Consider the following 71122-nt stretch of genomic DNA (forward strand, 5'->3'; position numbering starts at 1 on the left):
AACGAGCCGTTTGCTCAATGGTAAGGAACCAAAGATGGGACAAGAAAATGCTTCTGCGTGCTGAAACGGGAGAGAAACCATAGTGCTCACTCAGTTTGAGTCTGGAACTTCTGGCCACAGGGAAGTTTGAAGGGCAGAAAGTGCTCTGGAATTTTGTTTTTCCTTGTTTAAAAGAAAATCTCCAGGATTATTCATCAGTCTATAGTTACAGACCTTCTCTAATTAGAAGATGGTAGGTCAGCTTTTCTTTCCAGATTATTCCAAAAGCAAACAGTAGCAACAGCATTGTTTTAAAATGGCTTTTATTGAGACACTTTCAGGACTTCTCCAATAGTTCTTACTGGGGAATCTTTATTTCAGTTCTTAGGTGGCTCAGCTCTCTTCCCCATGCTGACAAGGCCCACTCACACCACCATAGCAAGGAAGTGTACTCATCTCTCTGCTCAAATGTCCAGCCTGGAGTGCACATCTCCACCCTCACCCCCTATTCTGCACAAGTCTCACTAGTACTTCATGTAGGACTCATAAGACCAGGCTAAATTCTTCCTGTTAGGCAGAGTAATTTCAAAGCAAATGTGAGATGGCTTAAATGCAGCTGGTATGACTATCCTCAGGTAAGCCATGTTCTCAATGCCACCTTTTCTGATTAGGTAATCTGTAGCATCTTGGATGTCTACAGAATTTATAATCTGTGAGACAGATTTAAAATAGATCCAAAAAAAAAAAAAAAAAAAAAAAGCTCCGTGCCAGCCCCAAACACCCTAAAGGTTCTAGTCCATTCTTGTGCTTTCTCCTGTATTGTTCTGAGAGGCATGACGTTACATTCTGGGGGAGGCGGGTCAAACTTCTGCTCTCAGGTAACAAAAGCGTTAAGCTGAACTTTCTGGAGTCTTACAGATCATGGAAACTAGCCACTCTACAGAACTCTTTAGGCAGATGTCCCTGAAAGGTGACTGACCAGCCTCTGCATGGACTGAAAGAGCATCCATCCCCTCACGTTATCACCACCAAACGCACTGGACCACTCCTGCCACCTCCTAACTCCCTGTTCTGTGGTTCGGGGTCGCTCGCACCCTACCAGCTCCTGCATCTTGACAGCCCCCAGAACGCATGCTCTCCAAAGCCTTTCTCTTAATAGCAAGATGGTCCGGAGTTAAAATAAAAGCAGACAGTAGTTCCCTGGTTAGTACAACTGTTCCCATTATAAGGTGAAAACTACTATGGACTTCATTTAGAAGAACGAACACCAGGGTATTAAGATTATGCTTGCAAACCAATGCTTACTTATGTTTACATCCTTTATCACTGAGACATTTACACATCTAAGCAGGTTCTGATCCTTGACAACAGGGGAATTGAAAAAATTCAAGGATATGTTTATTTTAGTGATTAAAAAGGTAAAAGACAAAAGCCAAACTGAACCAAAGAATTTGCAACGGGAGTCTGGAGAGAAAGCGTCTGCTCTGCCATTCTTGGTCTTCCACAAGTTCCTCAGTGGCTGTGCCTCCATCTCTGATGAGGAAGCCACGGCATCACCTGGTACGAGACCTATCTGACACACAGGACTGGAAGGTGTAAGAAAGCAAGTATTTACATTAAGCACAATACAGCAATTTATTTAGATGCTTAAAATGAATACAAAGGGAAATAAAGATCACAAAATTATACATACTACAACAGTGTGCCATATATTAGATGGTATAAATGAATACACCAGGGTGGTGTTTAACTAAAGATAAAACTAAATATCCAAAAAGCAGCACTCATTGGTCTGCTGCTTCAACACAACACACTTCCATACAGATCTAAAAGGTGTCAAAATTAGTAGCTGCAAAGTCAATTCTTGCATGTGATTTTTAGCTTAAAAGATTTCAGAAAACATCTGAAATGCCAGTTTTTGTTGTTGTCAGCTGTCATGTCAAGGATATTCAGAACAAGAAAAACTCTATAATACAGGAGAGTCCAGAAATATATCTTATGTGGCTGGCCCGTCGCGAGATTGTACAAGGTTATGTGCAAAAACTAAGTCTGTCCCAAAGTCCACACTAGCGTAGTTCCAGGCTTTTGCTAGGTCAACTAGATACAGCGCTTATTACACAGCAAGGGCAACACTAAAAAAAGAAACAAACCTATGGTGGGTACACAATAACAATATCATAAGCATCACTTGAATAGGTCTAAAAGACTGTACAAATATACATTTCAACTATTCAGAATGAATACATGAAAAAAAATTGATTTCCCCAAAGTCTACTGTACACATTGGACTGGTAGCTTGTGTGTTGGCCCTACACTACCATTTTAATCAGGAGAACGCTTCTCAAGGACGTCCAACCAGACACTGTTTTACAGAGGGAAAGAAATGTTGAGAAGGCAGATAAAACCAACCTCTGCTTTTTCTTGTGTGCGTTCATGAGCCACCAGCGTATTGGTTTTTCACATTTAGTTACTGTGTCTGTCACAGAGTGTTCTAAAGCAAGATCAGCCAATCATGTGTCACAGACTTAGAAATAACCACTGGGACTGGAGTGGCCACATGTCCCCACCGCCTGATGACCCGACACTCAAAACACAGCTTTGCAGTCATAACTGAAAGGAGAACAGAGTTCCAGGCTGCAGCACCTGTCACCAAAGCCAGAGGGGTCAGCCCTCAAGCCTGCTGGCTGCTCAGTTTAACCCCCGTCAAGCTGCCGTGCATCGGCTCAGCCACCCCATCAGTCATGTTGTCAAACTGCTCCCCATCCTCACTGTCAATTGTGCTGTTCTGCCACTCAATCTGTGGGTTGGATAAGCGCTCATCATTTTCAGTTGCATTCTTCCACTGTGACTGGTCCTTAGACCAAAACCCTTCAACTTTTCCATAGGAACTATTCTTCCACTTCAACTGCTCTCTGTCACCTTGCACAGTAGCCTTTTTTTTGGCAGCTGGCTCACTGCTCCTTGCGTCTTCACTCTGGGAAGACTCATCGGACCAGGTTCCTGTTTTCATCTCGCACGTGTTGTCCTCAAAGTCTGACACTTGCTGGGAACCAGGGCCGCTCTCAGATGGAGAAGCACCATCTTTCCACTCGACAACATCATCTTGGTCAGCCTCACTATCAGAGGCATCATGCGTTAGTTTGGTTGGCTCCTCAGTCAAATGAATAGTTTCATATTTTGAACCATCCTCCTCTTTTTGGTCTAGCTTCTCAGATTCTAAAGCATCTTCAGAAATTACCTTCGGTATGTGTTCCTCTGGGTTATCATTAGGGACTTTAGGCTCAACTTCAAAAACAGGGTCAAAAGGGCTATCACTTCCATTGGATTCTTCCTCCAAATTTTCAAAACTGTCTGATGAACTGTCATCTTCCTTCCCGAGACTGAGCTTTTTGTCCGCTGTTTTACTAGCATGGACTCTGGAATCCTTCTCATCATGGTTTTCAAATAGCCACTCAGCATCAAAATCCATCTCGTGCTTAACCTTGTTTAGCTCTTTCATGTTGAAGCCCAGTAACACACCAGGCTTGTACTTTTCACAGTCTCTGACACACTTCTTCCTCTTGTTACTAAAATGGGAAGCAATGTCACTCTTCCACAACCATAAGCTTGCCGCCAGCTTCTCAATTTCTCTCCTGGTGGGATAGGGTTGTTTGTTGAAATATTTTGTTAGGAAGCTTTTCCTGGCTTCATAGGAATCATCTTCATGACCCTTAGGGTCTAAAGCTAAAACAACAGGCTCTTCAGGCTTCTCTTCAAAGAAGCCTGGCGAGTCGCTATCTTCATCCAGCTTTCGCTTCTTCAGCAAGGGAAACTCCATCTGCTCGTAAGTGCGCTTCACAGGTGCCAGGCCTGGAGACTGGTTGAGCCGCGAGGGTGCGTTTGTCTTGTCTTGGCCGTTCTGGGTCTTCCCCACGCCCCTGCAGTGAACCAGATGCAGGGTGATGGTCGAGGCGGTCATGTTGCTGGTGTACACGCCGAGGCAGTGGATGCACTTGTAGGTCAACTTCTTCTCCACCGGATGAACCGTCTGAATCACCTGGTGCCTCTCTCGTAAGTGATGTGCAAGTGCATCGGATATGGGTCCTTTCAGGATTGAAAAGCAAAGAGGGCAAAGGGTTTTCCCGACATCCTTTTTATAGGGCACTGCAGCTTGAGGTGAGCTTTTAACAGGGATATCTGCCTTTTCCTGCACTTTTGGCTGTGGCTTTGGAGGGATGGGTGGGTTGTTTTGGGCATGGTAAGCAACAGACTCAGCAGGAGCATCCCGCAGGTTATACGTGGTGACAAGGAGGTGGATGTTAGTGTGACTACCCTGCTGCAATGTCAAATCAAAACTCAGCGTAGAATCTGTTTTAGGTCCCATCTCTTCGTCCACGTGAACCATCCGCATATGAGCCGCCATCTTTTCCACATCATTGAAGGTTGACCGGCAATACGGACAGGACAGACCATGAATCAGCATATGGTTGAGCAGAGTGTCTGTGGGCAAATAGCGATTACAGTAGAGGCATTTGCTAGTGAAATTGTGTATTTTCATAATGTAGTTGGCTACTGCTGGGACTTTCTCAGCTTTATGTTCTTTTTCGAAGTGCACACTATATACATTTTCAGGAAAAAGCTCATTACAGATTGTACATATTTTCCACTTCTGAGTTGAGGAAGTATTGGGTGGTGGAGGGCCAGTGGCAGCTGCAGTTGGCTTGGAGCTGGACTGACCTAATACTCTGGATGCCTGTGACTGGGAGAGGGAAGGAGACTTTAACTGGCCTGAAGAGAGAGACGGGGCATTTGGAGACTGCAGTGAGTATCTTGCTGGCGCCTGGGTCCTCTGCTCTGACCCAAGACCGTAAGATCTTCCATTGCCACTTGGAAGCAACTGCTTCACAGACTGAGACTGTTGAGGGATGGAAACCGGTGCGTTGCCACCTAGCCCCAGTCTCATTGACTGACCAACGCCATAGCCCTGGCTTACAGATTTGACTCCGTAGTTGTTCTGCTGCAGGTGAACATTGGACATCATGTTGACACCTGTGGAATTTAAGTTAGGCTTTGGTATTGAGAGTCGATTCACCATCTGCTGTGATGGCAAGGACCGTACGTTTCCAGAAGCGAGGGAACCAATTCTTGATTGGAGTCCCATGCCCTTCTTCTCTTGAGGTTTGGGAGCAATTAGCATCAAGGGTTTGGATCGGGGAACCACCACATTTGTGTGACCAATCATGGCAGTGACCTGATAGCCTATGCGTTCGTGGTCTTCAATGACATGTTGTACCAAAGCTTCATAAGACTTTGGCATAAAAAGGCATCGCTTGCAGTGAATACTACTTTCCTCCCGGGCATTTGCGCCTAAGGGGACTGCACCATTGAGTGATTTTTCTCCTGCCTTTGCTATGTAAGGTGCTGCCACATGCTGAAAATGTTCCCTGTAAATGTGCTTCCTAACTATTTCATAAAGAGGATCGCGGTAAGTGCACTTCTTACAGTAATAAACAGCTTGCTCTACACTGTCAGCCTGCTTAGGTTTAAGGCCATCACTTTTGCTTTTATCTTTGAAAGTGCTGAGGCTGCTACTTGGTGCGCTGGCGTTTGGAGCATGAAATATTTTAATGTGTGTTTCCAAAGTCTTTTTGTCTGCATTGAACGTACAATAGGGGCAATTAAGGAGAATCCTATTTTCAAAGTCTTCACTATGGACATTCCGGAAATGACTTTTGTAGGCAGAGAAAAATTTTGAAGAAAATGGGCAAGCGCTGCAGCAAAAAGGTTTTGTCCGATAGTCCTAAAGAAAAGACAAAAACTGGAATCAGAATGCCACTTCAGATAAGCATTAACAGGTTCTAGATTTTTTTCCCCAAGATAAGTCTTGAAGAGACAATGCTATTTTTAGAACTGAAACTGTAATGCATTGATCTGAGTAAAACTTCCTTTTGCAAAATGCATAATTTATAAAACATTAGGTTGGTGCAAAGGTAATTGCGGTTTTGGACTGAATTTTAAATAATTATAACGAGGCTCAAACACATTTTTATAAATAAAAATAGGAACCATGAAAATCAACACATTTTTGCCAATGAGAAATAAGTTTGTTTATTCCTGTAGCATGGTAAAAATCTGTGCTTCAGGATTCAACAAACTCTTGGAAAGCATTTTCTGCCTCCCGTTGGTTGTGAAAGCCCTTTCCCTGCAAAAAGCTGTCAAGATGCTTAAAGAGGTGGTAGTTGGCTGTCAAGAGTTCAGGTGAACATGGCGGGTGAGGCGAAACTTCCGACGTGTGCAGCCTTCGAAGCGCTGGCTGTGCCACACGCGGCCGGCTGGTGTTGGCACAGAAATGGGGCCCTGCTGCTGACCAGGGCCGGCTGCAGGTGGGCGGGTTTCCTGGGCGTCTCATCGATTTGCTGAGCATGCTTCTCCGCTGTAATGGTTCCGTCGGGATTCAGAGAGCTACACTGGCTCAGACAGGCGGCGACCACCGAACTGTGATTATGCTCTTTCTTCAGTGCCAGCATGGCTTTGGGAAGCACTCTGGGGCTTCCTCTCGGTCACGACCGAGCCGGCTTTCGCCGTCTGTCTCATAAAATCCACTTCCTGCTGCACGTCATGACCCGATAAGAGAAATGGCTCGTCGTCATTGTGTGGAACAAGAGAAGATACTTCAAAAGGCCTTTTTTTTTTTTGATTTTTGGTTAGCTTATCATGAGACACCCACTTATCTAGTTTTTTCACTTTTCCAATTTGCTGCAAATGCCGAACAACTGTAGAATGGGCAATGTTGTTCTTTGGCAACTTCTCCTGTAGTAAGAAGATCCGCTTCGATGATGGCTCTAACCTGGTCATTGTCAACTTCCGATGAGTGACCGCTACGTTCCTCATCAAGGCTCTCGTCTCCTTCACGAAGCCTCTTGAACCGCCAGCGTGCTGTAAGCTTGTGAGCAGCTCCTGGGCCAAACGCACTGTGCTGCTAGTTGATTCCGCTGCTTTACAACCCATTTTGAACACGAATAAGAAAATCACTTGAATTTGCTTTTTGTCTAACATCCTTTCCATAGTCTAAAATAAATATAAACAGCAAGTAATAAGTCATTCACAAAAAGACATAAAGTGAGACACGTGCATTAAAATGTATAACATAACTACATTTATTTAAGTGTATTCCAATAACAAAGGTAAATTTCAACAATGCAAAAACCGCAATTACTTTTGTACCAACCTAATATAAACTCAAATGAAAATGCTGTTGTAAACTGGTAGACACTTATTTTGGTGTTACAAATAAAAACTCCATTTAGAATTCTTCCTCAGTGTTTTTAGAAAAGAACAGTCACATTTGCTCACTGGTTTAGAGAAACCCAAAGATAAATGGCTTCAAGATAAACATTTTATAGTTAGAAAGGACAAAGAATAAGCTAGGTGAATTCACTACAATTACTCTGTAAGTAAAGCTGTTAAGTTGCCAAAGGTTTCAGATTCACTATATACTAAAACTCAGGGCCCAGAGTGTTCTAGTGCAATTAGGCAATACGATACAAAGACACACCTTTGATCATTTCCATCATGGAAAATTTTTCATGGAAAAAAAGGGCACATTTTCAAAAATCTCAAACATTTCCCCCCCTCTGATCTAAGTAGAGTGTAGTATTCGGATTTCACTGAGATCAAAAAACCCACTGATCTGAAAAGGCAGGTTTCTTCTGTAAGCCATGCTGTTCCTTCTTCTCAAGCAACAGCAGCTTCAAAAGAAGTAATGAAGTGACAGCTGCTCTGATTCAAATTAACAAATTAAGTAAAAATTCCTACAGAATGTGGGGAATGCAGGATGTTAAAAAGCCAATAAAATAAGCACTGCAGAATTTACTAGTATCAAAGAGCAACTTACAGAAACAAGTTCATTAACATCTGTGCAGTTGGTCCTTTGATGACAGGGGAAACACAGATTTGGTGAGAGGCGATCTTTTTTCCTTATAAAAACTTCCCTTGTTTCAGACACTGGTTACAACCAAAATGAAATACTGCATTTCCTTCTTTAGTATCAGTAAAACTGAATTAACCAAGTGATGTGTCCTACTGGAAGGCTTTCCTATTTTAAGGCTGCTGGTTAATACCCTTCCCTGGGTTATTAATAAGAAAAGAACCAGATGACATCACATTTCTGAGGTGGAGTTTAAAAGTACTGACTCCCTGCCAAGTATGTTCCAACGGATGAACAGATAAATAATCCAGAACTACAATCACCACTGAAATAAATAATGGTACAGTTTGAATTGATAATCACGTCTCCCTGTGGGAAAAGACACATCACCCATAGCCCTCTATTTTTTGTTATAACATCACCTACTGTTATTTGTTGGCACTGCTGGTGCCTTTGATTTCATGATACTGTTTTTAATTCCAATCAGTAACAATTAAGCTACCCACCTCTACCATCCTCCAGAGCCACCTATCCCACACCCCAAGTGCTGGCTCAGATTATCCCAGAGAGGCTGGGTGACGATACAGACGAGTAAGAAAACCTAAATGGAAGAAACAGTCCCTACTTCCCCTTTATAAAAAAAAAAAACAAGGACTGCAACACAGAAAAATGATGGATACCCTAGATAAACTGAACACTGGAAGGAACATTTTAGAATCAGAAGAACCAGAATACTTTTGGCACGGTTAGGGGAGGAGAGGGGAATTCTGATATACACTGGGCATCACAACTTTTAAGTAACAAACTTTCCTATTCCTCTTACATATAGTTTCAGGACAATGAAAAAAAATAGACCAAAGTACTTCCTATTTTTCTCTCTCTCAGGAAAATATGAAATAATAAAATGTTAACACTTTCCACATTAGGTTGACTACCAATAATGCAGCACTATGAAAGGTCTAGAACTGAAAAGGGAAGATGCTGCTTTTTGGGCAAGTCTCCTGTGCCACTTACCTGGTTTTTTGTAAGCGAAGGGTCCCATAGTCCTACATCCTCCCATGTAGTGTTTTTCAAATAAAAGTCATTAGGTTCAAACTGTTTAAAGTCCTAGAAAACAGTGAAAGAAGTTTCAAAAACATGGTATTAATTGTAGCCCAACTTGACATATAAATCCTATCTCTAACTAGGGTTGGGGAGATGCACAGGAAAGTCAACCCCACCCAGAACTAGACTAGGAGTAGTAAGGTTCTTAGGGTATACAAAAGGGCACATGGATGTTACAGTGAACACTGTATCAACTCAACATTCCCCTCATGGTCACCAGGCTTCGTAAAAAACCACTGGAAGTTCTACTTCAGTAAAAAATTAAGCCATGTATTGATACCAAAGCACCCTTCTTAAGAGTTGTAACTCATCAGCTGTAATGTCAGAACAGAGTGTAGATGTGGTATCCTGGTTCTGTGCAAGAAAAATGTTCTGTGGAGATGGGGGTGGGATTGGACTAGAAGGAAAACTCAGGATTTCTGAACCCCAAAAGGAGGACAGCTGCTCAAAGAAAGCATGTGGTATTATGTTAAATTACTCTTGTGTAAAAATTTGTTACCCACCCCCCCACAACCTTGAGATAGGTATATAAGTTTTATGGTAAAATTCCTCTTGTTCCCAAAAGGTTCACAGTTCAGTGTGGAATATCAAGTATACATAAATATATTCCAGAGTACATAGTGGGTGTAATAGGGATGAAAAAATCAACTGTAGGATAGGAAAAGTACCTTTAATATTTGCACTATTTATTCTTGTGAAGATTACTCCACTGCATGGGAAGTAAATGGACTATTTCATCAGGTAGATCTACCTGCACTTGAAGTATTGGAGAGAGTGTGGAGTGAACTTCCACACTGGGGATGACATAGCTAGAGAAATCCAATTCTGAGAAGCTTTAGTCTTCATGATATGCCCCTAGAGTAGGTAAGGGAACCAGGAAAAGAAAACCTGTTGCATGAAGGAAATTGCTTATTTACTTTCAATTTCTTCCGAACATTTACCAAGTGCCTGTTACGTGCCCAGCACTGTGCTGGGTGCTGAGGAGATACAGACGGACAAGGTGGTTACAGTCCCTGACCAGCTGGACTTAAAAGGCTAGTGGGAAAAACAGCTTTAAACGTTTCGTTCCAATCAGAGGTTTCTGATCCACTAACCACAAGATCAGAGTAATGAGATCTAGAAGAGGAGACCACTGCACTGGTTTTCCCACAGGGCTGGTAGAAAGCTCACAGAATAAAAGGCGAGAAAAACAGTTTGTAAAGTCTAAACTGTTACCAAGGGAAAGACAATAGTCTATGATGGGTCAAAAGGGCCAACAAATGCTCAAATCCCAAGGAAAGAGACAACAAGCACCCCAACTACTACGCCTCAACAATCAGAAGGTCAACCAAAACATTCAGGCACACCAGAATGAGAACAGGCTCTGGAGTCCCACAGACAGACCTGCCACATGTTCAGCTGTGAGGTGGACCTAAGTCTTTACTGGTTCTTCGTCTGTATATTTGAGATAAGAATTCCTATACCCCCCTTGGGGCTATTTTAAAGGATTTGAATTGAAAGACCATTTTAAAGCACCTAGTAGCAAACGTCCGACATGGTACATTCTCAGTGGTAACTGCTTTTGCTTCAGGATGCAAAGATGAAAAAGCCCACTTTAGGGAGAAGGGAACAAGTTAGGCTAATTGAGAAAGTTCTAGCAAAGCTAATGCTGCAGTTAAACTTCAGAATCGCACCTAAAAATTAACGATCCTGGCCACTGACACAAAGTAATGGAGCAGAAGCTGAGTCGTGTGAAAATTAAAAAATGACATGCTACTTACTTCTATGTGTTCTTTACAGTATTCCAACCCAATGTCACTAAGTATTTTTTTCACAGTTTTCCGGGCTTTTCTTAAACTGCCAAGATTGTTGACAGGAAGTTGGAACATAGTTTCTATTGGAAAAAAAAATTTAAGTCAAGTCAAAACACGAACAACTTGCAATATTTACTAATTCCACTGATGGTAGGATCACAAACCCTGGCCCAGTATGACAAAAAAAAAAGGTGAGTAGATATCCTTATCCAGTATGTTCTCAATCCTTAAAGGAAGCACTCCCTGATCTTTTCTCTTTTTTAACAGGACATTTTATGTTGTAGATATCATGAATCCAGTGTGGCACAATTCTGATTAGACCTTTAAAAAACTAGTTTGGGATGAACTTATTTAAAGTTGAGAATTAGGATTATATCCCAACCAATTACTTTAAAATCAAATGTGAATGTTTTTCTCCTTGTGATGTTGAACCTCTGAAAACAGAAACATGTTCACCATTTCAGCATCATTCCCACATAATCTTGAGTGCCAGAGGAAGTCAGTTTGTGTTGCCTGGGAACTATCCTGTAGACTGTGATGGTGCTGGGAGTTTCTGCACACGGCCCAAACTAGACACGGATGGCCGTGTAGCCTGCCCCAGTCAGCATCACTCCTGGACAAGGGCGCTTGCGCGTGGCGTGGAGCGAGTGCTGAGATGGGGAAAGCCTAGCACTAGGCGTCAGAGCAAACGGTAACTGACAGACATCGGGGAGCCTTTAGAGAAAGGAAAAGCTTCTGTGTGTGTGAGGGAACTGAAAAATTATTTAAATGGCCCAATACATTAAAGTAGAAATTTAGATCCACTTTTCCAAGTTCCTTAAAAACAATGGTTAAGAAAATAAAACTTGGGCAACTGATAATTTGTATAGCTTCCAAAGTGACCATGAATGTTTCCTACACAGCAGGGTAAAAATCTATTATCGACTTAATAATCTAAATAAAATTTACAGGCTATAAAGTAGCTCTAAAGAGCAAAACCAGGCAGAAACAAAAGCCGATACAACATCAGGATTTAAAATTCAGTACATGCAAATCTGGCTTTCTAATTAGTAAAGGCTGTCACTCTGTAATACCACTACCATTTGTAAACCACGATCAGAAAGTCAACTAATTCAACTGTAGTAAGGTAAGTTACTGCACTTACTATTCTAAAAATCAATATTAACTATGAAAAATGGGGGAAAAATGAATTTTACCAAACCCCCCAGCAATTTCTAGAAAACGTGTATCTGGATGTATCACCAGAACCCAGTATACTCGAGGCCAAAAGCAGCATGCGGCTCACTGAAACCACCACCCTCAAGACAGAACTCCTGGCTGTAAAGCAAGACCACGGCGTCCTCCGCACACGCGGCAGTGTTTTGCCGACAGACTGAGAAGTCAGTTCTGGTGTAAACTGATGTGCACTGAGGCCAAATTCACTATCCCTTATGGAGATTTCATCGCTAAATTGTTTTGAACCATCTTTTTGATTTAAAAATTCTGTTGCTTAATAAACTGATTAAAAAGAAAACTAGGTTCCCACAAACTTGGTCATTCAGAGAGAACCACCTGACAGAAAAGCGTCTCAGAAATAAAGGAGGTACTCCAGGCTAATTCTGAAGAGACCAAGCATTACAATGAGTTCTGAGAAGAGACAGCTTGTTTCTCCATTCATTTCATAAACTCTCCATGGGCCCAAATCCAGTTCTTTTGGAACTTCCATGTTAATCCCATTTCACTTCAGAGCAGAGATGCGACCCAAAGACAGCACTTTCTGGTTTCCCCTGCCTCCTGGAAAAGCAGCTCAACATCTTCGTAAAACAAACACAGAAAGATCTGGAAATGTCACCACATACAGAAAACATTCTGGGGAGTCAAACTGCAGCTCAGGATAAAAGAAAACCCCATTTCCTACGGAGAATACCGGTGTTCTAAGTGCTGCCCCACAAAGGCTAACAAAGCTGTTCTAAGACTCCCAAGTGAGGTGCACCTCACGGGTTCACGGTACCCAATGTTATCTACCTGCAGCTGTGAGAACGTTAGAACATGCTCATGAGGGAGCTTAGCCACAAAATCCTACATGTAAAAGATGATTATTTCAGCCATAAAGTAAATTTCTTCAGTTTACTTGAGCTGAATTGAACAGTCTTATAAGTAGTGACACTGCTTACTAGAAAATGCTGTACAGAAAATGGTTATTCTACAATTAGCTAGGAGGAATCCAAGTTAAAGTTTACATTGAAAGATGAAGAATATTCTAGGTTAAGATTGTAACTGTCTTCATAAGCAGATTTCTGACATTTCTAATCATCTTGGGAATTCTATCATCTGTCCCTTTCCTTGGATGAAGGTACCCTTCATGGAAACCATCTCCAAAATTTTGTCCATCTGGAGCTAGAATAACACATTCATATGTGTTAGTATCCTCAAAAACAATTAAAACTTCCTCTAGCGTTTCACTTACTGAATAAAACACTTTTCTCACAGATATAAAGCAGGTACACGGTAGAGAAAAACAGTAAGTAAAGAAGGCTCCCTCCTCCATTTCCTGTGTATATTTCTTCAGTTCTTCTATGCCGACAACAAGCCAAAGGTTCCTTGAAAGAAAGTCTCTTAACAACCTCTATCAGCTATGTTAGAATTATTATGCGTGATTAGAAAAAGAACTCAAGGGGCCTATGTTTTTTTAATTTTTGCCCAGCTTACTGCTTGCTGTTAAGAAACAACTTCAAATCAACAGCTTCCTTTGGGGTTCATTGATGTTATCTATTTGATTCATGTTTAAAAACATTTAAAAAGACACTGGCCTTTTCTTCACCCCTTAAAATCCTCTGAATTAGAAACTGAATCAAAGGGCCCACACCTTCCTATTTATTCTGTTCTTAACTGAGGAGGGAGGAGGACAGAGTAAATAGGCAGTTGACTGCCTGAGGTTAAGGGGTATTCTTCACTTCTGAATAGAGCTGAAAATATTTACCATCATGACTCTTAGGGAGGAAGATGTCTTACAATAACATCAAAAACTGTCTAGAGGTGGGCACGGAAAAGAATGCAGAGGGATGGGCTTGCTTTCCAGATCTGTCCCCAAGTGGCTAACCACTCTCATGAGCCTCCTAGGCTATCAGGATGGCCACTTTCATGAGGTCAGCACCACTATCCAAATACCAAGGAAAGCTTCCTTTAGCCAACCATAAACTTCTGGGCTCACAGCATAAAAAAGGGAAAAATATCCAATTTAATAGAATGAAACCACTGTTCATCAATCATTTCTGGAGCACTTTATCCATTTACGTGCTAAACATAGAGAGCTGAACACGATACAGTTCTTCCCCTTCAACAGCCCATCACTTCTTGGGTATACAGCAGGCACTAGGTCACTGGAGGAAAGGAGAGAGTCACTCCCCTCCCTGCCCAGCTTCCTCTAGGAACCATCAGAGCAGAGAGCACATGACTCTGGTTAACCGATTAGTGTTCTCTCTATAGACTCTGGTAAGTACAGACTTGACACGTGCCCCAAACAGGGCTGACAGTGAGCATGAGAAAAGCACAGAACGGAAAGCTCTCCCGCTGCTGCTGGATCCTCAATCCAGCTGTGCCCGAGAGACAGCCCTCCTGATCTCACCATTCCACCCCCAAACTCTTCATAAACAAGAACAAGCACATGATCACTGTTTTGGTTCATGGTGCTTGCAACCAAAAGTTTTGGTAGTGGGAAGTAGAAGAGGAAGTGAGTAAGAGGGAAGATTGAGAATTTTATGCAAAATAATTACATTTGTGAACTGGGAGTAGTAAGAACAGAGATTTGTCAGGAAGATACAATTATTCTGAAATAGCCATTGGCCCCTGGTTTCATTAATTAAAAACAAAAACACCTCATGGGAAGAGCAAAGTACTTTGGAAATTCGAAAAGATTTTGGGAAAAGCTCAAACCCTTTAATAATGGAATTAACATTTCTAAGTGTTTTATTAACTGAAGTTAAGTAAATTTTGGTTAAGCATATGCCATCTGATGAACTACACTTAAATCTTCAATTTTTGAGAATGATTTAAATTCACTATTGAATAATTCAGCCATATTCCTTCTTATCAATCTCTGCAAAATATACCCACACCTACTGATTTGGGCCAAAACACTAAAGTTTTTACTAATAATCCCGGCCAAATTTCCACTCAGAAAGTAATTCCTTCCACAGAAAGGGAAGAGTCAGATGATTGAAGTGAAAATATGAGATCTGCGGCCATAGGGTACCGATGATTTAAAACCATATGAATTAGCTATACATAAGACTGATCAAGTGCATGAACCTCATCTCAAAAGCTAAAATACTCCTTTACACCAACTACAAAGAGGTAAACAAAAGCAGAAAGTCTGTCTCATGAGGAAGTATCTATAGGTCAAATCTTGACAGAAGGATCATGATACATCAATGACTGTGAACTTTATTTAGGCAAAGCGGTCATTAACTGACAAACATAATCATCACCATTTCAGAAACGAGCTCTGCCAAAAGGCTTAAATCTTGTCAGGTGCTGCACTGAGGCTGATCTGGGTCAAGAACGTGGAGAGGAACCCAAAGATGGCAGCGCTGGCTCAGGAGGCTGAAGGTGAGACCTGCAGGGCCTAATGTCCAGTAGCAGGCCTGTCTGTGTACTGTGGTCCCTCAGCAAAGACGCCACACCCAGGACAGCATCAGTTAGGCCCTGTTTTTAGGAGAAAAGCATTTACAATTGCACCATCAAAGTAAAAACAAAACAACAAAAAGAACCCCCAGGAAACCCAATGTTAAACCTCTGACTAGGCATACATAATCAAGTCAGGAAAGGAAAAAAAAGCCTCCAGATCAAACTTCTACAGGTTACATTTTAAGTAACTGCAAGTATGGATCTAGTACAGCATTTTCTTGTATACAAATTCTTCATATTTTTATGTGTATTCTTACATGTTTCAAGTTGCTAATAAAAATATATGGTGCTAATTTAACAGGCCAGAAAATACAGAAGTAAAAACAGCAGTGTGCCCTGGTCTCCAGCACCTGCAGGCGTAACTCTGCTACTTTATAAAACGTGAGAACTGAAATCTGAACATGTACTAGAATGACAACTACTCCATCAGTTATACTGGTGAAAGAAAATCTACAACTTTCATGGAAAAAAACATTTCTAACACTGTATTGAGAGGTAGACCAGACCAGGTTTTTGGTAAAACCTGAACGTAAGCTGCTTAGTCGAAACCAGGGGTTTCCACTGCCCCCGCCTGACCGTAAAGGGGTGAAATCCTTGTTTTTAAAGAAATCTTAAGTTGAAATATGAAAAGGATAAAAAGTGGAGAGAGGGGCTCAGGTTGATGGAAAGAGGAAGAAGGAAAAGTTCTCCATCTCCAAGTCTCTCCTTGAAATAGTCACTTATCTAAACTAAGCTCAAAATGCAAATGTATGCCAAGGTCACCCAAAGCATTAAATCTGATGGCTAGAGCAGAATTCCAATGGTTTACTGAAAATCACCCCTGAATAAAATTACAGTCTTATCAGAATATGGTTATAGGAAGCCCACAGTAAGCCTAAGAATTAGGACACAGTTTATACTCTTCTGTTTTCTAAACATTCCTACATTAAAGCTGTTAAAAAACAAAACAAAACAAAAAAACACCTCTCTGGAAACATCTTTTTGGTAGGGAGTGGGGAAGAATCAAAGGGCAGAAATGATGCCATTACTAGTGAAGAAAAAAAAAAGGCAGTGATATATTCTAATAAAAAAATCAGGAAGACATTCAGATACATACTACAATAAATACTACATTCAAAGACACTACAATATAAACAATTTCAGTTCTGGTACATCATCAACCCAAAATATGTAAGAAATTCACATCCTAAATACTTAAAACAATATTCCACTTAACGTTGGTGCAAGTATTCACATAACCCACACTGGGGTTTTTAAGTCAGTATTTGAAATTTCTTTAAACCACTGATCTAACTAAAAATATTAAGTTATGCTCTTTTCTAAGAGGCGCAGGCATTTGAAGAGTTACAGGAAGAGAATTAAAGCATCAGTTACTCCACCGCTACCCATGATGGCACTTAAAAAAGTGTGTGCTGTGTCTCTGTGGAAACATTTTGGACCCGTTAAGTTAAAAACTACTCAGGCAGAAGGAAAACTTCATTCCCATATTTCTGTCACCCATCAACAACATATTTAATACTGTAAATATCACTCACTGAGTAGAAGTGTGGTCACTATAAAACACTTTCTTTTTATAACCAATTAAGTGTTTATCTTTCCTGACTATTCTGGAATCCAAAGTGCTTAACACAGACACCTTACATGCTTTTCAGGATGTCACTAGCCCTACTTTAAATTAAGCCAGATATAAAATGGTTTATAAATTTGTATTTTAAGAAAATGAACCTTGTAAAAGCCTTTCTACAACAACCCGCTGATGAGTGAACACATCGGGAGCCTAGAGCCTACAGTCAGTCTGGAAGCAATCACCCTACTCAATCTTTTCCCAAAACACAGACCCGAACAGAAGCAGCTTATCTTTCAATTTCCTATAACCGTGGGCAAAAAGACCTTCCAGATGCCACAGGCTCTTCACACAAAAGGCAGCTGGGTCTCCTCCTTTTTCTCTCTTCCTCAATCCCAAACACCACAAAACAAGTAACTGACTATCCAGGAACAGAATGCTACTCTGGATTAGTGGATAAAACTGTGCAGCCCAAAGTAAGTTTAGTCTTCCTTTGCACCAGAAATACTCAGTAGTGTTGAGGAATTTGAAAAGCCCAGAGGGATTAGAAAAAGAAACTACTTTGCCAATGAAGATACACTTGCACCAAAGGTAAATTTAAATACTGAACATCAATTATGTTGCTTAGGATAATCATATTAGGACACTGTTAATAAAGACAAGAAGCAAATAGGAAATGTAACTAATTTTTCTTCTGTTCTTAACTACTAATTGAATTTTTTTCACTATTCTTTCAGTTTGAATAATAAAAGAAACCCAATTAATCAAGTGAAGTGACAAATACGAAACTGCCTCCACTTCAGGAAAAAAAAGATTTTCAAGTTTTTAACCAAATCAGTTATTAAACCCCTTATAATTAAGTTTTTCATAACTATTTCTGTGGTAGGTGGACTGTATTTATGCAAGGCAAAATGACTGTATTCTCTAGTACGGAATCCTGTACAAAACTGTTTTATCACAGGGATACTTTTGTCCCCTTTCTATAAACAGTATGTGCCTCTTCCACAGACAGCTCTGCTCTAAGAGACCGGCTGCCTGACTGCTCAGTGTGAGCGAAGCACAAACCCCGCCAGGCAGTCTGCCCCACTCGGGACAGTTCTGTTCACAAGTTCACTCTACAAGGCTCTGAAATGCCCACAACTCCCAGTTCAGCCACGTGAGTCTAAATACTTAGTTACCTAACAGCCGTTCAAGTTTTTAAGACACTTTCTCCTTCCCTCTCAAGAGGTCCCCTTCTCCAAGTTAATCATGCTCAGTGTTGTCACCATTCCTTCTGTTTTCACCTAGGCCAATCTCCAACAAAGGGGCTCCAGTCGGTCAATCTCTTTGGTGCCCTGTTAAAACATGGTTACTTCAGGTGTGACATGATCAGGCCAAGCGGGACAATGCTTCTCTAGTTCTCAATATGATTTTTAAACTAATGCTCCTAAAAGGTGCATTTGTATTGGCTGGATCCACTTTACACACATGACTACAAACAACCTTTTTTATTTTGGCATTATGTACCACCTTTTTCAGCATTAGCTGATTAGAAAAAGATACTCTATTCTGAATACATGTCTGGTTAGAAAAGAAATAACTATCAATAATCTTTAGGCATCTTCTCACTGAAGGGATATGGACATACAGGTCTTAAGGACAAAAAACTGAGACTCATATTTCAATTATGAAATCAAATTTCAATTATAAAATCAATTATGAAAATGCAGCACTTTGAATCACTGGGAAGAATCTAGGGTTTTACCTAAACTCTTCTTGTTTTACAGAGTAGCAACTGAGAAGCAACTGGCTTAAGGGCAATAAGCGTGTCACTCACAGAGCTGGGTGGGTCTCAAGGTCATCTCAAGATCTAGGATGCAGTGTTCTTCCTATTATCCATGCAGATGAAGCTCTGGTATCACTGACATTAATTAAAAGTAAACAATGCATATGATATACACACGTCTGAAAGTGTCAAGACTTTAATACTCAAGGTTGAAATAACCATAAATAATTCAGTCACACCAGCTCAGAGATATAAGATTAAGAATGCATACATATAGCTCAGGTTAGATGGTCCCATTACCTTCAAAGAAGTGAAACATGAACTCAGCTCTGACTGAGACTACTTGCTCTAAGGCGCTTTAAACATCACTATGGATTCTGAGTTACTAGATGGTCACATCTTAGAGACAGCTTTCTATTCAAGTTGTAATGGCAGTATCTTGCAAAATGAGAACCACAATCTTAGAATCCTTAAATAAAGTAATAGCTTTAAAAAAGCCAGATGTATATTCTAGGCCACCCCTATGATAATGAACCAGTTAACCATTATCATACTCAAAGAATGTTCTGAGAACTGCCTAGAAAAACCAGAGGCTTTGGCAATCTTTTTTCTTTTTCTAAAGGGCAAGAGTAGACAGGGGACTAGTTTGCTCTCAACTATCTTCTAAAGTTCAGGTTCCTTTCCCCTGCCAAATTCTGTTCATTACTGTTACAAAGGCAATTGAGAAATAAAACTTGTACATGCGTGTTCTCTGCACTATTCATAATATCCAAGAAGGAAAATCAATCCAAATCTCCATCAACTGATAAATGGTTAAGTAAAATGTGGTATTATCAATACAACAGGACATGATTTAGCCATAAAGAGGAGTGAAATACTGATATATGCTCAATATGATGAACTTTGAAAATATTATGCCAAATGAAAAGTCAGTTACAAAAGGCCACTTATTGTATGATTCCATTTATATGACGTACCTAGAAAAGGCAAATCTCAGAGACAGGAGATTAAGGTTGCCTAAGATTAGAGAGTTGTGGGGACAGGAGGGAATAGAAGGTGCCTGCTAATGGGTACTAAGTAGGTTCTTCGTGGGGTGAAGAAAGTACTTTAAAATTAATTGTGGTGATAGCTGCACAACTCTGAATATACTAGAAAACACTGAATCATATACTTTAAATGGGTGAACTGTATGAAGTATGAAAAATATTTTAAGCTGTTAACAAGCCTAGCATAAGATCACAAAACGTAGATAAGGCAATGAACAAAGACAAGACAACAGTAAATACTTATCCTTCCAGATTTTATGTACGCATAAATTTTTCTTAAAAACAAACACAAAAGAAGGGAATCAAGGTATTTCATTCAGCATTTACTCACACAGCAAGAGAACCCATACTGCTTGAAAATTTTCTAAATTAAAAAGAATTATGTGTTCCAATATGGCAGATACTAGCCACACATGGCTCCTATGCACTTAAAACGAGGCTAGTATGAATTGAACTGAAATGCTTTAAACTTCTTCCACCTAACATCACCACCATCCATCTCCACAACTCTTTCACCTTGCAAAACTGAAACTCTATCAGCATCAAACAGTAACTCTCCATCTCTCCCCTCCCATATGCACCTGGTACCCACCATTCTGTTGGCCTCTAGGATTCTGACTCCTCTAAGTACTTCACATAAGTGGAGTCATAAATACCTGTCCTTCTGTGACTACCTATTTTACTTTGCAGAAGTGCCTGTAAGGTTTATCCAGCTGTAGCATCATGTCTGATTTCCTTTCCCTTTCAGGCTGAATAATATTCCATGCTATGTATGCATGACATTTATCCATTCACCTGTTGATGGACACTTGTTCTATCTTTCAGCTATTGTGAATAACACTGTCATGAATATGGGTGTACAAGCAGCTCTCTCAGACACTGTTGCTACATCACATGGTAACCCTGTGGCTCTGCCATTTACACTCCTAAGTGTACAGGTTTCAATTTCTTCACCTCCCCACCAACACTCGTTTTTCTTTTTGACAGTAAGCATCTTAATGGGTGTGAGGTTATTACTTTCATTATAATTTAAATTTGCTCTTCCCTAAAGATTAGCGATGTTGAGCATCTTTCCATGCACTTTGGGGCAATTAATATATCTTCTTTACCCATCTAGATTTGCTTTTAAGCATAAAATATATTTGAGATTTCCAATGCTTAGTATGAAAAAAATGCAATAACCTTCTAAAAATAGACTGCATTTTGAAATGACAATACTTTGGATATACTGGATGGAAAACTATTAATTTCACTTTTTATTTTTTAAAAAGTAGCTACTGGAAATATGGAAAAACCTCAAAGATATTACGCTAAGCAAAATAAACCTGTCACAAAAGACAAATATTACATGATTCCACTCACTTGAGACACTAAGAGTAGTGAAACTCACAGAGATGGAAAGTAGAAGGGTGGCTGCCAAGGACTGGCAGGGAGGGGAGAACGAGGATTTACTGTTTGACGGGGACAGACTCTGCACTCTGCAAGATGAAAAAAGTTCTGGAGAAGGGTGGTGGTAATTGCTGCACAATGATCTGAGTGTACTTAACAGCAGAGAACTGAACACTTACAAGTGGCTGGCTAACGTGATGCATTAATTTTATGTCACGTATATTTTACCACAATTCAAGTAAAAAAAAAGTGGCTACCAGAAAATACAAGACACACAGTAGTGAATACAGGAGTAGATAAGGCTGTTATTAAGTGTCTGTTAAGACTGTTTAAAGCTTCCTTTCAACAGGATAGATCCTTTAGAGCAAGTCCTGAATGTAATAAAAGAACTCTGAAGGCCTTTACAAATTTCTAGACTATTTTGGACTATATTAAATGAGTGTCTCTCTGGTAATATATGAACGGCCTCCAAGCTGTTAAGTACCTAAAAAGAAAAATCTTAGTACACTTTCCTGGCAAAACTGCTTCACTCCAAGAGGTCAGGAACAGAGGAACGTATCACTTTTGTCAATGTCAAAGACTGTCAAATTCACTCTGCCTTAACTAACAGTTTAACCCAGTTAGGGTTACTTTAATAAGAAGTTCAATTATTTTTTAATTTTTCAAAAAATTGAAATGATTCTACAGCAGGTAGCAGTGGTACAGAAATGATTTTCACATAATTTTCATGTATTAAACTTTCAAATCACCTTATCTTTCAAAAGACAGCGAGTTTCTTTGCTATCTTTTGTACAGGATAGAACTGCATAAAAGGAGAGCTCCTAGGAAAAACAAAACAGGAAGCCTTCCCAAAGGTAACAGAATGCTGAAAATTTTAATTTTTTTAACAGTTTAAACAAGTATTGTTCTCTTTAATGTTGGTGTGGTTCATTAGTAGCAAACCAAGAATCTAATGGGAAATAAACAACCTAGTTCACCACAGTATCAGTCACCAAATTATAATCACACTGTGACTTAAAAATTTTTATTTTAAATCCTCATCACAGGTGACCTTGAGATTTAGTAAAACATGACTTGGAAGTGTAATTCACATAACTGATAAAAAGGTCTTTATGTCTTTACATTATAATCACTATGAATAATTTTTCAGCAGAGGTCAATTTCCCTGATCTCAACTGATAGGCTAAACAGAAAAATTAAAATAGGCAAGAAGACAAGGATGCCATCTCACTATTCAAAGCAAAGCATGTCCATTAAAACATTTTTAAATGTTTCCTCTGCTGTATCTCTAACATGTTAGTCAGTGGCCGGCACGTGGCACGCGCTCAGTAAGCGTAGAATGAACGAACAGTCCCTGCCTACAAAGGGCTTACAGAGATGACTCCCTATATGCATACACACACATATACATACATATACGGAAAGAAGAAATGTGTTCAGATGCGTCACAGATTAAACGTTCTGAGGCTCTGTAAGAGGGACAGTTCATTTTCGGCAGGGGTGGTCAGGAGAGGGTGGAAGAAACTATTGCACTGTGGCCACTGCGTTCAGAGAAAAACCTACATTTACTGCACGGCTGCTCCACTAAGCTTCTGAGACCTCAGGGAGCTCACACACACTGCAGACCTACCTACTCAATCTGGACAGTCCGCAAAAGAGCCAAAGCCTTAGGTTTAAGATAACAAGATACAGAAGTGATAGCAGAAGGACAGAGGTAAAAAGTTGAAGCATAAAACTACAGGCGACATAAAAATTTATGTTTTCCAGCAAGACTATATTGGTTTTATGGACAAAAATTCAGCTTCCTTATCAGTCACGTGTAAAAAATCTCTCCCCCTCATCCCTTTAAACCCCTATAATACAGTAAGCAGGGCGACTCAGTACAGTAGAATTTCGCCCCGCTAGAAAAGACGGTACGATGTCGTGAAAAATACAGCAGCTCTAGAGCTCAGCAGATCTAGAGATCTGTTTAAATCTCTGCTCTGCGGCTTACTAAGATTTGTGACTCTAAAAATGTTACTTAACCTCTGGAGGTCTGTTTCCTAGGCCATAACCATTGTAACACCATTCCACTGTTCAAATGTCAGAAGAATCAAGTAAGATGAAGCCAATTAAAGCTTAGAGCAGTTATTACCTTATACGAGATCAGAAGGTAGAATAACTTGGCAAATTATGAGTTCATATCAGGATATAGTCTTTTAAAAAGCACAGACTATTGCTATTACTGAGAATCAGATGTGGTTGCCATACATGTTCCTGAATGCATTATAATGTGCATTTATACTTACATAGAATAGTGTTTTTATACATCACTGTAGTCATTCATGTTAAGAGTTAGCATATTAACTTCACAAGCTCTGTGGCACTTATAACAGTTATGCAATAGAGTATCCACAAGTACCCAAAACAAACCTTGGTGACTTAGAAATACAAAGGTGTGATCTAGAATTTGCTTATAAAATACACAAGTACTTATAAAATTTGGGTTACTCCTCTGTTAAAAGGCTTTCAGGCAAAAACTAGTGCCTATACCTAGAAACTGTCACTTTTGAGTATTCAGATTTCACACAGGAACCCTAGCTGTAACCATTGGGACTCTAATGCAACCAAAAACTTTCAGTGTGTACTTCACAGAGTGTACTGAGAGAGATGTACAGCTGGAGGGAAAAATGACATTTGATGGACAACAGAAAAGTTGACCTTTTAACAATTTTAAATACTAGAATTCACATAAAATTTTATTTGAAATGGGGAACTATACCTCACTGCTTGAAAAAAAGAGAAAATGATTGAGAACATGTTTTACATCCCAATCTAGCTTCAGGGAGGGTGTGAGATGGGAAGAATTTCCACATTTACTCCATTTTAACAGGCCCCCAGCAAGGCAGGGACACACCCTAGTGAGGGGCTCCAGCACGCCGCTGCCTACACGGGAACTCCACAGCCTTGGGACTGCTTGCTGTCAATGGACCAGGTTTAAAAGATGTGACAGAGGGAAATCAAATGAATTCACAGGCAGGCCTAAGAGGACACCCAGATATGTTCATTTATAAGCATTCCAGAAGCACATCTAAACAGCCTAAGATAGAAAGTAAGTTATTTTCAATTCCTTAGTAAGTCTTCCATGCTCTAGCAAAACTAGTCAAAACAATTTTCCCATAGTAATGGGAAATATCTTTCTTACTATTCTTGAATAACAAAATACATAATTTTCTTAAATTACCTTCTCATGTTTTTCTAAGCTATCTCCTACAGTCAAGGCTTAGCAAAAGCATTATTCTTACAGCAGGTTTTGCCACTTGATGGCTCAATCCTTACACTTTCCACCGGTTTTACTTTTCTGATCTCAAACCAGGATTCTTAAGCACTCCCTGCATTAGAACACACCGAGTCTCACTTCATCTTTTTCACCAGAGCAAGAATTCCTAACTGCTGACTTAAAACGTACAATATGTAAAATTTTAATAAATCCCACATTTCCACTAGATAAGAGGTTTCTTCAGATACATTAGGTTTCAAGAGACCACTCATACAGGTCCTCAATTGTTGCCAGCTCCCACCAGAAAAGGAAAGCCTTACAAATTTTCAATGGAAGCTCAAGTTTCCGTAAGCTCTTAAATGGGAGGACAGAGGGTTCAGAAAAAGACAGAAAAGGCAGAAGGGCAAAAACCAGCAATTATCTATAGGCAAAAACGACTGCTCAGAGGAGAGAAGGAACAAGACTGCCCTAAAACAAAACACTGGGAAAAGCAATAGACTATCAACAAACTTTCTTTTTAGATCCTTATACAGGTAACTTCAAACCTTACACAGTTGCTACTTCTTCAACTAACTACCACTAGCACCACTCTCACCCATAAAGCAGCTAGTGTAGCTAGATGCTTTAACTGCACAGACTACTTGGAATCCTTGGGTGTTAGCTGACATACAAACACAAAACATCACTATGAAGTTATGAAGCACTCATGGGCCCTCATTAGCCAAACAGCTCACAGAGGCACTATAAAAGCCTGTGCTCCAAACACAGGCCTGGGAGCCAGGCCAGACATGTTCCAAAGCTCACTTCACTGCTGCACACCGTAGTGCCTTGATTTCCCTACTTGTGAAACAAGGACAGTCCTGAGAGAATTGAGAATGGTTTATAAAGTGCTAAGAAAATGACACCAATATTAAAGGCTTCGACCAAATCGTATGTGAAATGACGTACAAACAACTGAAAGCTAAGAGACTCAATTACAAATCTACACCCTTACTGGAGAAGGAATTAGGATGTGGAAGGATTTGTTTTTAATTCTAAGAGATGGTCCATGTAGGAGTCTCTTACAGATTCCATGCATGTTTTTCAGCTACAATTCAGTCTTAAACTGTGGCACATGTTCAAGGCTATCTTACCCTGGTAATTCTGTTCAGTCTTTTATGCTCTTCTCTTTAACTTTCAAGCCTTTATTTCTGGAACACTGCTAAAATTCTTGAAATATCAGTATTTCTCTAGCTGCTGTCTTGGGACTAAGCTAGGGATCAATAAAACCAAGGAGGCCTGTGACTGCACTTAAGACAGAGGACAGGAACACATATATGGAGAGAAACTGTAACCAAGGACTGTAACAGTGAAAAGAATTCTGTATTTTACACTTATCAGAACAAAAATGTGTACCCCCTCATCAAAACTCACTTTACATAGTTGGCTTACATTTTACCTGTGACTTCCTGTATACAAACATATCACCACACAATCAAGTTGAGAGAGATATATGTATCTCCCAATTTGAGAAGCCTGCTAATATGTAGAGAGCCTTTCCCTTCCAGTGAAGCAGAGGATGAACTCTCATTCCCAGCGACCCCTCAACTGGCAGATTATTAAAGACAGGTTGTGATCAAAACAAAGGTATAAGGGGCACTGAGACCGTAAGAGACTGAGGGAACCCAATCACCCATCCCCTCAGGTTCCAATGAACTGAATCAGGCAAACAAAAAATACAGAGTCACATGGAGCTGTGGCCACTCATGCTGGGCAAAACACGGGTGGCTGCTCTTATAAAGTGTCTCAGCAATCAAGGTGGAAGGTGCCAATGTATAAACAAGAAACAGCCTCTACATTCAAAATATCAATTCACTTAATTAGTGTGGGGTTTGGCTCATACCAGTTTCAAACACCAAGTTTCCAAACCAACAACATAAAATGTGTAACTAACAGAGATGCACATCAGCAAAATCTGGCATTTGCTCCAGACTTAACACCACAAGTTCTTATAGAACTAGGGGAGGAAAACCTTTCTAAGTTTACGTGATGCTAGCAACACATCAAGGTCTGTGAATTTAACTATAACTAATACATAGTAACATTTCTCTTAAATGTTCATGCCTCTTAGGCAAATAAATGAAAATTACACTCTCATGGAAAATATTTCACCTTCTGGACGATATAACAGACTTGATGACATTTTTTAAAAGTGAAAGTCCTTTGGAAGCCTAGGTTGAACAAGTAGTTTATTACACAACAGTGCTTGGGCACCTTGATGTAAGCTATGAATTAGGTTCTAATCTTACAAAATTTTTTTTTTTGTATTTTCACATTAAAAAAAAATGTTTATCTAAAGTTCAAACAGATTAAAAAAACAAAAAACAAAAAAAAACCCTGACCATTTAATTGATTTTTTTCCCCATGCACTTAAATGTATTGTTTTTTAAACTACTTCTGATATTTGGACCTTTTATTTGTATTTCATTTCAACACTAAAAAACTATCATGTGTGTATATATGTATCTCCACCCATTATTAAGAAAACCAATCTGCCAAGGTCTATGACAACTTATGCAAGGTTCTCAAAAGAAAAAATATTACTTTAAGAATAAATTCTCAAGTTTTCCTTTAATTTTTTCCCTACCCAAGGAGGGATCCCTACTTGCTCCTTTATAACAGAACAGTCCTATCTTCCTTATTAAACTGTATTTTTCACAATTAAATGTGCAGTCAGAATGTGTATATTACCCACCAGATTGCTACTTAAAATTTCATAATACTAAAAAGTACTTTTAATATTTTCTAAAACTTACCAGTAGTTACACTTCAATATATAATGCACCTAATATAATTATAGTTCTAGCAAGCAAATTAAATAATAAAGACATGTAGGAGTGTATGTCACTAATAAAAATCAAAAGCCATTTTTATTTGATAAAGCCTATTGATTATTTGCAAACAAGTACACATCCATGGAAAGGTTTGTTCTGATCAGAGAATGTTTCAGGTTTTTAGAAGCTTAGCAACTCTTGAGACTGGGTCATCAAAATAACAATAATCTAGAATGTACTTGACATTTAGTCTATTCAACATGGTGACATTTTTAATATAAATAACATTATAACTTTCCCTGCACTCCGGTTTAAGGGAAAAAAGTCAAACTGAAGTAAAACAAATTCATAATGGGTATGTTTAAAACCAATGACTTTCAGAATAAGCAGGACCAAGCATCTTTAGAGATTCACAGTCCAACTTCCTCTATTTCCTACATAGAGACTATAAGAACCAAAAACCAAAGATTTAGTTAGTTCAAAGTATAGCGGTCTCTAGTAAGGCAATGTTACTAGGAAATTTTCAAAAAGGGCCAACGACAAAGAAGTATCTACTTAAAGTTCAATTAAATAGAATACCCATTCCCCACCCTCTAGTTAATTGAGGCTTTTTAATAAACCCTCACAGTTTACCTAAATTTCAGCCCTTCAAGGCCAACTGTTTCACCTTTTTTTTTGAACGCCAAAATCAGGAAACCTTTGAAATTGCAGAATTTATGCTTTTTAAGAGCTCACAGCAAGTTTTCCTGTAGGGGGAAAATGGCTATTACCACTAAGGACATCAGTTAACATTGTATCTTATGTGTAATTTACTAAATCAAACAAAAACACCTTCACAAACTTCGCCTCCAACATAACCCTCAAAGAACTTTATTCAAATTAGTCATTTAAAAAGTTGTACAACTCTATATCAAACACAAATTCAGATAAAAATTTTATCTACTTAACAAATACTAAACAGTATTTAAAAATTACAAGTAATACCCATTTAGATTATATATCTGATTTCTTCTAATTACTAAACAAATTGTAAAAGCAGTTATAGTTAAGTCTCTAATGGAATACCTGAACCAAGTTGCCTCCTTTTCACTCACCAAAATGTTACTTGGTAGCAAATGTCCAATGCAAATTCTCCCTTAAGCATCAACTGGTTAACTATGTTTCAAAGACTACAACATTTATTTTCCCAAAGATTTATCTTGGTGAATCTTTATAAAATACATGCATCAAGGTCTTAAAAGTACCCCTGAGTGTCAATAAACATTGTCAATCTTTGGTAGCAAGTACATGTTCATGGAAAGGCCTGTTCTGATCAGAGAATCTTTATGGTTTCTAAAAGCTTAGCAACTCTTGAGACTGGTTCATCAAAATAACAGTAATCAAATACTTAAGGTATTTCATACACACAGAGTGCAGAATGCAAATCATTAAAACAATATTAGCAACTTTAAAATTTTCTCTTAAACAAGCCACAAGTTATTTCTCTGTTCAGAACCCACAGCAGCAACCAGCTCTAACCAGTTCCTTGAGGAATGTGGCTAGGCTGAAATTTTGGAAGTGTTGGTTTTGGTGGTGACCAAAGAGGAAGAAATCTCTGGCTTCCCTGTTGCTGCAGTTCCCACCCTCCAAAATGAATATACCCACCGGTGTGAATTGACAATGTGGTCCAAAGAGCAAGGCAGGAACGGAGTCCAGATCCTCAAAATGGTAGTACAGGGCATAACCACTAGGCCACCTATCAGTTCAGTACAAAAAGTACAACCCTGTGCATCATGGTGCAAAAGCTGGGGCCTAGGTTTCGCATTGTGCATCTCACACCTATGGAAATAACAAGAGGAGTAAAATCTACAGAAATCAACTCACCCTAAGAAGGTGGGTGCTCACTGAAGACTAGTGTCAATGCTTTTGCAAAGGTGGTTGGCTACTGGGGTAACGAATGGCAATTTCAAGTCCAAGGTTGGAAAGAAGCGAAAGTTTACAATCAACTCTGTTGAGTTTAACAGCGGAGAACTCAACATGGTCTTGATGTTTACCAACAAGGCTTTGCAAATCATGACACCCATCTACACGCTTATGAAAATTACTCCCCCACTAAAATCTAACATCCCTCAAGGATTTTGAACTCTCAAAGAGTTGAAAAGACATGGGGCCATGAAGAAGGAATGAAATCAACAATACTCCCCCAAACCTGCTACTCTCAGGTTTTGAATTTTTCCCTTTACCATCTGACCTTGGAAAGATATGGTGACACATTCAAAGCTTAAGGCGGAAGAATTCCAGAGAAGGGGGAATCTGTGTATCAAGGATGTGCCAAGGTGATTCGTCAAGAACAAATGTGGATTGCTTAAGGGTCAACACTTTGAAAAAGTCAAAAGAGAAAACTTCTAAAGTGCAGGGTGGATTCTTTAAAAGAAATAAAATCACTGCTCTTGACTCACTTGATCCTTCACCATGTTGCTGTCAGCTCACCAACTAAGAGTGTCAGAGTGTCTTGCTGGGTCCATTTTCCCATGGTCTGTAGAAGGCGCTGTGAAGCACATCCTGTTCTAGCTCTGGGGCCCTTCCCCCCTCTGCAGCCTTACCCAGTGCAGGGAATGCGCCCCCTACTGACTCCAACACTCATCGCCTTTAGCCGACTTGGCTGCGGTGCATTTTGGGTGGGGGCTGGTATTTTCTTCATGGCCATAAACCAGAAGCAACAATGCAGATTTATAAAGAAACTCTATCAAGCTACCCAGGAGATTTTTCCCCCCTTTCATTCTGAAGGTTCAAGACACTGGCACAAGAAGCATCAGGGAAAGGGCTTGGGTCTGTGGGGATGGACAGCATTAAAATGGCAAACACAGGAAACAGTTTGGTTCTTTTTCCCTCCTAAGCCTTTGTCTGAGAAATGGGGTTATGGCAAGAACTGTCCAGAGGAACGGGGGAATGCAAGAACGTCAAGACGACTTAGTGTGGTATGTGTGTGGCTGAAAAGAATATTAGGTCTTAGCGCTTGGACTTGGGCAGAAGAGGAAGAGAGGTAATCGCGCCTTTTCCAGCAGACAGGCATCCAGATTTGGGGGGGAGGGGAGGGCAGGGAGGCAGTCCAGAGGAAGAGAAGATGTGAATAAATGGGTGCTCAAAGAACTACTCCCCATTCATTGCACTAAAAAAACAAAAAACCCAAACCAAACTCGCAGCTTTCTGGATTTCCATCTTTTACCATCTTATTGCAAAGTTGGGGCTGAGAATGCTCGCAAGAGGTGGTGCTGACCAGGCAGTTGCGATTGAGAAAAGGGGGTGGTGGAGGACTCCGTGGTCAGGATAGAAGGGAGCTGGCGTGTTGGGGAGGAAGGACCGCGCAGGGGAGGCAAAGACTTTCACTTCGTGCCCTGCATGCTCCCCGCCCCCCAACCTGTCCCCCTCCCCCAGCTAAAGGTGGGGAGACCCGGCAGAAAGCTCGTCCCAGGGACTGGGGTTATGCGTGGGGGGCTCGTTTGGGGCGGGGGGCGGGAGAGAGGGATTGGTTCCAAGGATGGGAGCAGCTCGGTTCTCGCTGGGGGCGGGGTGGAGGGAGATGCCACTAGCGGCAAAAGCTCTGGCGGCCGGGGCGGCTGCCGGCCTCCGCGGGCTCGCGGGGCGGGGAAGGGGGGGTCGGGCTGCAGGAGGAGGCGCCCGGACCCCGGAGCAGAGCCCGGGTAGCGGTCCGCGCCGGGGCGGGCGCTCCGTCGGCACCGGAGTGCGCAAAGGGAGCGCGTGCGGTCCCAACAACAATGCGCCCGCGGGGCCGGCGGGCGGGAGCCGCGCGGGCCGAGGGTCGGGAGCCGGGGCGGCCGCGGGTCCGCGCGCGGCGGCCGCCGGGCTTACCTTGACTCGGCCTCGAGGCGCGCGCGGGGCCGGCGTGCTCGGGGGCCGGGCGGCGGCGGCGGCGGCGGGCGGATGGCGGCGGCACGGCGCTGGCGGCGGCGAGGGCGCGCCCGGGGCCTCGTCGCGCTCCGGCTCGGCGGCCTCGGCGGGCTCCGGCTCGCGCCGCGGCCGCGGCTGCTGCCGGGGGGCGCGGCGGGCGCAGCAGAGCGGCGGGCGGCGGCGGCGGCGCGAGCGGATCCCTCCAGTCCCCGCGCGGGCGGCGGCGGCGGCAGCGTCGTCGAGCGGTGCAGACAAAGGAGGGGCGGAGGGAGGAGACGGAGGGTGTGGGAGAGGCGGCTTCACCGGCGCGGGCAGGCGGGCGGCGGCGGCGGCCGCGCTCCTCTCGCTTCTCAGCAGCGGGGACCGAGAGAGGGAGCTGTGTCTGAGGAGACGCCAAAATCCCCCTTAGCGCTGCCTGCGGGAGGGGGAGGGGGCACAAGATGGCGGCGGCCGGGGGGGGGGGGGCGGGAGTTCAGTTCATGGATCCCGGCGGGCGGCGGAGGGGAGACCGGGCCGGCGGAGGCGGCGGCGGCAACGGGCGGGGGAGGGGGCTGATCCCGCGTCTCCCCTCGGCAGACAATACAAGCGCCTCGGAGCGACTCCCCGAACCTGCCCTAGCCAAAATGGCGGCCGAGAAAGAGCGGAAGTGACGTAAGTACCTCATTAGCATAAGAGGACTCATTGTCCAGCTAAGTAGGGGGGGCAGTGGGGGCCAGTACCCCTTCCCCCCATGCCCCCCAAAGACAACTCTCACTTCCATATGTGCTTGCACGTAACTTTTTCTGAGGGAGGGTGGCATCAGCACCCCTATCCCCGCCTAAGGGAAATTATATAATCCCCACTGAGGGGGAGCTCTCGCGAGAGCCAAAAGGATTTACCATTGACCCACTAGGAGGCGCCGCGGATAATGGCCGCAGTGCGCTTCCATGGCCCTTGTGCACGGCGGGCGCCTTCCTCTGGTCACAGCGCCGACGGCGGAGGCACAAGCAGCGGGCCGCAGCACGCCCTGCACTCAGTCAGGTGGCCGAGCTGGGGATCCCTGCGCGGGCCCGGCTGGGCCCGGACTACATCTGGCGGGAGGGGCTTGTGGGCAGCCCCGCGGCTCCACGTGCTGGGAAGCCCGCGCTCCTGGGCTTGGCAGAAGGAAGCCCAGGACACCTGGCCTGCCATGCCCGACACTTCCTGCCTTAGAGGAGGCGTGAGGGCCTCGTGCTTCACACACCGACCTGAGATGCAACCCAACTCATGGGTGCTTGACCCCTTGCCGGTGGGGTGGGCTATTCAGTGGACAGGCCTGCGTTTTACAGAAGGCCGGCTGTTGCCTGGGGACAGGGCGTTCTTCCAAATCAGTGACAGGCGCTTCTCTTTGGCCTGAAGAAAACAAATGGGGTCCCTAGTTTTTTGAGGCCATTGGACTAGTGAGCCCAAGGATGAGAAATGATGTTGCCAGTGGGCCTCCACAAGATCCTTGAAAAAACCAGACTAGTCCCAAAGACAGTCCCTGTAAGTGCTCCCACAATTTGGATAGCACAGGACGTAATTAATGGAGGCCTCTGAAGCGTTAGGCCAACCCCAGCCAACACATCGTCTCAACATTCTTGAGCCCATCTTTTATAGTTGAGTGCCTATGAGTGTCTATCATCGGCTAAACATACTAAACAATAATGTCTATTGTTGAGGAATTAACCAAACCCGTTAAGATGTGCTCTGTACATCTTATTTTGCTGTTTCTCTAAATTTCAAATTAAGTTTCAAACAATAGGTAACATCCCCAAAGAAGCTGACCTAATTGAAAACAGTACAAATTATGGTTACATAGACCTTACTGTCTAAGGCTTCAGTTAGCAGGTTTAACAAGCTGTTTCATCCAACTATTCCATTCATTTCTGAAATTGTGATAAAATATATCTTTAAAAGCCAAATCAGTACTTCAAGGGAAAACAATAGCTGGAAAAAGTTCTATTAAAAACCGGGGGGGGGGGGGGGGCACTGAAAACAGTTTGATTTTAGAGACAAAGATGAGGAATCTAATTACATGTTGGCAGAAGACACTAGCAACAACTAATATGAAATAAACAAAATAATTTTGTTTTTTTTAGATACCATACTTAGATTCATACACAGATAATACCAATACAAATGGAGAACATCTGGATTTCATCCTTGGCCCCATTTACAAAGTAAAAAGGGATGCTGGATTCACATGCAAATGTTTAAAAAGATTTTAGTGTTTAAGTCACCAGATTTACTACAAAAATGCATCTAAATAGTCCAGATTCTTTTCTAATAACTTCCAAATGGTGAGTTTTCACTGCCCAAATACTTTACAGTAAATTCCAACAGTGATAACTGTTGTAATGATTGTAGGAATAAGAATCAAAAGACTAAAAAAGGCAAAAGGTAACCTAACCTACTCCAGTGACATCTAAGAAGGCAATACTTCAGTAGTGAGTTCTCTGAGGTGGTTATTTAATCTCTGCTCCACATAGCTGACAAGAAAGATTTAACTTTCGGTTTAGAAGAAAAAGAAAACATACAAAAAATTACTTCTATTATGTTAGCTTAAAACTAATTTTACATCAGTGATGATAAATTTTCTAGTTATCAGTGATGAGAAGTCATTTCCCCAAGGAGAGGGGCCCATGGTGGGCCAGCTATTCAGCTCTGCACAAAGGGAAGCACACCACTGCTGGCCCTACTAGAACACGCCCTCTGATTCGACTACGGGGATAGGTGGTGTCCAAAATGACACCAAAGGTTGTACACTCTGGTATTCATTTCTGGTAAGATCTGTTAGGAATGCAAATGGAAAACTCAGATTTTAAATTGCTTTAGCAGTCAAATTAAACTAGGAAAAAACACTGTCCGCTAGATATGTTTATTTCATTTAGAGGTGCCTCTCCCTTTTACTTGTAGTAAATGAAAAGTCAACTTGATTTTAAGCTTATTTGCTCAAAGTATGTTTCACTCAAAAATTTTAAAGATACTACATGATCTAAAAACTATGTTATAATTGGAAATTGATCTTATTTGCAATACCTACTTAAAATGGGTAAAGAGTAATCTGTGCTGGCTTTACTGAACAACCTTTTAACTTTCAGAACAGTTTCCTCAAAAGACAACATCTAGGGGATTCACTCATATTACTAAAGATGTATGCTTTGTTAAGGGTCCTGAAATAACATGGAAACAGATTATTTTGAGGGAAAAAACAGTTGTTTAAAAATTGGTGGTAATTTCCAGGTGCTAATTCCCTGGCGGTCCAGTGGTTAGGACCGTGGGGCTTTCACTGCCAGGGACTCCAGTTCAAGCCCTAGTTGGGGAAGTAGGATCCCACAGGCCTCATGGCCTGGTCAAAAAATAAAAAATTATCACAGCAGCTAGATCTATGCCTTAATGTCATCAATGTTTTTCTTTACTGAAAGAAGTTTGTGCCCAGAAGAGAAAAAAAACTATGCAATAAAATGTTGTTGCTTCCAATGCACGATATGTATTTTAAACAGACTCGCTCTGACACGTGAAATGCTTTTATCAAGTCAACAGTTGCAAAGACCCAAATTTAAATTGTACTCTAAATGTATTATCTGGTTTAAGAAATTTGGGGTACATTGTAAAAGAGCAAGCAGAGGTGTATATTTTTCAGTTCATACGGAAACAGTCATATATGTATTTCATGAATGTAATTAGCATTCATCTTACTTCTGACATGTATTAGGTATGAATTCAGTCTTTTTCAATCTTTCCCAGGTAAGAAATCCTGCATTTATATACTTTAATGAAAGCAGCAGTATTTTTATGCAGAAATTCCATATACCTTTATTTATAGGTCTTAATACAGCAAAATGTAAACGAAAATTGACAACACTGCTCATTTTTCTAATTTAATTTGACATATAAAATGGAGTTTCTCCAGAAGATAGACTTGCCTTACCTTATGACTTATGTTCTAAGGGTACATTTTATAAAATTCAGCAACGAGGCTTTTTCCATGTTTAAATTGAATTGAACATGATTAAGTATAAATGAATAACTTTCTTTTATGTAGTAGCAAAAAGAGTCAGTAATCCTTTCAAGAAAGAGACTATTTCATTTCCTCCCAACTTGGATTCACCATAAACACGATCCACAAATGATATTGGAACCTAGTTAAAAAAATATATGTTAAGTGAGTCTTCAAAAATATGAGAAAAATATAGCAGGTGTACAACAATTACTCATACAACAGAAACAAGATTGTTCCTCTGCTAGCAAGTCCTTCAAGGTAAGTGAAAATTATGGATTCTTACAGTAACCACCAGCACCTCCAAGTCTTCAAAATTAAACATAACATGCATTTTATTATCTTAAAATAGGTCATATGAACCACATCTACTGTTTTGAAAGGCACTGATCCTGTATTAAGTTGGTTTACTCAAGCTTCAAGAAAAAATTATCCTCCAAAAGTAAAATGGCCTCAATTTTCTCCAGTAGTCCATCAAGTTTAGTGTTAGTTGCTCAGTCATGCCTGACTCTTTGTGGCCCCATGGATTCTAGCCCACCACGCTTCTCTGTCCATGGGATTTCCCAGGCAAGCATACTGGAGTTGGCTGCCATCCCCTTCTCCACCATCAAGTTTAGCTGTCGCTATTTTAGCACGAAACTAAAAATCTTTCAACTTCCACAAAAGCAGTAGCATTCCAGTTAGCTATCTTCTTGCTCTAAATAAGAGTGTTAAACTGCTCCTCCAATTCCTGCCCTTTTCATTTACTCATAGACCATAGGCAAAAGGGATTCACCATGCATTTTTTAAAAAAAAATTAATTTTGGCCACATGGCATGTGGGATCTTAGTACCCCTACCAGGGATCAAACTTGTGCATCTTGCAGTGGAAATAGGGAGTCTTAGCCACTGGACCACCAGGGAAGTCCCTCACCGTTTATTTTTAAGTATGGTGGCTAATGGCCGAGACAAGGGGAAAAGCAGCAGACAGACTCATCCCATGATGCTGAGTGGTCAGAAGAAAAGGCAAGGATGAAGATACCAGTCACTTTTATTTATTTAAAAGGGAATACTGCCTTCTGTTAAGCTTTAGATCTTGGTACGTCAAATATGTTAATTTTAAAAGAATGTGAATTTTCACTCTTTTGCATGGACAGCTGGAAGCCTTCCACATTTATTTAGTAGTTTATGAAAATTAAGCTTTTATTATAAAAAGTCTAAACCTTATGATTTCTTTATGAGGAACTGACACTATTTACATACCTCGCCAATAGTGTAATTCAGCTGTCTTGCTCGAACAATCATCTCCATCTGGAAGACGTAGCCTTTAGAAATACATTTTCCTATTAATTTCTGTAAAACTTCTTTTCTGTATAACCTATAAGAAATTAAAATGTATATGAACACCTGGATAAATATACATGCATCCTGACTTTTCCAAAAATTCACTGGTATTTATAAAAACTTAACTTTCACTGGCCATTTGTCTACAGGAAAGTTCTCACAGTTGATGATTATGATACATTTGTCCTGAACTGGAAAGGCCATAAAAATATTTGGTAAATAATTCAGGACAATTGTGAAAATGAATCCTTAGTATCTTTTAAAGAGTTATCTTCCTATCACACTATTAGAAATTATTAAAATATGGTAAAGTGAATCAAGTGGAAAAAACCACCCATGGTTTGTAGTTTCAAAATTTTTCTTACTATTTATTTTTAAAGTTGAAAAAGAAACTGTTTCAAATACTGGGACAACAGAGTTGGTAGATGATGAAGCACAATATAAACTCGATAACAAGAAAGAAGTAATTATCAGGTGATTCCTCTTAAGTATCTAGGCAGTTTCTATTTCCTGAGATCTAAATAAATTCCTGGGATAAACTAAGTCCCTCTAGGTTGAGCCTGGTTAAGTTAAAGACAGGAAGTAGGGATCACAAGACTGAGGCAATACTGGTGGGAATCTGCTATCAGTAATGAGGTCACAGTCAGACAATTAAAATGGGTGAATGCACCTCTTAACTTTAGATGGACTGCAGACCAAAGGCAAAGCTCATCAGGTTTATAAAGAAAGACAGGAGCTGGGAAGTTCTATGGGTGAACTCAATCTTGGTCTTCAGGAGCTCTGTTTTTAGAGTCACTGAGGTTAAAAAACAATTCCCCCTGAGCCTCAGTATATACAAAGGCAGCAATTTCTACCTTTTTTTCTTGTAGTTTTTCAGAAAGCTATAAGAGAAGGCATTAGGTGATGAAGTAACTAGGGGAACTAGGCCCCAAAGCAAAGTCCCCATCTCCACAACCGATGAAGCTACCCTGGGTCTTCATTCAAAATCATTATAACACATGTGGGCTTCATATATTCATTTGCCTCAAAGTGTGGAACTGAAGAATATATGTATGGATCTGTAGCTATCTCTCATACACCAAACTGCTTTCAAAACAACTTACGTTTTAATTCTAGAGAGGTTTCGTTTTCATTATCTGACCTCTAATTTGTGATGGCTCCTCTCTTCACTTCTGACTCTCTCTTACTGTCTCTGAACTGCTATCCAACAGACTTGCAGTTACAACAGAAGTACTCATTACCTTCAACAGCAGGCTCCTAACTTCTGTATTTGTGTGTTCTAACAAGGGCTTCCCAGGTGGCGCTAATGGGAAAGAACTGGCTTCCCAACGCAGGAGATGAGGGTTCAATCCCTGGGTCGCGAAGATCTCTGGAAGAGGGCATGGCAACCCCCTCCAGTATTCTTGCCTAGAGAACCCCATGCACAGAGGAGCCTGGTGGGCTATGGCCCATAGGGTCGCAAGGAGTTGAACACGACTGAAATGACTGTGCATGCCCCACATGCATTCCATCAAAGGTCAGAAGAATCAACATTTAATGGATAGAAGCATACACAGTAATATGATGTATTAACTAATGCATGGAGTCTTGACCTTAAAGTAGATAAAGAGACATTTTAGTTTCAGAGATTAAAATCCCAAGGACCTAGCAGGAGGCTTTGCACCATTTAGACAAAAAGTTATGTTCTGAATGAGCAGTTAGTGGTTACCTCAGGCTTCTCAAGGGCTGAGTGGTGATACTATGGGCACACCAACCTGTCTTTCCTGCTCTTTAAAAAGTACAGTATTTTCCCTTAAGAAGATGCTTAGGCTTCATTAGCACCTCTAAGCAACTTCAATCTGCCATTTTTGGGGGTTCCAGAACAAAAATGGGATACAGATGAAAAGAGTTTCTTTAAAATAAGTCATTATAAAACAGGAGATTTAGGCAAGAAACCGTAAATAGTAGAAAACATATAGTTTTAAGTTTTCACTGTACCTGAAACTTCCTGTTAAATCAGATGCTCCTGGTCGCAGCAAAATCTGAGTTATAAAATTGGCCACACGGCTGTCAAAGAAAAGGTTTTCCTTATAAAATACAGTTTCTACACGAAAGAAATACAGCCAAGTGCACAACGCTAAAAACGCTATACTAATTTCAAAAATGCAACAAAGCAAGGATTTGTCAGTGAAAGGAGATCTGACAGTTCTCATTTTTTCAGAAAATAGGTATTTTTTATTCTTTGAATGTGACATGTGGAGATGACCTATAAAACAGTCATTCTCCAAACACCAGTCATTCTTAGCAGGGTAAGATGGTAACAGATTTTTACCTCCACTTGCATATTCTCCAATAGTCATAACTTAGATTACAAACATCTGTCAAGACAGGAAAAGTGATCTATCAGGGATTTCGAGCTGCTTTTTCAGATTCAAATCACCAAGGGAGGGCTGTTTCCAACCACAGGTTCCACTCTTGAGACTGCTCCCTCTGCCTGGGCTTCTGTAACCCACAGACTGACTTAAACAATGGATACTCAATTCGCACAGTTCTGGAGGCAGGAAAGTCCAAGATAAAGGTGCTGTAAACTTGGTTCCTGGTGAGGATCCTGTTCCCAGCCTCCAAATGGTGCCTTCTTGGTGTGCTCACGTGGAGGGTGTAGGAGCTCAGGGTGGGGGTAGGGAAGGCCAAGCTTTCCCGGTTTCTTCTTGAAAGGGCCCTAATTCCACCAAATAGTGCTCCACATTCAGGACCTCATCTAAACCTAATTACCTCCCCCAAACCCCATTTCCGAACACCAACACTCCCAGGGTAAGGCACACATGAATTCAGAAACATTCAGCCCCTAACAATGACTTTAGGGTCTGTGCTTCAAGCACAACTATATATCAAATCAATTATAAGCTATTACTGACTAATAGCTATTATTAACATTTCAAAAAGATGTAAAGTACACTTGGAAAAAATGACTGGCACTGCAGCCATTTTAGTGTGCTCAGATTCAGAAAACTAGCTATTCTGGAGGGAGGGAAGGTGGCAGGGAAGCAGCGTGGAAAAAAGTCTCTCCAAGGCCAGAAGAACCATCAAGGCATTGCTCAGAAGAGCCTATTTCATATAAAATTCACGGCTAGGGATCTAGTTGGGATAATGGCTAACAAAAATATACCCCGCTGCCTCGGCAATTTGATTCTAATCGTTACAAAAACTTCCAAGACATAGTTTATCCCACAAAATGAGTCTGACCCAAGGAATGTGAGAGTATATGTATTTATGTGTATGTGTGCATGCGTATGTATGTATTTATACATTATACATCTATTCAAGGTAATGCATTTTAAAATTGGGGTCTTTAACCAAAATGCTGCAGTCCATGGTGTCCCAAAGAGTTGGACATGACTGAACAACAATAATCAAAATACAGCAAGAGTCACAGACTTGGGTTCAAATTCTGGTTATGGACTATAAAAATGAGACCCTGAGCAAGTGATACATAATCTTTCTCAGCCGTTTTTACTATAAAGTCAGTGCAGACATTAAGAAGCCATGATGGATACAACTCAATACAACTAAATGATCCAACCAAAAGTTGTAAACTGTCTCTCACTGGGACTCCCTGATTTTAAATAATAGTTTGAATGATCAAATTCAGAGGCCCGAGAGATCACTGACTTGTTGGTCTCAACCATGGGTGCACAACAGAATCCTCTGGGAACCTGTGAAAAATACTGAGGCTTTTGCACCATCCCTGGAGATCCATTCAAATGGTCTCCAATGTGTGTACACACAAGAAAGGAAGGGAGGATGAATAGGGAGCAGATGTGTATAATTTCCTCCTACATGATTCCAATCCTCAGAAGGAATGAAAACTGCTCATTTTTCTAACCCCTTCATTTCACTGAAGATTGAGGCTTTTTACATGTTTTAAGTTTCACAGTTAAGAGGCAAAATTGAACCTAACAGAACCTTTGATAGGAATGAGTGATAAAAAGTAGTTAGTAAGAATTTATATAAAGTTATGTTGTTACACAAAAAGCAATAAGCTAGGTAGATCTTTTAGAGATAGAAACATCTCTCTCCAACAACCTAGGTGAGATAGACTAAATGTGGTCAAAAATTCTTTGTGGGTCTTCCCATCAAGAGGGGGTTCTATTTCCCCATCCCTTGATTACAAGCTTGCTTTGACCAAAATTTAAAGTGGTGTTAGCCCCAGAGCTCAGGACTCAGAGTGCTTGCAGCTGCAGCTGTGGTGCTTCTGGGTGGCGTCCTTGGGCCATGTAAAGCAGCTGACGCAGCCTTCCAGGTGAGCGGCTACACGCAGGGGAACCAAGGTGGGCCCAGTCATCCACCAGCACCAGCTGCTAAACACGTGAAGGAGGCCACCTTGGAGCTTCCAGCACGGCTGACCCTCAAGCTGAAGGGAACGGCATAAATGAGCCCAGGTAAAGTCAGCAGAGGAACCAGTAGCCAAACCAAAGACTTTACAGAAATAATAAATTTGTTTTAAGTCACTCAGCTTTGGGATGGTCTGTTACACTGTAACAGAAAACTGAACCAGCTTGTTTTACTTCCATTTCATCATGAGGACAATAAAGCTTTAGAAAAGGTAAGATAAGCAAGGGGACACAGGTAATTTAAATGACAGAATCAGGATTTTTAACCCAAGTCTGCCTCCAAAGCTTCATCACTTTTGTTTCTTAGTAAAAGCTGAAATCATGATGTATCTTAAATTATTAGAAAAATATTGAAAAGTTATATATTTAGTCCAAAAATAGATGAATAATTCACTTAGAGCTGAAGGTTCACACAGAATAAATTTTGCTGAATTAGATCATTTCTATGAAAGGTTTATGCAGATTTTCCCCAAGTGAAAAGCATCCAAAATAAAATACTCTAGAAAAATCATAGGTAAGAAGCTACCTGGGAGTATTTTTTGGAAGTTACAATCTGATTTCACAAACCCCACATGGTAATTTAATCCAAATACTTGTTAAAAACGTATTTCTAATAGTTACACTAAAAGAGAAATCATAAGCACATTTTCTGTATGTATATACCTGATTATTTTTCTTTTCAAGTCCCAGCCATATACACCACCATTTCCTTTGTAGCGAGTTCCAGAAACAATGTCAAAATTACCCTCCTTTTGCTTCCTGTAGAAAAAATAAATTAGCTATCAATTTAAAAAAACCACTGAGCTTTCAATAAAATTGCTAAAGCAAAGCTCGTAAGTATTTTTAATTCTAACAGATATCACAAGAAATTACTTTCTGAAAAGGCTGCAGTAACTCACACTTCTTCCAGCAACATTTGTGTCCATTTTCTACCATCTTATTGGTGCTGGATGTATTGCTTCATTGGCTTTTAATTTTGAAAAACTAATGGGTAGTAAATAGTAACACATGGTTATTTTAATTGCATTTCCCTGACTACATCCCAGGGTGAGGTTCTTCTCTTAGGTTTATTAGCCATTTGGATTTCTTCTACATATGGCCTGTTTGCATCTTTCACCCATTTTCTAGTCCACTGCTTCCACTGCCTTATCAGGTCAAAGGAGTTTTTGGGTACTGGTGATCTAAGCAGAGAAGGTATTTCTGAGGTGACTTTATGCAGAAATCAGAGGAGAAGTAGTTGGCATTAAGGAGCTGTGACAGCACTTCAGACAAAGGGTGGGGGGGCAGAGGATGAGTTCAGATTGCAAGGCAGCGGCCACTTCAGAGTGGTTTGAGTGGCAAGTGGATTTTCCATGTGTTCACAGAACTCCTGGTAGTGTTCTAAACAGGTGAATGACATGATCTGACTGTTTTTCTATTTAGTTTATGTTCAGAACAGCTTCCAAGTTCTTTTTCTGAGAGGTGTCATGGTCTCTTGGATTTTCTAAAAATATTTTTACATTACCTGTAAATAAATAGAATTTTGTACCCTTTACTGATCTATGTTAAATTCTTATGTTACAACATTACTTACAATTTCCGCGTTTAATGATATCCTGTACACCTACAGTCATTGATGAGTTTATTGAAAATTAATTCAACATTTCACCATTTGGTACGAGTTTCATGGGGAGATTCACTGGCGGTTAGGACTCCCGCTTTCACTGCTGAGGGCCCAGGTTCACTCCCTGGTCAGGGAACTAAGACCCCACAAGCTGCGGTGGCTCAGTCGCTACGTTGTGCCGATTCCTGCAGCCTCCTGGACTGCAGCCGCCAGGCTCCTCTGTCCACGGGATTCTCCAGGCAAGAACACTGGAGTGGGCTGCCAAGCCATGCGGTGCAGCAACAAATAAAAAGGTAAGACACCTCTGACTTAGGACTAGGTTGTCTTTAGTATGTTTAAGTGATTTCCTTCTATTTCTATACAAAATTTTAAGAAGAAATGGATAGTGAATTTTATGACATACCCTTTAGCACCTATAGACTTAATCAGACTGCCTTCTTTGTTAATATGATAAACGAATTATTTTGACAGATTCCTGATTTTGGCATTCATTCCCCATCTATTCATAGGGTTCTACCCTTTTGATGCAGGGTTTAATTCCATTTAACAGGGAAGGTGTTTTTCATCTTTTTCTATAGCGATTATAGAAATTAACTATACTTTATAGAAATTTTCTATACTGTTTATAGAATTAGATAATAAAGGGATTATTTTTCAGTTAGTCCTCTCAGGGCCCCTAAAATACTTCCTTTAGTCTTGTAACTATATTCACATGCCTCAAATCTATACACTGGTTTTATTTTTGATAGCAAACTTAAAACAGCACAAGCATTTTAATGAATGAAAAATGAAGTAAAAAATCAATATAAGATAAATGACTTGAATCATAATTCTTTCAAATATTAGAAATACCTACCTAATGAATTCAGGAATAAATTTTGGCTGAAATTAAGAATAAACAGTAGGTCAGTAAAATAGGCTAAGACTATAATAAATAGCTAATAAAGAAACACACCACTTACATGGTGTGAGAGGTCAGCGTCCATGATGATTATGTAGTTGCCTGTGGCATGTTTCATCCCGTGAATATATGCAGTTCCTAAAAATGAAGACATCTGTATCCATTAAAGGAAGTCACTGGAAATGCTGAGGTCTACATCTAACAGGGAAGAAACTGCGAAGCCTCTCTGAAAAGCATCCATTAGTCCTCTAAAGCTGACTCTGAACAATCATCTCCTTAGCCCTGGGCACCGTCCTGTGATGCCTGGGCCCCACCTGACCCATTTCTCTGCTGCTGCTGGTCCCATCACAAGCCACCCAGGGAGTGTCCTCCACACCGTAAGCCTGGTACACAAGAGCCCTCTGTCTGGGACCAGAGGTGCAGCTAGCAATTACTGAGCCACGCTCATGCCTGAAAGTTCCTAAGGGACTTGGCAGGTAAGAGTAACTGGTCAGGAACAAGAGATAGGAATTCCTGCGTTCTCTAGCCCCAATCCAACACAGTATCTTATTAGCAAGACTGAACTCTTCTGACTTCTGTTAAGAAGTGACTGTAGGTTTTTGGATTGCCACTGACTGGTTAATAATTCTTGGTGGCTTTCAGGGCAGTTTCAAGATTACTTCAATCTCGAAGAACCTTCTGGATTCAGATATTCAGAACATTTGATCATCTCATGAAATCAAGGATCTTCAGGACAACAGATACTCAATTTCCGAGGACTGTGCTTCCTCCATGCTCCCCTAATTTTTCAGTAATAATAACACTTTTCAACATAAAACAACTGTGACCCACAACAGAAATAAAGGCATTCAAGGTTTTTATCTCAGAATGAGACTTGAGTTCATTTGAGATTTGCTATAATCTCTTACACTGTAAAGCCAGAAGAGTTTTCTTTTTAAAAAAATAAATAAATACCTTTTAAAAACGTTTGACTTAAAGAAATGTTCATGGACTTACAGCTAAGGCAGTGTGCTGGTCCAAATGTTTGCCCTTAGATCCCTTCTCTGTTCTAAATATATCGCAGGGTACTATATTTGTTCGCTTGTCAACTGATTTCCAAACAGCTTTGGGAAGCACAGGAAGAATGGAGATTTCAAGCAGAAGGGGAAAAGTCCAAGAGTCCTCCCCCAACTCTGCCTCTCAGTGTGGACCAGACTCCCTCCACGGCGCCCACTTCCGCCAGGTATCCCTGACTCCACCATTCGAGCTCCTCCAGGCACGCAGACCGGGTCCCTGGTTCTAAAAACACCAAGCTCCTCCATCGCTGCTCCAGCTCCGGGGGAGTAGCAGTGACCTCCAGCAGCTACTAATCTCTGAGTAGCCTCACTCTTCCATTTGGCTTCTCAGCAATTCCTTCACTGGTGTAACCAGATTCTCTATATTAAATTCCTTATATTGAAAACTTACAATAGTTTCTGTTTTCCTAAGAGAGCCTTGGTTGATACAGGCAATTCAAGTTAAACCAACTAAATGTCATTAAGATCATTAAAACCCATCACAGGCGGTCACTGTATTTTGCCCCTGTTTCAAACTGGGAAACTACACATGGGAAATCTTACCAAGGTAAGGAGCAGGTATTGGGGGGGGGGGGGGGGGGGGAGGGGCGCGGGGGGGGAGAGGTTCTGCTTACCTAGTCCCAACTTCTTCTCCCGTGGCCTTAGAAGCTGTAAGGATAAGAAATGGCATTTTAACACAAATAATCGAAAATCTAATAAAAACTTTTTAAATGAGTGCTCACTCAAAATACAGCTGCATTTATTAGAACTTAAAGCAGAATATGCCTAACATTTTTTTCCAAAATAAAAAATGCATTTAGTAACAAAGTAAGTATAATTTAACAGCTTTTAAGGAAAAGTAACATTTTTACCCAAGTCCCCACAGACAAAATCTTAAACTCCACCCACCATCCACCAAAAAACAATGTTTTTTTTTTGGTCTATTACTTGATTTATCATTTTAAGCAGTATCTATTGATTCCTTCCTAAGGAAACTGAGGATTTAACTCACTTATACCTTTTTGGAATATTTGATAACCATACTTGTATTCTCAATTCCCTCTTTGACTTTAAATGTTGCTATTCCAGCAACTTATCTTGATTTTATGCTTAGATGACCTTATCTCACTCTCTATTGGTCCACTCACATGATTTCAGGTTAAATTCCTAAAAGATTGTTTTTCTTTCTCCTTATTGTTTGTCAGTCAGTCTTTCTACACTTTCTGGTTCACATATAAACCCTGACTTACTTAGTTTTTCCCTTTTTTCTCTAAATCCCTGGAAAAGTAGAATGCCAGTGTTTGACACCAAGTTTCTGAGGTACAGCACGAAGACTCACCACTGAGCATTTCCTACCCACCCCACTGCACTGGGCAGTATGTAGGCAGACTGCCTCAGAATGCAAACCTCCAAACAAAGTATTTTCAATTTTATTCAAACAGGTTATACTTTTTAACTACGTGCAAGCTGCTGTAGGTCTAAAGGAGGAACAAAGAAAATAGATTCCTACCTGATGAGCTCTTAAATACAAGAGAACTAGACATTCAATCAATCATCTATGATAATTACAATTCACTAAACAAAATAAAATGACGTGTCAGGTTTTATCTGATTCTGTGCTTGATGGCTGCCGTCAAAATACTGACCTCATCAAACTCATTTTAAACTCAAATTGTTTAAAGTTTATTTTAGATTTTCTATAACCCTGTTTTGGCTTTAAAAAAAAAACTTCTTTTCAAAGAATAATTATTTATAATTTTCAGATTTTCAAAGGTTTATATTAAATAGCTCCATCTTTCTCTCACTGCTGAAATATTCCTTCCAGCCAGTTTGAAAGGCTAGCTAACAAAGCATCTAAGAATATTTTATCTGAGATTTTGTAAGATAGTTCCTATTTTTCTTCAATTCCCCCCACCCCCCCAACAACTAAATATACTTATGTGACCCAAAAAGCAAGCAAGTACCATCTTTGGCATAGCTTCTTATTGGCACACACATACACACACACCCAGTAATTTTCTTAACTGACCTAAAAATGATAAAATAATGAGTAAGCAATTTCCCTGAGCCCATGGAAATCATGACAGTAAATGCTACTTTTTCCCTCATCATTTTAAATTTTATCAGATTGATGGGATTCTTTGAAGACCATGTTGTTTTAGAATTTGAGGTCAATTCAGCAGGCACAATCAATCACATCTCAAGGTTGAGGTTCAAAGATAAAAGCATTCAAAACACTGTCAGGCCGATGAGTCCGGGCTACACGGAAGCACACGAGAATACCCTAGGCACTGTGTCAATCGGTGCGGCTGGCGCAGAGTCTGTAAAAGGAGAACTGAGGAACTGTTAGCCGAAAGTACTAATCAACCATTATCAAGTCACTGCTAGAAGGATGAAAAACTTGAGATTTTCATCCAAGTTTCCCTTTCATCTTTATCTCCTCTGTAAGCTTGTCCATCTGGAAATGTTCAGAGGACTGAGGTGTGACCGTTCTGTGAATCGTGTCTGTGAGATGGAGGGAAGCTCCAGCACAGGATAGATTTACACTGTACATAAGTGTAACACACTTCCCGGGACTTCGCTATGGTCCAGTGGCTAGGGCTCTGAGCTTCCAATGCAGGGCACCTGGGTTCAATCCTTGGTCTGGGAACTAGAACCTGCATGCCACAACTAAGATCTGTCACAGCCAAATAAATTTAAAAAAAGAGAGTGTAACACATTTCTTTTAAATTCTTCTCATTAAGATCTCCTCTGACAGCACAGAGATTATTTCATTATTGGGATTAATCAAGAATATGTGGACTTAGAGTCTATTGTTTATGATGCTTAATTGCTACTTCTTGAAATGCAAGTATCAATAAAGGTTCTCCAAGAGACTTCTTTATGCCTACACCAATGGGTTCTCTTTAGCACGAGGGGATTATTTTGCCCACAAAGGGACATCTGGCGACGCCCAGAGGTACTTTTGGTTGCTGCACTCGGGAGGGGGTTGCTGCCGCATCCTGAGGGCCAAGTCCAGGGCTGATGCTGAACACCCCGTAACATACAGGACAGTCCTCACGGCAAAGACCCCTCAGGTCCCAAAGCGGGTAGTGCCAAGAACAGGAATCTCTGGTCTATGTGAATTACAAAATACTCAGTGTCTAAAGTGGCATTTTCTAATTAAATCGGGATTTAACTGTTTTTGGTCCAAGAATTAGCTGAAGTAAACAAAAAAATCTGCTCCAGTATTGATTAAGCCAAACCAGTGATTAAAAATAAAAACAACAAAGCAATTATAAAATGAATTCTACATCGGCCCAAGTTACTCCCGTAGAACAGGCTTTAAGGGACACTGAGAAAGTTTATGACTCAGAAAGTCGATCTATTTCCACAAGATTATCCTACAGATAAAATAAAACTGCCAAGTTCTTTGAAAAATCATGTTTCACATGAAAACAATCAGTCACCTTTCCCAGCTACAAGTTTTTAGCTGCAGACAGTATCCTCTACTGAAAGTACTAGAATACCGAGAGAAAGTGAGCAAGAAAGATCAAGGCACACATTACCAACTGCAACCTAGTTTTAAAAATTGTTACTTAGTCGCTGAGTTGTGTCCAACTCTTTTGAGACCCCAGGGACTGCAGCTCAAGAGGCTCTTCTGTCCATGGGATTTTCCAGACAAGCATACTGGAGTGGCTTGCCATTTCCTTCTCCAGGGGAATCTTCCTGACCCAGGGATCAAACCCAAGTCTACCTGCACTGGCAGGAGGATTGTCTTTACCACTGAGTCAGCAGGGAAATCCCCAGTTCTATAATACTCCTTCTGAATTCAGTATCACACTTTAATTCTGCCCTTCAGGGAAACTGATTTGCAGAGTCAAACATAAAGAGTTCATCCAAAGGCCCACTGTTCTGCTATAAATCTACCAATGACTCAAAATACCAAAGGTATGTAAAACCTCAAGCACAATGAAAATGCATCTAAATCCCAAGCATATATACTGCTCTTTATCTTTTCAGTTTCTAGACAGATGGAATCTGTGCACTGTTCATTTATCATCTTTCCCCATATAAACGTAACTGACATGATAGAAAAATGACTTACAATTCTGTCTGACCCATAGATCTTCTCCAACTGTTCAGCAACGTCCCTTGTTCCATCTGGGCTTCCATCATCTATGATTATAATTTCATAGTTGAAGCCACTAAAATAAAAAAAAAAAAATTAAATTTGTATTGCTTGGAGACAGTAGTCTCAAATGAAAAAACAATTTAAAAGTCACTAACTCCTCCCTAGTATAAGTGGAAATCTATTGCCATGTTAATTACCAAGGAAAACTTCAATTATCAATTGAAATAAATGTCAAATATTCAGTATGTCACTTCCAAACTATGTAAGTGAAAGTGAAAGTGAAAGTCACTCAGTCATGTCCAAGTCTTTGCGACCCCGTGGACTATAGAGTCCATGGAATCTCTAGGCTAGAATACTGGAGTGGGTAGCTCTTCCCTTCTCCAGGGGATCTTCCCAATCCAGGGATCGAACCCAGGTCTTCCGCATTGTGGGGCGGATTCTTTACCACCTGGGGCACAAGGGAAGCCTGCGGGTGCCCCGGAGCCAGCAAGAGCAACTCTTGCCTATTGCTGGGCCCGACTGCTGGAAATGCTACTATACAGTCCTGAGATGTTAAAATTCTCACATAAAACATATCCTTTCGTTAAAAAAAATTATTGATCATATATTTATATATGATAGGGTATCATATGAAATTTTACTTATCCACTTGGGAATTTTATTTCAAAAATACATTTAAAAGGTATCTAGTCAGCTGAGTAGCTCTGGATGATTATTGTTTTTAACTTAACCCCCAAGAGATTTAAATAACATAATCAGGAATTTGATTTTATTACACCCTTAAAAAAACTCCACTTGAGGATGGTGACAGTCTTTGATACCACTATTTCAAATAATTGTACCCATTACCCCACACTATCAAATAAAAAGCACAGTGCTACAAAAGATGCCAGTGCTTCTGAATTAAGGCCTTCCTACTGTTCTCATTAACTTCCCGTGGCAGTCTGCACTCAATGAACAAGCCAGCATAGTACTTGGCTGTACCTGTGCTCCCCATCACATCTTCCCCCACCCCCTTTAAAAAGACATTCTTTCTGTTAACTTTACTGGGAAACTTATGGGGAAAGAGGAGGTACAGATAAACCCTCATAACACAACATTATGTTTCCTCTGGTCCTGCTTTAAGAAACAAATGCAAGGAAAACAACCAGAAAACACATTCCACTGTTATAATGCTTTAAAAAAAAAAAAAGTCAGCCCCCAGCACACTGGGAAGAAAGCAAAACCCGGTCTATCTATTCTCTAACAGCAAAGATGACTTCAGTTCCCCACAGGGCACTAAATCTGGGCATGTGCTTCACAAGGCAAAACAAATTAAGACGTTGATTCTATTTGTGGTGCTGAGATAATTCATAAACAAATGGAGTCATTCATAAGCAAAATTATTCTCCTCTACACCTCAAAGCACCAAGACCACCTGAGGAAGAGGTAGCTTAAACGAATCAAGCTGCGCGGACTTTAGGTAATTTGACTGCCATCTGAAAAGAAAATAGTTGTTCCCTATTAAACTTCATTCTCCACCCGGAAGTTACTAAAGATAAACTGCACTACATCAAAGAACAGAGCAAATATCGTATAATTATAAAACAAGACAGAACAAGATCAGTTATGTGACAATTTCTCTAACTTGGAAAAGAGTTTGAGAAATCAAAATATAACTTAAAAAAAAAGTTAAAAGCCATGAATAAAAACTTTGAAAAGCCATGAATGTGAAGATAATTATAATCAAACAGCAGTGTTTTTCACTAATCAGCATTTCCCACAATGTACGTTTAATACCGCTGGCTCGTTGGTGAGCAAAAAGGTCCCCTCTGATAAACGCTGCAGAGTTCAAAGCTGGCACAATTTTTTTTTTGACAGCAATTTGGCATTAACTACCAATCTTAGTAAGATTGGGAATCTTGGGATTCCCTAGTGGCTCAGACGGTAAAGCGTCTGCCCGCAATGCGGGAGATCCGGGTTTGATCCCCGGGTTGGGAAGTTCCCCTGGAGAAGGAAATGGCAACCCACTCCAGTACTCTTACCTAGAAAATTCCATGGATGGAGGACCCTGGTGAGCTATAGTCCATAGGGTCGCAAAGAGTCGGACACGACTGAGAGACTTTTCACTTCACTTCACTTCACCAATCTTAAGGGCTTCCTGGTGGCTCAGACGGTAAAGCGTCTGTCTGCAATGTTGGAGACCCAGGTTCGATCCCTGGGTCGGGAAGATCCCGTGGAGAAGGAAATGGCAACCCACTCCGGTACTCTTGCCTGGAAAATTCCATGGACAGAGGAGCCTGGTAGGCTACAGTCCATGGGGTGGCAAAGAGTCGGGCACGACTGAGCTACTTTAACTTTTTTATCAATCTTAAGCACATCTCTGTCGACTCAGCAATTCCACCGCGAAGACTTTATCTCCGGGGTACTAGTAAAAGAAAAAATGTGTAAGGAGCACTTACTACAAATACGTCGGGAATAAAAGTCTCCGTTCTCATTTGTAAAACAAAAGTCAAAAAAGGAAAAACAAAAAAGTCTGGAAACAACGCGTACTCGCTTGAGAGCACCCGGTTGGAAAAATGAAAGATATATGATATTATCTAATTTTCAAAGCACTGTTATTTGCTAAGTTTGTATGTGCTGATACCTAAAGATTAAAGATTTATACATGATCCCCAAAACAAGGTAATTCGTACTGATACCAGAATTTTCTGAAGACAGAAAAAAAAAAAGTTTAACATTTTCAAGCTCAATACCAACATCTGCCAGTTGTTTTTTTTTTTTTTTTTTAAACAATCACATCAAACATCCACCCGCGAGTCTGCCCTTCTGCCTTCTCCACAAGGTCTGCCCAGCCCAGAAGCAGCTCCCTAAAACACAGGGCCCAAACCTCCCGCTTACGGAAGCCCTGGGCACGGGGGCGGGAGACAGCGGGCTCGCTCAGAGTCCCGGCTCCGGCCACAGCGCCCGATCGTCTAGATGAGGGAGAAGCGAGGTCAGGTTTTCGGACCCGCGGGCATTAAAAACGGTGGCCAGCCCTTCTAAAAAAAAGACGGGCAGACGGCTATCGGAGAGTGTACAATAAAGAAGTGCTTCATAAAACCCAAAGGCGGGACTAAGAATCTGAGACACGAAGAGAAGCGCAGAAGAATCCGCTTCTGCTTTCCTCGCAGGGCGACGTCCTCCCCAGGTTCTCCCGCGGGGGGCGAAGAAAGGCCGGGCAACGCCGCCTCGCGCAGCCGCCAACGGCCGACACCCAGGCCCGGAAAGCCAGCTCATCTCATTCCTCGGGGAGGGCGGCCCAGCGCGCTACCTCTCGGAGAAGCTCTTCACCAGCAGCCACACGATGAGCGGTAGGTTCTCGCGCTCGTTGTAAGTGGGCAAAAGCACCGAATACTTGTCTTGCCGCGGGACGCGCCCCTTCGGCTCCCGCCGAGACCTAGGAGAACTACGACTCGCTTCCTCGGCAGCCATGGCGGAACTGCGCGACAGGTCGGAAGCGGAAAGACGTCACAAGGAGCGGAAGGTGACGGGTTGGACCGGACCAAATCCTGTGAAGGGGGCCTGGTCTATGTGGCCGAGTTCTAGTCCTCCTAAGGTTCGTTTCGCGGTTCCTTTGGAAACAGTCAGAACTTGTGAACCTTTAAAACTGAATCTGAGTGTGGCGCAAGAAATGCGGATCTATTTATCACCTTTGCTCAAGCTCCATATAGTTTTTGTTTTGGTTTACTCCGGCCTCGCGACGAAGAAAAGCCGGAAACGGAAATGCCTTTCACGACGACTTCCGGAAAGAGGCCGGGCATGGCGGCCGGGGAGGAAGTGCTGGCCCTGCAGGCCGAAGTCGCGCAACGTGAGGAGGAGCTGAGTTCCCTGAAGCAGAGGCTGGCGGCGGCCCTTTCGGCGGGGCAGGAGTCAGCGCCCTCGGTTCCGATGTCGCCCCTGCCTCCCAGGGCCGCCCTGTCCCGAGAGGAGATCCGGCGCTACAGCCGGCAGCTCGTGCTGCCGGAGCTCGGCGTGCAGGGGCAGCTGCGCCTGGCGGCCGCGGCCGTACTCATCGTAGGCTGCGGGGGGCTCGGCTGCCCGCTGGCGCAGTACCTGGCCGCGGCCGGCGTCGGCCGTCTGGGCCTCGTGGACTACGACGTGGTCGAAGCGAGCAACCTGCCCCGCCAGGTGCTGCACGGGGAGGCCCTGGCCGGCCAGGCCAAGGTCTTTTCGGCGGCCGCCGCCCTGCGCCGCCTCAATTCGGCGGTGGAGTGCGTGCCCTACGCCCAGGCGCTGACGCCGGCCACGGCGCTGGACCTCGTCCGCCGTTATGACGTGGTGGCCGACTGCTCCGACAACGCGCCCACCCGCTACCTGGTGAGCGACGCCTGCGTGCTCGCCGGCCGGCCCCTCGTGTCCGCCAGCGCGCTGCGCTTCGAGGGCCAGCTCACGGTCTACCACTACGGCGGGGGGCCTTGCTATCGCTGCGTGTTCCCCCGGCCACCCCCGGCGGAGACGGTGACCAGCTGCGCGGATGGCGGGGTGCTCGGCGCGGTGACCGGGGTCCTGGGCTGCCTGCAGGCGCTGGAAGTGCTGAAGACTGCTGCGGGCCTGGGCCCCTCTTACAGCGGCCGCCTGTTGCTCTTTGACGCTCTCCGAGGCGATTTCCGCTGTATCCGACTGCGGAGGCGCAGGCCCGACTGTGCCGCCTGCGGGGAGCAGCCCACCGTGACAGACCTGCAGGACTATGAAAGCTTCTGCGGCTCCTCGGCCACGGATAAGTGCCGCTCCCTCCGGTTGCTCAGCCCGGGGGAGCGAATTTCCGTCATGGACTATAAGCGACTTCTGGATTCTGGGTTACCCCACCTGTTGCTGGACGTCAGGCCTCAAGTGGAGGTGGACATCTGTCGTCTGCCTCACGCCCTGCACATCCCTTTGAAACGTTTGGAACGGCGGGATGCGGAGAGCCTGAAAGTCTTGGGAGAAGCTATCCGGGAAGGGAAGCAGGGCGCACAGGAAGGGGCGTCTGTCCCCATTTATGTGATTTGCAAACTGGGCAACGATTCCCAGAAAGCCGTGAAGGTCTTGCAGTCCTGGACAGACTTAGACTCTTTAACAGTTAAGGACGTTGTTGGGGGGCTCATGGCCTGGGCTGCCAAAATCGATGGAACGTTCCCGCAGTACTGAGGTGGCCGGTGGAGCCTGACCAGCGAAGGGTGTGGGTTGCCATGTTACCTAAAGTTTTTTGACCTTTATTTATTTGCATTTGTTTTTTCCAGTATGTATGGAAGAGTCTGGGATTCTACAGTACCTGTGATTAGGTGGACTTCTTTTTATAAGGATCTTGTAAATTGTAATTTATCGAATGATGTCGTTATTAAGGGGTGATAACATTGTTCCTGTGAACTGTCTTGTGTTTGCAGCACTTGCTGCAAGTGGTGTCTTGAACTGGTGAGGGCTTTGTGATTTGAATTCAGGTCATTTGCCTGTGCTGCCCCCTCCCTCTCCCCACCCCCCCCCCCACCCCCCGCCAAATAAAAAGCTTCTCAGGATGTGAGGGCGATCTGGTTGTAACACCCGTCGCCCCTTTGATCGCCAGGGTTGGTGCGACTGACCTGGCTAGCTAGGCGGGTGTCTCCTTCCTCCTCTATCGCTGTCATGAGCGTTTCTCCCGAAGCTGTGCCCTCACTGAAACCGGACCGCCATCCCTGGCGGAGGAGGACGGGTCTTCAGTAAAGGGCCTGGGAGTAGCTGTGCTTCCCCGATAGAACGTCCCAGCAAGCCCCCAGTTTACTTGCTCTTTAAGTTGTACATGTTAATTCTTGGAAGGGTGTAGTAAACTTAATTGATTACAGATAAAATAGTTAAGCTCAGTTTATTGTTTGCTAAGACATGTTTTGGATGTTATTTCTACTTCAAATGCTAAAACAAGTTTTAGAGCAGTGGTCCCCAACCATTTTGGCACCAGCGCCTGATTTCATGGAAGACATGTTTGGGGAGGGGGGTCGGATAATTTCGGTTTCCATTACCCACCTCTCCACTTTGCAGACCGGTACCTAACAAGCCACCAACCAGGACTGGGGTTCCGGGACCCCTTTTATAGAGAAATCAATGTTTGAAATGTAAATTATTTAAACGTTAAAATGCAGATTACCTGGGACGTGGTCATTTTATTGTTTCAAATCAATAGCCAAGTAAGATACTTAGAGTCTAGTAAGATAGAAGCCATCTTTGTAGTTTGTCAGTTTCTTTTATAAATCACTGATGTTTTTTCTAGGTTTAGCTTCAGGTTCCACCTTCTGTTGTGCAAATAGAAATTTCTAAACTGTATTGTGTGGCTTACTTTGAAATCTTAAGGTACAAGTCCCAACTTTCTACCCTTCCCTGTCCTTTTTTCCATGTTCAACCTGTTACTTTAATTTTTGGCTTTACTGTGTGGCCAGGATGCCAAATACAATATTAAAGTGAAATAATAAACATTTCTTCTCTCCTTCGCAATTTCGGGTGAAAAACTTTGAATATTTGACCAATATTACCTGTTATTGCTTTACTGTAAGTAAATAACCTCTCTCAGATTAAATTTCTATTTATAGTTTGCTAAGAGTTTTCATTGAGTTCATCAGATGCTTTTTCTGCATTCTTACGTGTTTTTTTCCCTCTTAACATTGTGAATTTCTTTTTTTTTAAATTTTTTAATCTATTCTAGCATTTTATGTTTGTTTTCTTACACAACAGCATTTTCATGAAATGGCAGGTAGTCTGCCCAACTTCCAACATACACAATGAAATTAAAAGTGAACATGTGGCATATGAGTATATATTAGAGGCGATCCACATATCCAAAGGGAGCCTCTCTTCTCCAGCTGATTGATGTATGCAAGCTTATAATTGTCAGAAATCACAGATATAAATGTAAAATGTTTGCATTTCTGAGTACAATTTTTAAAGTTTCAAAGCATCATGGGCCAGGATTTCCCTGGTGGTCCCGTGGTTAAAAAGCTGCCTGCCAATGCAGGGGACACAAGTTCGATCCCTGGTCTGGGAAGATTCCATGTGCCTCGGGGCAGCTGAGCTTAGGCATCACATCTACAGAGCCCGCACTCCCTAGAGTGCATGCTCCACAACAAGAGAAGCCACCAGTATGAGGTGCTCCAGCACAGCCAAAAATAGATAACTTACTAATTGTAAAAAAGATCTTGCAGCCCAAGGGACTCTCAAGAGTCTCCTCCAACACCACAGTTCAAAAGCATCAATTCTTCAGCGCTCAGTTTTCTTTATAGTCCAACTCTGACATCCATACATGACTACTGGAAAAACCATAGCTTTGAGTAGATGGCAAAGTAATGTCTGCTTTTTAACATGCTGTCTAAATTTATCATAGCTTTTCCTCCAAGGAGCAAGCATCTTTGTTTAATGGCTGCAGTCACCATCTGCAGTGATTTTGGAGCCCAAGAAAATGTCTGTCGCTGTTGCCATTATTTCCCCATCTATTTGCCATGAAGTGATGGGACCGGATGCCATGATCTTAGTTTTTTGAATGTTGAGTTTTAAGCCAGCTTTTTCACTCTCCTCTTTCACTTTCAAGAGGTTCTTTAGTTCCTCTTTGCTTTCGGCCATGAGGGTGGTGTCATCTGCATATCTGAGGTTATTGATATTTCTCTGGGCAATTTTAATTCCAGCTTGTGCTTCATCCAACCTGGCATTTCTTATGATGTACTCTGCATATAACTTAAATAAGCAGGGTGACAGTATACAAGCTTGACATACCTCTTTCCCAACTTGGAACCAGTCTGTTGTTCCATGTCTGGTTCTAAATGTTGCTTCTTGACCTGCATACGGTTTCTCAGGAGGCAGGTGAGATGATCTGGTATTCCCATCTCTTTAAGAATTTTCCACTGTTTGCTGTGATCCACACAGTCAAAGGCTTTGGTGTAGTCAATAAGGAGAAGTAAGATGTTTTTCTCAACCACAGCTCAGGGGCCAGAAAACAAAGCTGGCTTCACATCGCTGTTCCCAGGGGGTGCTGGTGGTAACCCGCCCGACAGTTCAGGAGACATAAGAGACATGGACGAGATGAGGACGACAGGCTGAGATGGTTGGGTGGCGTCACCGACTCAATGGACATGAGTTTGGGTAAACTCCGGGAGTTGGTGATGGACAGGGAGGCCTGGCGTGCTGCAGTCTATGGGGTTGCAGAGTCAGACAGGACTGAGCGACTGAACTGAACTGAACTGAACTGACGTGAAGAGGCATGGATTCAATCCCTGGGTAGGAAGAGCTCCTGGAGGAGGGCATGGCGATTCATTCCAGTATTCTGCCTGGAGAATCCCATGGACAGAAGAGATCTACAGTCCATAGGGTTGCAAAGAGATACAACAGAAGCGACTTGGCCCTGGCCCTGGCTTTGTTCTGAGTCAGTCTTTTGAGGGTGTTTCTGGTGAGCAGAGCCTGTTCACATGCCTTTATCCTAGTCACAAGAGCCACTGGGATTTTGAATTCTGACGTCTACAGTAGGGAGGCAGAACTCTTAACCCAGGTTTTTTTCCAAATTAGGGAAAGGTTTTTCAGTAGATAGGCTGTTGAGAATATGACAGGTGTCCACCCATGCCATTACAGGACTCAGATCCTTTTATTCTTTGAAACTCACTTTTCTCTTGTTGCTAGGTTTTTACAGTCAGATGGGATTTGAACTAGATAACTTTTTTCCTTTTCATTTAACATCAAGTGTACCAGTACTATTCTGAGCTCTGGGGTAAGGATGAACAAGAGGGAATTGCCTGCCAGTTCAGTAGTTAGGACTCAGAACTTCTACTGCCAGGGCCTGGACTTGATCCCTGGTTGGAGAACAAAGATATTAAAAAAGAAAACAAAGACCAAAAGATTTCCTATTGCTGTGGAGCTTATATTTAAATGGGGGCGGGGAGAGACTAGTCAACAAGTAGCATGAGGTAACCCTGTCCAGGTCAGTGATAGGTGTCATAAAAGAAATGAAACAGTGATGTTTTAGCTTGGGGAAGAAGGAGCTATTTTGAATAGATTCAGAGAGGGGTTGATATGAAACCCAAAAGTTGAGTGGTGAGAAGAAGCCGATTAGACCTGGTGGAATAGCTCATACCAGAAGAAAAACAAGTGGGAAGACCTTGAGGCAAATACACCTGTAATGTTGGAGAAACTGAAGAAGCAAGTTGGGTTGTGAACAGCTGGGGAGAAGTTTAGGGAGACGGGGAACATCTGTAGGTTGTGGACCATAATGCTGCTGGACCATAATAGGAGGTTTTTATTCAAAGTAAAATAACAACTAACATTTGCTGAGCGCTTACTGGTGACTTGGGATTTGAACCCAGATGGTCTGAGCAGAGAGCCTGTGCCGTAAGCAGTATGCTGTGCTTGCGTAATTGTGTATGTTTTCACTTTTGAAAAGCAATCTGTGCCTGGATCATCAGGGAAGGGAAAGAGCTTGCGTTTCAGATGCAGCAGGGTTGTACTCGGCTGCACTTGGTCTGCAGACCTCTCTCTGGGGAAGGAACCGTGGAGCGAAATCCCTGGGAACCAGCTGATACTGGTACGTCACTTGCGTGGTGTCCACGATTGCAGTGCATCCTTTGGTATGAAAGAGCCACTTAGGTCGGGGAGAAAGAAATACACTCTCAATGTGGAAGTCACGGCCGGTAAATGGAACGGTTTCCAAGGAGAGGGGCCAAAACAGGGTAGTAAGAACCCTGAGAGTGTTCCCACGGAAGAGGAGGTGTTTTTGTTTTTTAAGCTTGTTTGTTTTTAATTAGCTGCTCCCTCCCACACCTGCAAGAGGGTCCCCTTAGAGCCTGGAGTTAGCTATGTGACCCAGTTTGCTCAGGAGAAGATTTCTTTACTTTCACAGATTGTATTTTCCCAGGGTTCCATATATAACATGAGGTAACCCTGTCCAGGTAAGAGTAAAATCTCATCACTTGAAATTATGCACCTGCCTTGGGGTTCAGATAATTTTGGAGTCAGTTGGGAATATTGGGAAAACTACTATGGTGCAGGAGTGGGAAAGTAATTTGCAAATAAAAATGGTAAAGGGGGTTAATTATACCCTTGATGAAGTATAGTTTCCAGAGCGCACTCAGGATGTGGGAGAAAGCTAATGAAACCATTCCAGAATTTGGCTGATAGGTAGTAAGTATACAGTTTACTATAATTTGCTATGAAACTGACTTGTTGGAAAAGACCTCGATCCTGGAAAAGACTGAAGGCAAAAGAATGGGGTGGCAGAAGATGAGATGGTTAGATAACATCACTGACTAACGGACATGAATTTGAGCAAATTCTGGGAGATAGTGAAGGACGGGGAGCCTGGCGTGATGCAGTCTATGGGGTCGCAGAGAGTCAGGCACAACTTAGCGACTGAACACCACCACCACCGCCAACTATGAGGTCCTACATGTTGACACTGATTCTTGTTTCTAATCTTTAGTCTGATTATTCAGAATTGAGAAAAAAAATTTGATTAATTCAGGTGTTTTGTTCCTGACACTTAATGCCAATCGTTGGATAGCTTGGTGAAGCTAAAGAAAAGGCTTATATCTTTTTTTTTTAAGGCTTATATCTTAAAATTTCCCTTCTTGGTGGCACCTTGGTTAAGAAGGTGCCAGAGTAGGGTGACATTGCTGGAAGATGTTTGGGGCATTATTTTTAACTAGCAGTATTTTCCTTACTCAGTGCTTCCTGATTAGGGAGCCCTGAAACCAATTGGAATTTAACAGACCAAAGTTCAGGTGAGTTGAAATAGTTGACTCTCAAGTAGAAGAAATCTCCCAAGCAAGCCTTGCTTATTCAGGAAGAGCCAAGGGAGGCAGTAAGAGCCAAGTAGAGGCCAAACTCTACTTAGTCATCTGGGGTAAGCTCAGCTGTCTACCCAAAAGCCTCCCCACTCCCACCATCTTTCTTGCTGGCAGTGCTGAAAATGTCAGGCTCCTTTCCCAGCCTCCCCTGCGATTTTGGAAGAACCTGCACTTCTAAACAATTTTTTCCATCAAATATAGTTTTCTGTCTCCAGTGCTGCCACCCCAATCGAGCCATCTTTCCATCACATCTATCACTTTTTAGGAACACACACCACCAATCCTGGATTACCAAAGAACCAAGTATTGGTCTTAGGTCTCAAGATAACAGAAGAGGTACCTGTGGGCAGCAGGGACTATCAGCCTTATAAATGTCTTTTTGGCAGTCTTGAGACCTGTGGAGGAAAACAGGACTTTTTAAACATTTATTTATTTTCATTAGAGGCTAATTACTTTACAATACTGTGGTGGCTTTTGCCACACGTCGACATGAATCAGCCACGGGTGCTCATGTGTCCCCCTGTCCTGAACCCCCTCCCACCTCCCTCCTCACCCCATCCCTCTGGGTTGTCCCAGAGCGCTGGCTTTGGATGCCCTGCTTCGTGCACTGAACTTGGACTGGTCACCTATTTTACCTATGGTAATATGCATGTTTCAGTGCTATTCTCTCAAGTCACCCCACCCTCCCCTTCTCCCACAGAGTCCAAAAGTCTGTTCTTTACATCTGTGTCTCTTTCGCTGTCTTGCATATAGGGTCATCATTACCATCTTTCTAAATTCCATATATATGCATTAATATACTAAAAGAGGACTTTTAGATCACCTTTCTCTTAATGACACAATGAACAAGCCTAATCTATTTTGCACAGACCTCAGAGGGATTTGCCAACTCAATAACAGCAGGGGCTGGGCAAGTAGAGAGGCGAGCAAAGGTGGTCGGCCGGGTTCCCTAGTGAAGTAGAAGCAGCTACTTGAAAGCCACTACGCAGCCAGCTCACTCTACCAGACAGGACTCTGGGTAGAGAGTGGATGAATCTTCATTGTTTTAACAAAATCTCAGGGCTTCCCTGGTGGCCCAGTGAATAAGAATCTGCCTGCCAATGCAGGGGCCACGGGTTCGATCCCTGACCCGGGGAGATGGCGCATGCCGTGGAACAACTAAGCCCGCCAGCCACAACCACAGGAGCGCTAGGGCCGGTGAGCCCCCGCCTACAGGCCCTTGGGCCGCGATAGTGAACCCCCGAGCCAGCCTCGAGCCTGTGCTCCGCTCAGAGAGGGAGAGACCCTGGCGCTGCCAGGAGGAGGAGCCCCGGAGAAAAGCCTGTGTGACAGCAAAGACCCAGCGCGGCCAAAAGTTTACAAAAATATTTTAAAGAAAACCTGAACATTTGGAGTTTTCTGTGAAACCTCCTAATTTAAAATGTTGAAGACAAATTTTAAAATTCCAAAACTCTTTTTGCCATTGAAATATACCTATAGGAGGCTGGATAGAGCCTTTAGTCCTAAATAGGAAAAACCAAATGAACCGACAAACGAAAAGCCCAGAAACACATGATTTATCTTATTTAATTTGGTGGCCATGGAGGTTACTGAGTGATGGGAGAAGCCTAAAGCAGTTTTAACAATTTGTTAACCACCTGTATTTTACGTTTTTCATTGTTTTCTTATTTAGAAGCTAATCATCTTAGATGGTTAAAGTTTTGAAGGGAAGTACAATTTTCACTCATTTTAATGTCATATAAATTAATATGTAAAGTAATTTGAGTGTGACATTTTCCCAAAGGCTGAAAAATTGGAATTGGGGAGCTGCATGTGCTAGCAGTCAATATCTTTTGTTTTTCCTGCTATTTTGGTGAGTTGGTAATTGAATGTAGTTTTTTAGAAAACTACACCTGCATAAAGGGGATGACAGAGGATGAGATGATTGGATGGCATCATTGACTCAGTGGACATGAGTTCGAGCAAACTCCAGGATAGTGAAGGGCGGAGAAGCCTGGCGTGCTGCAGTCCATGGGGTCACAAAGAGTGGACATGACTGAGCAGCTGAGCAATGACAAATAGAAAATCAGAGTGAAGGTGGAAGAGCGTAGTGATGGAAATGAGAGTTTGCACTTGATATTTGGAAACTTTGCACCTGTAATGTTGGGGACTGAATGACACCCATGAATGCACCTCTAATAATAGCAAGAAAAAGAGTTTTTGTTTAAAAAAATTGTTGAGAGAGATGATTCACAATGACTCTCTGAAAAAGAGGTTTTATTATCCTCAAAAACATTTGCTTCTAATTTAAAGAAGCACTGTGCTGTCAACGCATCAATATTACATGACTGTTATGATCATACACTTCATTTTTATAAATGGTTGGTTTTTACAAAGTATTTCATGCTCATGATAAAATTTGAGCAACTTAAAGGGATACATACTAAATGTAGTATGGGATCCTGGATTGAATTCTGGAGCAGAAAAAGGGTATCAGTGGAAAAACTGGGGAAATTCAAATAAAATCAATAGTCAATTTCTTAATTTTGACACACGCACCAGGGACATGCACGATATTAACTTTAGGAGAGACGGGCTGGACCGTACACGGGAACTCTGTTTACTAATGCTGCACTTTAACATTCTTTAAAAACAAAAGTTTAAAAGCAAAACAGAAAATAGTGCATAAAGAAAGTGCAAGTCTTCCTTCCCACTACTAACTCCTATCCTTTCCATTCCCTCCCTAACGATAGTCTGTGTTACCAGCCTTAGAGGAGTGCTTTTTGTAGATATACCTTTTTAAGATAAATGATATTTACACCATTCATTTGCGTCATTTTTTAAAAAGTAGTATATATTGTCCACTGTTCCAGTTCCTCTCACTTCACAAGGATCAGCTTCAGTGTCTGACTTTTATTTTTAAAATTTTGTGGTCATACCGCATGGCATGTGGGACTTAGTTCCCCAGCCAGGAATCAAACCTGTGTTTCACCCTCAAAATAGAACTGTGGCAGAAAGTATGTCCAGTTCTAATGCTGGGTAGGCAGCACCAAACTCCCTTTCCCAGGGGCTGTGTTAATACATACCAGTATGCTTAAGAAAGGCTGTTTCCCAGCATCCTTGCCAGCATCGTCTCTTTGAACGTTTAGATCTTTGTCTAATAGCTTTTAAAAATCTTATTGTGTCATTTTAGATTTTTTATTATAAGTAAGTTTGAGCAGTTTTTCATGTGTTCAAGTCTTCTCAAACAAAACTTTCCATTTATTTTTTGCTTACTTTTTTCTATGAGCTGTGTTCTTTTTTTTTTTTTTTTTTTTTTTTGAGCTGCATGTTCTTATTGATATATACAGTTAAGAAAAGACCATTTAGGGGCACTTCCCTGACAGTAGTTAAGACTCTGCACTTTCAGTGCAAGAGGCATGGGTTCAATCCCTGATAGAAGAACTAAGATCCCATATGCCTCATGGACACAAAAATTAAAAAAAAAAGAAGAAGAAGAAAGACTGCTTTGGGGAAAAAGAAATCTATATTCCTTAGCAAAACAGTTTTGAATTTATTCCTTCTACAGATACTTATTGAAAGTCTATGTACCAGGCTCTGGGGTTACAAGATAATGAGAATGTGGGGCTTGCCTTCCAGGCGTTCGTGTCTCAACTACATAGGTGGAATTGACTTACAGAGCACTTCCCCACCTACATTTAATCCTTCAACAACTCGGAGATCATAGACTTAGCTCTATGCTTAGCTCGGAGAACACAGCTTGTATGTTTTTACCAACAATAGACTGTCGTTCACTCGTTTAGTCGTGTCCGACTGTTTTGACCCCATGGACTGCAGCGCACCGGGCTTCCCTGTCCTTCACTATCTCCTGGAGTTTGCTCAAACGCATGTCCATTGAGATGAATAGATTACCCTGAAATAACATAGTTGGTAGGGAGCTGGATTCTCAAATCAGAATCCTGTCACTAACGAGATCAGGTTCTCTTGTCCTGTGTAGCCTTTTAGAAAAGCTTCTCTTGTAGACTGGATGAATTTTCCAGTTCTTCCCAAGTATTTTATGTGTCTTCATCATCATCAAACTTGGAGCCATAGCGGGCTGTGGTGAGTGTGATGAATGGCCGCTGTGAAGCTTGTCTCCTATTGGTCCACTGTTGGTCTCCGGACGGGGTCAGACGCACTTCCGTGCAGACGTTGGTCTTCTTTTCAAACTACATGGTTGGAGTCAGGGCACTTGGGACACCTAGGCCGTTAGCGAAGCACAGATATTTCTGACACATTCTTTATTCCCAATGCTTGGGTTGCATAAAACTGCTTCATTTAAGATTTTCTGTGTACATATTTAGGATACAGTTTCACACTTGAGTTTCCTGATCTGGAAGCAAGGATTTCATGGGAACTGTTTATCCTTGGTTGAATTTTTAAGAAGTATTTATTTTTTTATTTGCCTGCATCGGGTCCTAGTTGTTGCCTGGGGGGTCTTTGATCTTCGTTGAGTCACACGAGATCTTTAGTTGCAGCATAGGGCATCTAGTTCTCTGATGAGGGATCCAACTCGGGACCCTTGCACTGGAAGCACAGAGTCTTAGAACACTGGACCACCAGGGAAGTCCTCCAAATTTCTGCTTTTTTAAGCCAGTCAATTCATGGTAGTTGGTTATAGCCATCCTAGGAATCTGATACAAGGTCTATCCAAATTTTTGCATGAGTGTTTCAGTAGTTTGTTCCTTTCTGTTGCTGAGTAATGTCCTGGTGTGGATTGCATGGCTTTTTATTTAATCACTGATCAGAGTGATTTCCAGTTTTTGGCTATCATGAAGAAAACTGCTGCAAATATAGACTGGTTTTTTTTTTTTTAATTAACTTAACTTTTGATTTTCAAGATAAAGCTCCAGTGAAACTATTAACTCTGAGAAATCTCCCCTTCGCTGTTGTATTCTGAAATCTGGGTGCCCATTTTAAGTAGACCTGCCTTTGTTAGAGCGGGTTATATTGGTCTCCCGGGGCCTGCTGTCCTCCGTTCAGCTGGCTTTAAGGTTTCCCAGCAGGTTGACTGGACTCCCGTTTTGTAGAAGGGAGGGCAAGCTAAATTGGCCAGAATTAATACGAAACAAAGGCCTGCCCTGAGCGGGTGGAGCTCGGAAATGCAGAGTGAAGGCTCTCCCCCTGGCCCTTATCTGCTTACATCTGGGGATTACCGCTCTTTCCAGCTGACACGGCATATGGAGCCCTCGACCACACGGGGTACATTCGCCTCTTGACACGCTTGAGGAGTTCGGAAGAATGTCCGGCAGCCTGGGGAGGCAGGCTATTGAATACAGCGACTTAGGCAGGTCGGCTGAGGTTATATTTCCTTCTGTTCCTCAGCGGGGGGAGAGGTTGGGGCCGGGGGTGGGGTGGGGATGGCAGCCCCGGGGCCTGGATTCAGCTTCTTCCTTGATCCTTATTTGCACATATTTTTCAAGCACTTTCTCTGTGCTGGCGCAGAGGGTGCCACAGTAAATAAGGCAGATGCATTCTTTGCTCCCAAAGCCAGTGTTGTGGAAGTGTTAGTTGCTCAGTGCTGAGAGAGAGAAGCATTAAAAAAAAAAAGGGTAAGGACTTCCCTGGCGGTCCAGTGGTTAAAGCGTCCACTGCAAGGAGGGCAAGTTTGATCCATGGTTGGGGAGTTAGGATCCCATCTGCCTGTGTTCAAAAAACCAAAACAGGAAACAGAAGCAATGTTGTAACAAATTTAATAAAGACTTTAAAAATGGTCCACATTAAAAAAAAAATCTTAAACTGAGGTACACAAACAGAACCCAGCCACACAGTTTGCAGGGCCCCTTGCTTAGACACTATTAAGAATATTATGATGGAAACAGCAGAACATTAAAACACGTGTGGGAAATTTGGCAATGTCTGGATACATTTTGCTGTCCCCCTGGGGATGGGCAGGGGAGTAGTTAACCAGCTTCTAGTGAGTGCAGGGCGAGGATACTGTTAAACCTTCTAAGATCCACGGGAAAGACACAACAAAGATTTCTGTGACCCTAAATTTCAGTTGTGTCGAGGTCAAGAAATCCCACTCAGTCAATGACAATTTTGATATGGGCAGGAGAGAAGGAAGGGCTGCAATGCAGGAGACAGCAATTCAATTCCAGGGTTGGGAAGATCTCCTGGAGAAGGGATAGGCTACCCACTCCAGTATTCTTGGGCTTCCCTTGTGGTTCAGCTGGTAAAGAATCCACCTGCAATGTGGGAAACCTGGGTTCCATCCCTGGGTTGAGAAGATCCCCTGGAGAAGGGAAAGGCTACCCACTCCAGTATTCTGGCCTGGAGAATTCCATGGTCAAAGCAGCTTGGCAGGCTACAGTCCGAGGAGCCGCAAAAAGCTGCATATGACTGAGCTACTGAGCACCTTAATGGGTTGATCTGAAATACACAGTGAACTGAGACGTCTTGGGTTTTTACTCTGTGGGACCTGGCAAGCCTCTGAGCCCAGCTGATTCCCACCTGCAGCAGGGTTGAGGCCCGCGGACACAGGGAAACGGTGGACTGGGGAACAGGCATCCTGCTCCCACGTCCTCCCACCTTCGGTTCTTCTGACTCTAAAACCTAACAGTGAAGCCTGTGGGCAACCGGGGGTGGGCTGTCCTCGTGGCGGGATTGCAATCTTCCGGTCCAGTCCTGAGCCTGCCTTCTTGAGCCCCAATATCAGCCAGCGCTCCTTGTGGGTCCTCCTAGAACAATGACTCAGCAGGGGGCTGGGAAAAAACCCGTTCTCTGAATCAACACTGAATCAAGCCTACCCAGTACTCTCCACTCAAAATGAACTCTGTTCTTTTCCCATCTCAAATTATGTCTGACTTTATAATCCAGTGGGCTTCCCAGGTGGCTCAGTGGTAAAGAATCTGCCTGCCAATGTAGAAGACACAAGATGCAGGGTTCAATCCCTGGGTTGGGAAGATTCCCCCGGAGAAGGAAATGGCAACCCACTCCAGTATTCTTGCCTGGGAAATCCCATGGACAGAGGAGCCTGGTGGGCTATAGTCCACGGGATTGCAAAAGAGTTGGACACGACTTAGCATCTAAACCACAACATCATTGTTATTCAATATAGTTTATCAGAGTGCATATAGATTGCATCTATATATATATTCCTATAATACAAGCCAATGGTATATTGCCTCCCATTCGAATAGAAAGTCTTTACAATAGTCTCTGGGACAAATTAACATCCAAAGATTCCTTGAAGCTGAAGGTGCAAATAGATTGAAGTTAAAAGGAAGGAAAGGCTGAGGTCAAATCCACTGGCCCTTATGAGTTGTCAAATTCAAGCAATTAGGGTCTGAATTCATCTGCCCTCATTTCGAATTCTGCTCTAGGACTGATGTCCCTGTCTTCTCCGTGCTGTCTGCAGAACCTTCCAGCTGCTCCTAGAAGCTGCCCCATAGTTCCTCGCCATGTGGCCCCCAGAAGCAGTTCAGGACCTGGCTACTTGGTTTTCTCCAGGCCAAGAGGAACACATTCTTCTGACTTTTGTTTCAGACATCTAGCTACCCTTGAGAGAGCTCACCTGATTAGGTGAGGCTTACAAAAGATCATCTTCCTTTTGATGATCTCCAATGATTAGGTATATTATTTACAACCACAAACATCCTTTTTTCCACTAAAACGTAACATATTGCAGGAGGGGATATCTCTCATATCATATTCAAGAGAGTCCCTAAATTTCTTATACAAGCATCAGGGCCCTGAAGCCTGGCTCCACTCCATTCCTCGCCTTTCAACTCATTTCCTCCAGTGCCTCAATTCCAACAATCCCTTGGCCCGCCAGGCTTTATAAATTCCGGACCCTGCAGCCTTCTCTTTTCATTCCCTGGCTCCTCCCTCCCCGTATTTCAGTTCCTCTCCAAACCATTTTAGATTCTGTTGTCCATTGCTGTTACCACTTTTCAACATACTCCACACCCTTGCCCCTGCCGCTGTGTTGTATATTTTATGGGCAGAATCCCAGCGGTCATTGAATCCAGCCTCCTGGCTGACTCCTGCACCTGTGCGCCTCAACGTAGCAGGAGAAAGCACTTCCGTGCTGGTAAGTGTTGCTGTCAGTCCAGTGGGTCCTCGGGTTTCCCGCTGGGGAGAGCCTGCTTGAGAACTGAACCAGAGTGGCAACGCAGAGATGAGACATCCTCTCAGCCACTCTTCCCCGACTGGTCTAGCGAAAATCTCAAGACCGACTCTTAGCGAAGGCACGCAGGGATAGGATACTCTGATTGGCCAGATCTGGATCACATACCCACCGCTGAAATGGGGCTAGAGGTGGGGGAAGCTGCATCCAGTCCCGTGGACTGCACGTCGGGGGAGACGTCATTTTTGTGTAAAAATGCAGGTTTTGTATATATTCTCAGGAAGGGTGAGGCTAACAGCTCAGGCGATGGCTGCCATTGAAAAGATGGTTCCAGAGACTTTGCTGGTGGTCCGGTGACTGTGACTATGAGCTCCCAGTGCAGAGGGCCTGGGGTTCCATCCCTGGTCAGAGAACTAGATCCCACGTGCCTCAACTAAAGATCCTGCATGCCACAACTAAGGCTCAGCCCTGCAAAATAAATAAACTTTTTTTTTTTTTTTTTAAGAAAAGATGGCTTTGTACCGACAGATTGTAAGAGGTAGGGGTGTACCATGGGGCAGCTACAGGGGAAGCAGTAGGGATGGTCAGAGTGAGGGAGACAGCCGGCTTTCTCGTGGTTTCCATGAGCGGGAACGAGGGAATAGGCTAAGTAGCCTCGGGACTGGCTCGTCTGAATAATTTCAGTGGGCTCTGGGGCAGAGGGCCTCCCCTAGTTGCTTGGTCCCTGGGTCTGGAGTAATTAGGGCAAGTGGATAGTGGCCTGGAGCGTCAGTACCAAACCAGTAGAGGAGGTGATGGGGGTGTGGCTCTGAACTGGTTGGTTTGCATTTAAAAAGTAAGCTCCAGGCAAGAAATTTACCATCTTCTTCAGGAACTGACTAACTCTGGGAGGGGTGTGTGTGCTAAGTCACTTCAAGTGGGTCCAACTCTTTGCCACCCCACGGAACATAGCCTGCCAGGTTCCTTCGTCCAAGGGATTCTCCAGGCAAGACTACTAGAGTGGGTTGCCATTTCCTCCTCCAGGGCATCTTCCCTAACCAGGGATAGAACCTGAGTCTCTTCTATCTCCTGCATTGGCAGGCGGATTCTTTACCACTAGAACCGTGTGGGAAGGTTGTTGCTCAGTCGTGTCTGACTCTTCACAACCCCATGGACTGCGGCACGCCCGGCCTTCCTGTCCTTCACCAGTTCCCGGAGCCCACTCCAACTCATGTCCGTTGAGTTGGTGATGCCATCCAACCATTTCATCCTCTGTCACCCCCTTCTCCTCCCACCTTCAGTCTTTCCCAGCATCAGAGTCTTTTCCAATGAGTCGGCTCTTCGCATCAGGTGGCCAAAGTTGGAGTTTCAGCTTCAGCTTCAGTCCTTCCAATGAATATTCAGGACTGATTTCCTGGGAAGGTTAGAGTCTCTCCAAACGTCACAGCCTCAGATCTGCATAATAAAAAGATGTAGTTAATACAGTTCTCCAAATAAATAACTGATTTCTGTGGCCAGAAGTAGAGACAGACAGGTGCTGGGCAGGCAGAAACAAAAGATCCTACTGCAGTAATATTCTAGTTCTCACCCCAAATTGGGGCTCTGCTTAGCTTGTCAATTTTTCACCCTCACACTCCCAGAGGGACGCTCTTTTCTTTGTCCCTGGGTTTCACCACACCCTCGGGCCTCCCGGTTAGCCCCGTCCAGGGATCCCTGACAAAACGTCTAGGCCTCCTCCAGGCTTCTCCGCACCCGGCCGCCGGGTCCTCGGGCCGCACCTGCTACTGCCATTCATCCCGGATCTCTGTGGGGAGAGGCTGACAGTTGCCAGCGGCTGCAGTTCTCACTTCCCCTGGCACCAGGCCCTCTTGTTTTATTTAAAGCCACCCAGAAGCGGCGCCTGCTGTCGCCAGGAGCAGGGGGTGATCTGAGCCGTGTGAGATGCTTGTCTTCAGGCGGTAATGGCCTTGTCAGACTTCCTCAGAGCCACGACTGTTGGCCAAAGTGAGAGACGCACCATCCGGGCACTTGCTATTCATTTTGAGACGCTTTGGGCTGTTTAAGAGACTTGGCCCCTTTTTGTCCCCACCTCCTGTGTTGAGCTCTTTCCCAGGGGAGTTGGGCATTCACTCGAAGCTGCAGATTAGAAAGCACCTCCTTTGGGGTTCGGAGGTTGAGCCACGTTGGAAGTGGGAGCTGATGAACCAAGGGTCCAGGGAGCCTGGGGCCTGGATTCTGTTTGGGGCGGGGGCTCAGGGGCACCCCGTCCTCCGGCAGGAGGCCTTTTGCTCAGCAGCCATCCTTCTCTTTTCTCCAGCAGCCCTGACTTACCTCTCGGCTTCATCAGTGGGAGCTTCTGCAGATTCGCTCAACAGCTGCCTCTGCAGCTTGTAAACTGAGCTGAGTAGTTTCCCTGGTGCTAGACCGATGTTTGGGGTTTTGCGAGTGTTTGTTTGGGTTTCATCTTGGTCTGTGTGAGTGCAGACAGGTCTGGTCTACGGCCACGATCTTCTCCCAGACCCACCCTTCCTACAGCAGAGTCCCCAGCTCTGAGAGTGGCACCTGGCTTCCAGGTGCTGAGGCGATGGACTTTGTAAACATGCTTGCCTCTTCTCGTCATCCCACCTACCGTCAACCCTTTTGGCTCTACCTGCAAAATACGCCCAGAACCTGCCCGTTTCTCACCATCTCCGCTGGTCCAAGCACCATCACCTCTTCCTTCTGAAATATTTATTTGTTTGGCTGACGAGGGTCTTTGTTGCAGCTCTTGAGAACTTTGGTGTGTCCTTCGGGCTCAGTAGTTGCATCACATGGGTTTAGTTGCTCTGAGGCATGTGGGATGTTAGTCCTGTGACCAGGGATCGAACTCATGTCCCCTGCATTGGAAGGCATATTCTTTTTTTATCTTTTAATTCCCACATTTACTCAGGCATGGCTAAAAGGTGGGGTTTTTTAAATTTATTTATTACTTCAATATTTCCCTCTTTTTAAAAAAAAACACTTTATTTTGTTTCGGGGTTTAGTTGATTAACAATCTCAGGGGCGCAGTGCAGGGACTCAGCCGCACGCACACATGTGTCCGATCTCCCCCAATCCCCCTCCCATCCAGGCTGCACATAACAGTGAGCAGAGTCCCCTGTGAGGAACTGCAGGTCCTTGCTGGTTCTCCATTTTAAATATGGCAGTGTGTCCACGTCCACTGCGAGATTCCTAACTATCAGAAGGTGGATAGTTTTTTTTTTTTTTTTAATGTTTATTTATTCTTTTACTTTTGGCCGCACTGGGTCTTGGTTGCTGCACGCAGGCTTCTTCTGGTTATGGACAGCGGGGCTCCTCTCTCGTGGTAGGAGGGCTTCTCATTGCAGTGGCTTCTCTTGTTGGGGAGCACGGTTCTAGGGCGTGGGGGCCTCGGGAGCTGCGGCTCTCGGGCTCCAGAGCACAGGTTCGGCAGTTGTGGAGCACAGGCTTCGTTGCCCTGCATCACGTGGGATCGTCCTGGACCAGGGATCGACCCCGTGTCCCCTGCATTGCAGGGCAGATTCTTCACCACTGGACCATCAGGGAAATCCTCAAGCTCTGTCACTTCCAGCCCAAACAAGCACACCCCTGGTCTCTGCTCCCGCCTTGCCCGTCTCAACCTGATCTCCCAAAGCAAACAAAGGGACTCTAACCTGGGTGGTGTCCCGGCGCGCCTGTGCGCAAACCCCTCCCGGGCGCCCATCTCACGCAGAGTGAAAGCCAAGCTGTCCCGAGGA

General features: G+C 42.7%; 4 protein-coding genes across 11 annotated transcripts; 2 read left to right on the top strand and 2 right to left on the bottom strand.

Annotated features, from left to right (window-relative positions):
• Positions 1-1589: 1589 nt before the first annotated feature.
• ADNP (activity dependent neuroprotector homeobox) lies at positions 1590-31602 on the bottom strand. 8 transcript variants are annotated; one of them, XM_065922184.1, is made up of 8 exons: positions 31133-31602; positions 28928-29101; positions 27917-28029; positions 18190-18345; positions 15249-15465; positions 10750-10862; positions 8900-8992; positions 1590-5758 (listed from the first exon to the last, which is right to left on the bottom strand). In XM_065922184.1, exons 6-8 carry the CDS (start codon positions 10855-10857, stop codon positions 2651-2653), a joined length of 3309 nt encoding a protein of 1102 aa, XP_065778256.1. In that variant the 5' UTR covers positions 10858-10862; positions 15249-15465; positions 18190-18345; positions 27917-28029; positions 28928-29101; positions 31133-31602; the 3' UTR covers positions 1590-2650. The 8 variants fall into 8 exon arrangements, with proteins under 8 accessions (XP_065778256.1, XP_065778255.1, XP_065778252.1 ...); XM_065922183.1 differs by lacking the exon at positions 15249-15465 and having other exon boundaries at positions 27951-28029; XM_065922180.1 differs by lacking the exon at positions 15249-15465.
• On the top strand, positions 30801-31580 carry LOC136157206 (uncharacterized). The gene has a single exon (XM_065919198.1). It carries the CDS (start codon positions 30801-30803, stop codon positions 31578-31580), a length of 780 nt encoding a protein of 259 aa, XP_065775270.1.
• Positions 31603-34961: 3359 nt separating the features above from the next.
• DPM1 (dolichyl-phosphate mannosyltransferase subunit 1, catalytic) lies at positions 34962-51992 on the bottom strand. Its single transcript, XM_065922190.1, has 9 exons — positions 51808-51992; positions 48489-48588; positions 45037-45070; positions 43429-43505; positions 43323-43348; positions 41527-41622; positions 38471-38539; positions 36413-36527; positions 34962-35313 (listed from the first exon to the last, which is right to left on the bottom strand). The coding sequence occupies exons 1-9, from the start codon at positions 51966-51968 to the stop codon at positions 35209-35211; spliced, it is 783 nt and encodes a 260-aa protein (XP_065778262.1). The 5' UTR covers positions 51969-51992; the 3' UTR covers positions 34962-35208.
• A 64-nt stretch (positions 51993-52056) lies between these two features.
• MOCS3 (molybdenum cofactor synthesis 3) lies at positions 52057-54974 on the top strand. Its single transcript, XM_065922188.1, has one exon. It carries the CDS (start codon positions 52260-52262, stop codon positions 53661-53663), a length of 1404 nt encoding a protein of 467 aa, XP_065778260.1. The 5' UTR covers positions 52057-52259; the 3' UTR covers positions 53664-54974.
• Positions 54975-71122: the final 16148 nt, after the last annotated feature.

Source organism: Muntiacus reevesi, chromosome 2 (assembly GCF_963930625.1).
Source record: "Muntiacus reevesi chromosome 2, mMunRee1.1, whole genome shotgun sequence".
NCBI classification, from domain to species: domain Eukaryota; kingdom Metazoa; phylum Chordata; class Mammalia; order Artiodactyla; family Cervidae; genus Muntiacus; species Muntiacus reevesi.

Bases quoted from the DNA above. Each gene is read 5' to 3' on its own strand.
- ADNP (XM_065922182.1), bottom strand. From the start codon at position 10,857: ATGTTCCAACTTCCTGTCAACAATCTTGGCAGTTTAAGAAAAGCCCGG. The intron at 8,993-10,749 runs GTAAGTAGCATG...ACTGTTTTCTAG, and splicing joins ACTGTAAAGAACACATAGAA to GACTTTAAACAGTTTGAACC. The intron at 5,759-8,899 runs GTAAGTGGCACA...TCTTTTCTTTAG, and splicing joins CTTCGCTTACAAAAAACCAG to GACTATCGGACAAAACCTTT.
- LOC136157206 (XM_065919198.1), top strand. From the start codon at position 30,801: ATGGGAGCAGCTCGGTTCTCGCTGGGGGCGGGGTGGAGGGAGATGCCA.
- DPM1 (XM_065922190.1), bottom strand. From the start codon at position 51,968: ATGGCTGCCGAGGAAGCGAGTCGTAGTTCTCCTAGGTCTCGGCGGGAG. The intron at 48,589-51,807 runs GTAGCGCGCTGG...TTTTTATTTTAG, and splicing joins GTGAAGAGCTTCTCCGAGAG to TGGCTTCAACTATGAAATTA. The intron at 35,314-36,412 runs GTATGTAAATAG...TTTTTTAACTAG, and splicing joins TGAATTACACTATTGGCGAG to GTTCCAATATCATTTGTGGA.
- MOCS3 (XM_065922188.1), top strand. From the start codon at position 52,260: ATGCCTTTCACGACGACTTCCGGAAAGAGGCCGGGCATGGCGGCCGGG.